Raw genomic sequence first — 53,602 nt, 5'->3', positions numbered from 1 at the left:
ATTATACAGTATTATACACATATACATACAAGTATTATACAATGGCAGAGAGTAACTACACCATTTACACATTATTTCCATTTGAAGCTACGTCCACTATATTTAGGAGGGAAATGTACTTTTTATTCAAGTACATTTATTTTGCAGCTAGTTACATTGCAGATGAGGTTTTAACATAAAAAAATGATATGATTCGCTCATAAAAACAACGAACTGCAAGAGTATAAACTAACCGATAGCAGATAGCTGCATCATGAGTGCTTTTTCTTTTGATCCTTTCAATAAGTGATGCTGCTTTTACTTCTGTACTTTTAATCGGGCAACTTTGTGCACGCGGGACTCTTTCTTGTACTATTACTTATACTTGTGCTCTACCTTTTTGAAATGATGGTATTTGCTACTTTGACCGAGAAAAAGGGGAGGATCTGCGCACTTCTCTGCCGATGTCAAAGGGTTACGGTGCCGGTCAGCGGTGCGCGGTGCAGCCACGGGGCGGCGACACCTCACACTGCGCGCCGCAGAAGTCTCTCGCGTCTATGGACCGCACTCCGGACGCAGAGCATGATGGAGCAAACTAGCGAGCCGCCTCACGACAACGACAGCAGCCCGGCTGGAAATGAACCGCCCGCCTGCGGCCTCCACAGTAAGCGCCTGAAAGAGCTTGAGAATGCAGCCCTGCAGACCACTTTAATATCGCGGATGGAGACGGAATCCGGGGCGGACGCCGGGAACTGGACGGAGCAGGGGTCCGGGGAGGAAGAGCAGTCCGACGGCCTGTCCTTGAACCACCGGTCGGCCCCTCCGCAGCTCGGCACGGGCACCGAGGCGGAGGAGGTGGAGTCGGGGCGAAACGTCGCCAAGGAGCGCGTCGAAGAGGAAAGGACCCTGACGGACCATTTAAACAAACGACTGCTCTCCTCGTTTCTGGAGAAGCTTAACGAAAGGGACCTGGCGCTTCCCGGCGTTCAGCGCCTGGACTGCGCTGTAGCCGACGAGGACTCTAACAGGGCCGCAGACGAGTGGTGAAGCACCGGGCTGAAAAAAGGCAGCGGCAGCGGCAGCAGCAGCAGCAGCAGCAGCAACGCGGAGGTGGTTAAGGGATTCAGGACCAGTCTACACGGAAGCACAGTCCCGCCACATTTAAGACCGACTTGCATTTAGTCCTATCTGTCTATTCTGCGGGATGGAGTGTCTGGAAAAATTATGCTTACTTTTGTATGGTGAGAATGGGTGAAAGATTAAGAAAATACAATAAATGACCATCAAGTGACATGAAGTGCTTGGTACTTACTGGTTACACGTATCTGGCAGCCATAATGGATGCGCGGCAGCCATGTGTGCACATCTGCATTTTGAAGTGACATTCAATCTACATTAGGTGTCACTACACACCAAAAAAAAAAATCATACACCTTTGCCAAGATACACCTAGACTGTCTTCATACAGTCTCATTTCAAGAGCCTTAAAGTGAACTGAACTTTAGTAGCTGAAGATGTTTAACAGTGGCATGAAGGCAGTGTCATACTCAGGTGGAAGTGTTCAGAAGTCTTACCCAAGATGAAGTAAATTTACTTGTGTAGAAAACTCAGTCTCTTCGAGACTATTTTGAAAATGAATGACTAAAACTGCTTGAAGAAAAGTAGAAAATATGCCAATCCTTTCACCATGTTTATCATGCTCTTCAAAAATGGGACCGTCTCTTCTTTATAAGGATAAAGCAAATAAAAATGAAATGTCCTGTTGAAAGAAAAACACCACAACGGTATGCTACTCTGGAATGTTTACATGTCCAAAAGTAAAGTGCAATCATTGCAAAATCCACTTAACTGAAATCAGAAGTTCAACACTTATTTGATAATGTACTGATTAAAAATGTAAGCACGTGAAAAAGGTACGTACTTACATTTAAAATAATATTTGTTACCCATGACCCCATCTTCAGCTAAAATTTCGATTGTTCAAATATGAAAGGTGCCAGATTTTATAAAGGAATAAGGTAAAACAGAAATCTTACAGATCCTCATAAACATTAAAGTTATTTTAATAAAATCCCCCACTGATAACACACCTGAACCAACACTTACCAGGGATCTTGATGAGCTGTATACCTGTGGAGGCATCACAAAAGCCTCCGCAGGCCTTTGAAGAGCCAGAGAGAGACGTTTTTAAATGGCTACCATTCTCTCGGTAGCCACCACTAGTCTGCTTGACACATCCACAGGAAATTATTTTAATCCAGTACATTCCCAATATTAACCACCAATTTCCAGTACACTGGTCATTTTAATCATGAAGGTTGTCACGGTCAAAGTTGTAAAAGAATATATTTTAATTACCATTGTTATAAAGTTGTGTAATAAACATGTACTATAAAACCTACTTAAAATACGGAGAAGGTGTTTCTTTCATATATTGTGCTGAAAACCTCTAATACCCCTGATAGTTATACTGGTGTAGTGTACCTTATTTAAAGCCAGTCTATGTAACTTTTGCTGAACAGAGGCAATAGCTGGGAATTATATGATAATGGTAACATTAAAACATAAGGTAAGAGTAATACCTGTAGAAAAGCGTCATAAAGTCACTTCGCTAAGCAGCAAAACCCCTGAACTTAGCCAAGAGTGTGTTTTTATTTCTCCTATATCCAAATCTTAATTTGTGACGGCAAGACTGTGTTATATCTTATTTTAAAAGTTGCTCAGTCTTGCTTTAATGGCACAAATCCTCCACTGAAACCAGAGTCAACCAGGGTCTTGACAGACAGATATGAACGGTAGCAAACAGGGTCTTTCCTCACGGTTTCTCTCATGTTTCTTCCTTTGCTTCTTCGCGTCCACTCCTGGAGGTAGAGGAGTTTGTTCACATACGGTATGATGCTGCCATTTGTGGTGAACTGGGTTATACAGTAGACATTAATGCCCCTACCTACTGCTTTATTTTTGTGTGACAGGTCTCTACCAGGGGCGAGTCCAGGATTTTTTAAATTACATACATAGACTGGGCACAGGGGGCCCAAGAACCACTCAGGGGGGGGCCCATGGGAAATCAGAACATTGTCAGAAAAAAATACAATAAATACAGCGTTAAAAACTGGCTTGGAAAACATTGGATTAACTGTTTTGCATGGACAGGATAACACGAGTTTGTTATACTAGTAAAAAAAACATCAGATACGCTTTAATTATTCATCTAACTCGTTTTATTGTCAATAGAAACATCGCAGCGTTTGTGTGTTTTATTTTGTTTAATTAACAGGCAGCAATTGGCAGCAGTCTGATCCAATATTTTTTTTACGACCTATTGTGTCTGACACTTCCTTTTCCAGTAAGATACATAATGCGAAGATATGATCAGAGAGTGGAGAACGAGGAAAGGAAGAGTTGGATCGCCATTAACGTACACACACAGACCAGACTCCCTTTACCTCAGGCTGCCTGTCACATATCCATGAACTCCGGCTGAAGCACAGGTGTGCATCGTTACAGATATGGAACATACCAAAATGAATGTCCTGATGAAAGAGCCTTTCAACATTTAAAGGAATTCAAATAACACCTGAGGCGTATTTGATTACAGTCTAAATTTTCCTAAGCCCAATAATAAAAGGTTTCTTTATTCAATCACATTTTAAAGCATACATTTTTAAAATAGCTTTCAAAAGATGCAAAGACAAAACTTTAGGAATTAAATTTTTGAATTGAAAAGAAAAAAAGACTAGTACTATAAATGATAACTGATACTAAAGAGGAAATGTCACTGTCATTAGTGCTATTTGGAATAAAACTTCTTCACTGGTCCAACACCTACAGTTCGTGTGGTGGTTTAATATTCTCATCATCTCTCAGTTCTTCTTTTTCATTCACGTCCTCTTTGTGCAGGTTCCTCAAAGGCACAAGCTGTGGTTTCTCTGTCGCCTTGTCTCCCTGCTAAAAAGACCAAAATTCTGATTTCAAAACGATGGACGAAACTTGAAACCGATGGACACAGAGGTGCTCCGACACGCACATAACGTACAGTGGCACCCAGATGCACCCTCCCTGAACATGCATCTCTTTTTCTGCGTTTTGATTTTGAAATCTGAATCCTCAGCATATTCATTACATTCATACCATGAGTAGGCTGCCAACTGACAAAAATCACACACAAGTGATAATGACAACCGGAACTCTGTTATCTCTCACTGGGCACTATGAGCTGCATTGGTGTAGAAGTTGGTTCATTGAGTTATAATCGAAGATCATAATTTATTTGTTCGTTTCTTTACCCTGTTACTCCTATTAAGGCTCTCGGGCGGCTGCAGCGTATCCCAGCATGCAGTGTGCAGAAGACAGGGAAACATCCTGGACATTGTTCCAGTCTTAGAAAAAAAAAAACAGACTGCCAACACATTCACATTTATAGTGCCATTACAATTCTGTTCCAAAATGACAAATTCACAACTGGAAAAGCTGGCATGAAGGCAAAAAAAAAAAATTGTCTGTTAGTGCTGCATGTCAGAGACAGGTTCTTATTGAATTTTACAAAATGGATATTTAATATTTTGGAGCAAAACCCGTTATTTAGAGTCCTGAGACCACCTGAACTGCATGACTTCAGCGTTTGGAAGAAAGCAAAAGCCCCTGGTAGAAATCAGCATCAAATGGGGAAAACATGCACTCTGCCCCCTGAAATCTGACCCCGGGATCTTGTGTCCATAACGTGACAGTGCAGGGTACCTTCTAGTCCAAGATAATATACGTACATTTAAGAATTCCCTTTTTTATCCTGCTTCCTCCAAAATAGCATAACACAACAAACATAAATTTAAAAACATAAATTTAACTACACAAAAGTCCAAAGCTTTCAATATGCTACTTACTCTGAGCTCTAATGGGACCTCCAGTTGCTTTTTATTCAGGTCCCACCACAATAAACCCTTTTTAATATGATTCCTTTTTGTTGGTCCTGTGTGTAGAGAGAAACAACACAATTTGTTCCTTTTTAATATGAAGGAATGCAATTTCATCATCACTAATGACTCCAAAGTGACAACAGAGTTGAATCACATCTCTCTGGCGTAGTATCAACAGAAATGGAACTACACGGCAGGTGTTTTGGATTGCATTGGGTGTAAGTATATCTCAAAACTGGCAGCTCATGGCTTCAAACAGCAGTTCTGAATAGTATGTAGTTGTGAATCAGCAGTTTTCACTTCAGCCAAACACAACAGTAGCTCATTTCACTCGTTAGTCTTTATCTTCTTACCTGTTGCATAACTCACTATCAGCCCAACTAGTACAACCGAACTAGTCGCCATGGCACCAAAGTAGAGGTAGGACATGGAGTAGAAGTTTTGCAGGCCCCTAGTTTTGGAAAAGGCAGGGGAAAAAAGAAAGAAAAATCATTTCTATAGCTTTAATTTCTTTGGTTTGTCTGACGATCTATTAAGTTGCAACTTTTTCCCTTGTAATGTTCTTTTTAAAGGAATTAAAATTACTTGCAATTATTTTATGGCTAAACTTTGTCAAATGTGTACTGTAAAACTAACAATGTCAGCTGGGCATCAATCAAGTGACCAAACTATTCTACACTATATTATACGAAATAAAACTTAACTAAACTAAAAACAACAAAACCAACCCAAAACTGCGTTGTGAGCAAGTAAACTCATCAACCAGACTAAATGACACATCAATGTTCCACTACACTATACCATGTCATATGGCACCACGCTGACTGGGGAACTGATTTATCTTTTCCCATTTTTATTTTAATTCTTTTAGCACAAACTGTTGTTATCAGAACTGGTCTTCTTCCATAAATACATGCAGTGTACAACAGTCTGAACAACAGGAAGGAGAAAAAAAAGGTCAGTTACGGGTCAGTGCTAGCTGTTGAACTCACTGACCCCTGGTTATTGGGGTGAAGCGGGGTGGAGATGGAGTGCTGGTCCTGGTTAGAGCTGCTGTCCAGGGTGATGTTGCTAGGACGACACTTGCCTGCGTAACTAGGCAAGACACCCATCGTCTCCTCACTGGGTGGGTAAAGAGTCGAGCCGACAGCCAGCCACAGAGAGACGCAGAAGCCCACTAATATTCCCGAGAATGCCCCCTAAAGGACGGATAAAGAAAAAAATGGATAAAGAATAACATATTCTAAGGGCCCTGACAGTCCACCTAAGTCAGCCATCAGTTGAGATGTCGTTGAGGGTCTATGGCCGACCATCAGTTGGTTTTTGTCGGCATTAATTGATGTGTCTAGGCTCCATAAATGGAAAAGTTTCCAAAAGTAAACATGTTCTAATAAAATACACAGGAACTTTTGCTGTTAAATGAGACACCTAACATTTAAAAACAGCAAGTTCTTGTGAAATGTTTGACTTTCTATCAAATCAAAAAACTTTGTGTAGTTAAAAAATGTATGTATTGTCATCTTTGTTACATAAAATCACATAAATCACTACTGATATTGATATTAACTGTAAATACAACAGGGGATATTGTGACTAACATGGAAAGTATGAAACTTTTGTAATACGTAGAACTAATGTTTGGCCTTCTTACACAAGGTCCACATGATTGGAGAAGGACAAAACTTTTACAGAAATCTTCATAATAAAAGTGCAGTCGCCCAGCAATAACACAAAGCAGAGGAATTTAAGTGAATGTGTTTAAATGTATCTAAAGTCTAATACAATCTACAACTAATTTGACCTTTGGTAAAATACGTGTCCCACATTTGCCCTCTGCTCATTAGTGCATTTCTTTCTTTTTTAAAGAGTCCTAGTTTGTTTTTAATATTTCCAACTTTTCTAGGGGCGACAAAATCGATGTTCCTCGCCATTTGCTTTTGTACAAAAGCCACTATATTGTAGCTACATAGCCAGCGGACTTAGCAGAAGGAGGGAGGAGACTTGTTAAGTCTGATTTAAAGCTGAAGATCTGAAAGAAAGATCCTTGACAACACAGTTTCACTTTTTGTATCTCTAAATATCAAACAGTAAATGATAAGGCTAATCCAATTCAGAGTGATAAATCCTGGGGCACTTAAGGAAAGCAGATGTAGATAAAACATGGCTGGAAGGATAATTCGATGCATTTGTTTGGAAGTCGTATTCATGTAAGAGGTTGCATTTCTGGGAAAATGTAGAAATTTGTAGAAATTTATCATGTGTTTGTCTGGAAAACTGAATCACCAGCCACTCACCAGCCTGTTCGTTGCTGGAACAAACATCCCCAAAATGAATACGCCCAGTAAAGGACCGCTGACCACACCCATGACAGTAAATGATGCCTGAGGAGAGAGGACAAAGGAAGCTTCGGAGAAAGCAATCAAACACGCTGCTGAGGTTCAGAGAACGCATAGTAAACCTTTTAGTGCAAGAGGTAAAAAATAATCAGACAAAATAGACAAACGAAAGGAGCGCTTGAGTTTCAAATTGGAATATTCCTCGATCGACAGAACTTTTACAGAGTAACTTTGATTCATGTTATATATATATAAAATATGGTAATATCCAGGTATTATACCTGCAGAACTCCCCAGTCCAGGAGGGAGGAGAGAGCAGCTACGGTGATACAACCAACTCCATACAGGAAAGCTTAGAGAAAGAGGAGAAATGAGTAAACATTGTAGTAATTTAGTAGATATGTGCAAAATACGAGCTTTAGCATTCATCTGGGACCCAAAATATTGGAAGTGATTTTATCTACTATGTGAATTATCAAGTGTGATGAGGTGACGGAAAAAAAGACAGTTGTCTGTCTGTTGTTGATACCAGTGTAAATCAAGTGACAGTTTTCTGCCTTACATCACGATGATTGATTTTAAAACAGAAGGGGTTTCAGGAATACATACTAATTTAAGTGGATATGGTCAGTGCAAATCAACCTACACAGTCCTTTGGAAACAAGAATCAGTTTCTTCTGGGTCATGTGGACCAGATGAGGTCGCAGCAGATCCTCCACTGTTACTGCAGCCATAGCGTTGATACTTGTGGAGGCCGTGCTGTTAAAAAGACATTAGTTTTACCAGTAATCCCACATCAGCACCTTACTGGCCATGTTTATATTCTACTAATTACTTTTCTTTTTTCAATTTATTCTGTGACTATCACAGCCGATAAGGATGGAAAACCGCTCAAATGTGTGGCTTTAAGGTTGGTTACCATATTGAAACTACACAAAGTAATATTTTAAAGGATAAGGCTGGTGATTTTCTATATTTTTCTTACTGACAACAGACTATGAGTAGACCAAAACCAACAATGAACGAATCCTGCCAACAAGCATTGTGTCAACGAGCTCTGTTGTTGTCCAAAAACTATTAACAACACATCATTGATCCACAGTGTAACACTGGGTGACACGTTTTATCATGACAAAGAATATGGACACTGTAGTTTATTTTGAAAGAGTTCGATAGGGAAAAAAAAGGGATACACTCACAGGAGGAAAGGAGTTCCTGAGTTATTTTTCATATGGAAGAAACATGTCACCCAGTATAGCAGTGTTTTGTACAACAGTGGAAATCTGCGGCACAGAAGGATAAGATATATGTGCTTTTTGATACACACACATACTTCTTAGTAGGATACATTCATGTTTCGATATTTATCTTAGTAAATTTACTTAATTGTGATCCTGAACCAAATATAGGGCCAAAGAGACAGCAGCATACATAGCTGTCTGCCACAGTATTTTTGATACTACCAACCCCACGATTTAATGTAATGCCATGGGGAAACCTGTCATAAGATTAGTTAGGTTTAGAGAAACTATGATTCAAATACCTCAGAGTCCCGCTGTATGCACAGGCAAGGAAAAGACCTGGAAAGCCTGGGTGACTTCTGAATATGTCCAACACAAAGTATGGCATATACTTCATTAGACGAGTTAGAGGAGGAAAAGTGAGAAAGTGAATATCAGTGTTAGAAAAATCAATAATTTTCTGTTGCTCTTCATTGAATAATGTCATATTGAGAAAATATGGACAAAAATATTTTTTCTCAACCACAGTCCTTGTCAACAGCCAATAAAAGATAACTTTTTAAACTCCTGTTTACAATCTGTAAAATACACTTCAGCTTTCAGCGTTGTTTGACCTTAATGGCATGAATGCAGCGGTGTGGTAAACAGCTACAGAAGACACCTGAAGTGTTAAGTTGCAAAGTATGTAGGCCAGTCACACATCATAACTTAAAATGATGTATGGACTATTTGGTAAAGACATGCAAACGTTTCCCTTTCAATCTTGACTATAACACTAACAACCCAGCAGCAACAAAATAAATGTCCCATTGAATAAAATCATGGGGGAAATACTAAGTAGACTTCACCCTAATTTATAGACATAGTAAAGTTTAGTAAAAAAAAAAAAAAAAAAAAGTACCTATCTGCAGCACCAATACATAATGTCAGTAATCAAAACAGCTTTCAAACTCAGTATCCACTGAAACCCTACACATTATCATGCACTATTAATAGATCAATATGAATATTTTTGGCTGGACCGCATTACTATTATCTATTATCTATTACTACTATCTATTACATGTTCAAGGGGGGGCGTTTACAGGAAGTGTTGCCAACTTAGCGCCTTTGTTGCTAGATTTACTGACTTTTCAGACCCTTTTAGCGACTTTTCTTCACAAAGCATCTAGCAACAAATCTAGCGACTTTTTGGACAAACCTTAGCTACTTCACAAAGAAAAGAGTTGCCTGTTGCCCCGCTTTCCCTCGTCAGGCACACCTCTCTATGATTCTCCTTCAATTGACTTCACTTGAATCACATGGCAGCTGACACAGATATGACAGAGCTTCTACTTTCTCTCTGCCCGATCATTTTACAGGTAAATATAGCCCAGATCACAGCACAGCCATTGTCTTTTACGTATGTGTATCTTAATTTGTCACACAATGTCACTGTTATTAAATTAGGATTTTGGCAGCCACATACACGGCTTTGACCTAGTGTTTTTTCTGGAGTGTCATGAGTACCAGATCAGTAGCTGATATTCTCCCAGACTTTAGCGGATCACAGTTGATGTAATATGCAAACATCACGATGCCGCATGTTCCGGCACTGCTCACAATGAGGCACAGACCCACTTGGTTCACAAACAGCGCCCTGTAATGAAAAGCAAACATTGTTGAAGTTACCCAAGCTTATTGTTGGCGTTCCACATTTCCACTATTTCCACAGTTACCTGGTGTGGAAAAATACGGTTTCAGATTTGCCTGATGATGGTGCTGTAATCATTAAATCCATAATTTCAAGCAATTTGGTGAAGGACCGATGCATCATTAGATGCTTATTGATGCCTTGGATCTAACTTAAAAGCTTTACAGTCAACATAGAGAGTTGTCAGCATCAACAGGGAGATATTCAGTGTCCATGAAGTCATCAAATTATTCGTTCAAAGTCAAAATGAAGGCGGTGATGACTGAAACCCTTTCAAATATCTACATTTACTCCAACCATCTCCTTCCTCAAATGTCAGCAGTATATAAACATGCATACAAGGGGAATATCATTACTGAAAGTAAGATATGAAATGTCTGATGACTCATTGCAAAAGAAGAATATTTGATAATATAAAAGGTCTATTGAATATAATCCTTGACTGAATTACCTAATACAGATCCAAACTATTACATTTCGCTTAGACTGTGACACTCCTCAAAGCAGACAATTTGCATATCCAGTAAGCGATTAATCTTTAGTCACCTTCAGGAAATATGAAATAATAATATCAACCTAAAACAAACAAAATGCTGATATGTGGATACTTGTGTAACTAATGAAACTCTGGCCATTTAACATTCAACCTTCTATCCAAACACACGTCTCTTATTGTTATAGTAAGGAATATTGGTGTTGTCTAGATGTGGCTAGATTATTGGGTGATCTTTAGTCCATTGACTACCTGTCAGACCAGATGAAGCAACTATAACTACGTTTACACTGCAGCTTCAGGTTTCCTATTATGATTTTTAGTAGCAGTATTATGAAATATGTTTAAATATTTCTGCAACGTCATATTTTTTTTTAGCAGGACAACTGTGCAGTTTAATGTAAGCAAACAACTGGATGATAGTATAAAATCTGCCTTGACTGTTAGTTGGAAAAAGATCACAAAAACTTAAAGGCACACACACCAAAAAAAACAAAACATGTGAGAGAGGCAATGTAATTTGTTATTGTTACAAAATGTAATTTCTGTATGAGTCACAACATAATGGGATTTATACTCCTTCTGAATTGCATGTCAGATGGTCAGATAGTGTCAGAAACCCACACGTTTCCGGGGGGTCTGTGTCCAACCGTTTCTGTAACTCTCTGAAACTGACAATCTGACATTCACACCAATTTCATACTGTGACTGGCCAGTTGTAGTTGAGATATTTCAGTCTGGACCTAAGTGGTGGACTGACCAACAAACCCACACCGCTGGCCCTCATAGGTACGCTGCTATGAGTGGGCAACAAGGGGGGAAATAGGCATGAAGGACTCCATATTCCCTGATCCAGTGGTCTGTTGACATGTCCTTGAGCAAGTCACTGAATATCTATCAGATCCAGCTCTTCTGCTCTTGAGCTGATCTCTGTATCACGGTGGCAAGACAATAGAAAGCACTGACTGGTCAGGAAAATGTGTAGTCACATTAGAGGATTTCTGAGCTTCTTGCAGAAATGGGGATATACCACATAGCCAACCAGAGTATGGAAAAAAAAATAGAGGTGAAACAAGATAACAGAAAATAATCATCACACAGGGATGCAAACTGAAGAGCCTCAAAGTGGTTTCATGCCCTGGACCTCATTCTGGGCCACTATCGACCTAGTGCTGGTCCCGGCAGCACCTTTAGTTCTTTTTTGGCATATAGCCTACTGTACATCATGTTTTTCCATTGTAGTCTGTAGACCCCTTACTTCTCCCACCAACTCCCCTGCACATAAAAGTTACATACAGTAGTTGCTGATTTTAATAGTGTATAGCAGAAATGTCCCTGTTTGTCAAATACAGTGGAAACACAAGGAGTAACCTCATACTAAAACCTAAGGTTCTCAAAACTGCAGATTATAGGAAGACCAAAGTTCTGTGTTACTTAGTTTCTGCAGTGAAAAAGGGCTAGGAGCGCTTCGGTCACTTCACTATTTAAAGAGAAAGCAGTGATAAGCAGTGAGCTGGTAAAGCAGATTGTTTTGGGCTGTGCGTGCTTGATGGACAGGTGCCTCAGCTTGTTATTTCACACCGAGCCTAACAATGTAAGTAGAAAGGTGCCCTCCACTCATCTTCCAGCAACACGCAGCTGAATCAGGTGCCTCTCAAACCAATGACAGCAAACTTAAGATGTCTCTCGTAAAACCTGTAGGTGACTTCACAGGTGCTAGATTGATGTTTTTCTGCAGTCTCTTAACTCAACCTGAAGGCAGTCAACGACCATTTTGGACGTTGCTGTCCTAAGGCTTAGACACCCCGTGCAGTAGATCTTCAAGTGCTAGAACCTGACATAAATGACAAACAGGTCTCCACTCACCACTGGGCCTCTCTCTCTGTTCTGCAGGAGATGTAGCGCTGCACTTGAGCTTGGTTTACACCGTACATGGAGAGCCAAACCAATGCACCCCCGACAGACAGGCTCCAGAAGGTATAGCGCTGCCGCGGGTCAACATCAAATCTGGTGGAAAACATTATTGTACAAATCAGTGACAATCCACTCTCTGCAGCCTCTTTCCAGCAAAACACCAGCAGTTCCAGGACCAGTAGTACTGAAATCAAGTTGCTGATAGTTCATATTTTGCATGTGCCGTTAAATATGGTGATGTTCTTACCATAAATTCTAAAAACTATAAATAGTTAGTAGTTAATATACCTCAAGGTCCACTTAATAGCATTTTCTGGAACGTTTGACCACACCTCACTGATGCAAAGACCATCTTTGAACAGAGGTTATGATATCTCCCCATGCACGACCACCTTTTATCATATGACCAAAGTTCCATACTTATGTCCCGTGAGGACAATTGAACAAACTCTGGCCACCAAGACAGACAGTGAGCTGTGGTTGCAAACTCAAGAAAAAGCTAATAAGTTAACCTTGAGTTAAGACTGTTTTTGTCAAACTTCTATTTCCTTGGTCAAAATCAAACTTTCGTGCTCAACTGAAAGTATACTGTAATTTTGTACGGATAGAAAATCTTGAAACAGTAAGTGAACAATACCAGTAGTAACCAGTAGAATTTTCTTTTTTTTAATTTTTCATAAAATGCCACTATCAGCCTGGGTATTTGAGATTACTGTGAAGGGACTGTTGTCAGGCTGTGATAAGATTATATGGTGTGAACATCTTCTTGTGCTCATACAGTGATGTGTGAGATCCAAATATTTTTGTGTCCAAATCAAAATGTTTTTACTCGTTGAAATTGATGCGCGATCCATTCTTGGCGATCTCCAGCACCGCTGCAGGACCACCAACCAGAACTGTGCCGTGGATGAAGACGGCCACAAAGCCGGACAACATGACAATGATCTGGAACACATCGGTCCAGATCACAGCTTTCATACCACCCTGCGTTAGAAACGGATGATGGAAGAGACAGACAGACATACAGAGAGCGAGAAAGTAAGGCAAACGCAAGACAACAACTGAGACTTTTATAAAAACCAAAATGTGGACATGATGTATTCACCTCATATGCTATTAGACCATATTTAGTGTCTACATAGAAATCTGACCTTGGTGTTAGCGAACATTCACATTTCTCATATTTGGAGCGGCTTATTCAAAAGCTGGAGGCTTTTCTATATCAATTTTGGTGCATTTGACCCGGTGAGACTAATGCCAACTAAAAATACTGTTAGGTTTGTAATATCATAAAGTTGCTGTAATAAAACTAGTCCTTTTGGACTAGTGCCTTTGCCTTGCATCCTTGAGCAGTATGTCAAAGGACTGTGCTGCTCCTGCTGATAATACATGGACACGGGTTTAGGTTTCTGAGAGGATATTTTAAAGTTTTGACTCAGGTTTAATGCTCTTGCTCACCTTGACAACCACATTAACATTGACATTAACATACAATCAGTTGCAAATATCAATCTGCCAGACGTGTTGCACCCTGACAGTACGCAGTTCTAAAGGAACACAGGAGACTTGACAGAAGCTAGTCCTGTCTGTCAATGATGTGCATGATGTTTTGATTGGATGGAAAAATATGTTCTTACCAGTGTGGTATACAGGGTGCAAATGATCCCAGTAGAAAACAAAGACACCCACATACTGAGTCCAGTAGCTGAAAAAAAACATAGGTGTTCTTACAGTGTCTGTTCACTGGAATTATCCGTTTAATTTAACTTCTATAAAGTAAAGAAAATAAACGCTATTTGACAGTATCATTAAATTCAGTTTGCTTTGGTCCTCCCTGCAGCAGTTCTTTAAAAACTGCTATTTAAACCTTATTATCCCATATATTCAGAACTGAAATGAAGACGTAGTGAAGTTAAACTTTGCTTTGGTGTGGTTGTTTGCTAAGCAGCTATTTTGTTATATTAGGTGGAACCATGACGAAAAGTAAACATACTGCTGGCAGTGCTTTATGGTTACTTTAGCAATCAGCCATTTCCAAATCCTGTATCTTCGGTTAATGAAGGTCATTTTCAAATAGGTTGTAGAATTTAATAATCTTTGCTGTTGCATAATGACATGCAATATGGTCAGAGGTTTGATGGCTTTTACGTATGCAGATGCAACTTGTAAAAATGGATGCCCCCTGTGGATGGGGGCACTATCATCCTGTTTCTCCACTAATCTTTCAATTATTTCCTTCAATTTGTCACCGGTCTGTGTGTCGACTGTATGACTGCATGATCCAAATCTTCGTAAAAAAAATGGATTTTCGGTGCGTCGTTTAGTAGATCGGAGGTTGTTGTTGTTTCCTGTAGCGAAGGGGATTTTGAAAACGATAACAGACCAGGAGGGGAGGAGAATACCGTGTGAGACACCCGGCCAATGGCGGACTTATACCCGTTGCCTACATCCGGTGAGTCAGGCTACAGTGCACCGGGAAAAACTGTGTGCTGAGAGCCTTTATTGTGTCACGAATGAATACAGAAGTGAGCTGTAAACTAAAAAAGATGACCGCTGACAATGTCTTCTGACAGAGAGATACTGAGCTCATGATGGACTGCGGTTTTCCCATATTACAAATTCTCATATTCTGCATCCCGTCCAGTACCTGTGTGAATCATTTTCCTGTAAATCCCTTGTGCGTAGGGGAAAAAAACAAAAAAAACAAACAAACCAAAAAAAACTCTACTCTATACCTCTACTGCCCTCAAGGAAATAAAATGAATGTCATTAATGTCATGAGATAGGTGGGCCTTGCCAGTAACAATGACAGTTTGTAGTGTGTCTAGTATGTCGAGTAATACTAGATTTATGAGGCCAATATTGACATTTGAGAGTTTAAAAATACATGTTAAGATACATATTAAGAATTGTGACCAAGATATGTACTAAGCGGTACAGTTTATAGTTGAAAAATAAACTTGTTAATGCTTTCTGGTGGACAAACTATGCAACGGTAACCCAATTTTTAAATTACCTCAGACATATCTTTGGCATTTCTGCCATTTTCTTTTACTTACCAACTTACATATACAGCGAAATGGGTGTGATATTGCTAAAACAAGCATAAGCTAACGTTCTCAACAATCTGTGTTGATTTGGACTTCTCTTAAGTGTTCTTTCTCACTTTTTTGGATCTTTGTTCTGAATCTTTATGAAAAATTGTGAAATAGGGGGTTTTCATATCACTTTCACACTTTCATATCAGTATTTAAATAAAATAAATTCTTCTGTAGCTCAACCTGTTCTCAACAACGGACGGTTTGGTTAATAATTTGTCACCTTTGGCCTAACTTTGATAAGGACAAGAAAAGTTGGACAAAGGATCAGTTACCATAAATACACAAATGACAAAGAGCTTTTTATTCCCCCGTGTCCAGTCTTGGTGTTGGGTGTAAAAATGGAGGAAATCTTTAAGTAACCCGCTGATAAAGTGAATTCATGGAGAAAATCATGTGCCTTTTCTGAGTGATGGATGAAATATCAAAGAATCGTGGTAATTAAAAACAAAATACCAAATGAATGAAAAGATCCCACTAATCCATGCAGACAGTGGGCTATCACTCTCCTACCTTGGTTGAGGATCAAGGCTGGCGCATAGATGACAATCCCTGTGTAAAGCAGCTGAGAAAAAGGGAAACACAAGGATATCAGCAAACACAGTGTCAAATTGCAGGGTTAAAAGGTTCAACTCTGTGGAAATTTTGGAAGTGAGCTTGGCTTGTGCAAATTAAAGAGCTGCCAGCCCCGCAGTCTGAACGTGAGCCATAAAAAATGTTTGCATTAGAAAAGTGTGGCATCCTCTTTAAGAGCACTAAATACAGCTTTGTCTTCAACAAATACTAAATACACAACGATATCTTACCGTTGCCACAAGAAACTGGACACTCCCCAACAGCTGCATCCCTCTGCCAAATCTCATCCTCAGATACTGTGACAGGCAGACCACTGGAGTTACAACACATCAAAGTATCTCTGCACACATCCCTCATCCTTCCTCACCTCTTATATTCATCTCCTTTCATGACCCACAGGTGCATTCCAGCATTTTGTCGGAGAATCCTGGTCCAATTTCTACATTATAATTGGTTAGAAATACTTAGTTTTACTTAAGGTATTTTAATGCTTAATTATTTTGTCTTTAGTTTGTTTAAACCCCCAAATAAAACCCTTCTCTCTCCTTTAATTCTCCTTGTGTGGTCCAAAAATCTACAACCACTACCTTCAAAAAAGTAATTAAATGTTCTTGTTCATCAGATAATTCTACAAATTGAAATCTTTTGATCTTTGCAAACAGGTTACCTGATTAAACAGATATGGTTGTTGCGTGTTACGGACTATGATATAAAAGAGTGCAGTCAAGTCAGGCCTACCCGGCTGGACAATATACATATTAAACGCAACATTTTATGGAAGCCATAGAAGATATGGGTAAAAATTAAACTGATTTAAATGACACAAGGCTGCTCGTGCTGTTCCGTCTGCTGAATGTGTAACCAGGCGATTGTTTGCTGACAAATTATCCGTAAACTGTATAAACTCATGAACCATTAGCCCAGGGTTTTGTCTAAATTAGTTTATTTTGCAGTGTTTCTCCCTCCTAGTGGTTAAAACACTTAATGAAGCTTTGAAATTCAGTTTCCCGTGACCGCAATGATTTAATTAATTACTTCATTAGCGTGATCGTTTTCTTGGACATTAGATTTTAATCATGATCGGTTTGGAGATTAATTCGTGATTTTGACCTTTCAACGCCAAATTTATAGCCATTAATCATAACAACAGTCTAAAATGGCTTCACAGGCGCACATTAGATTTAAAAAGAACGTTATCAATTAGTAAGCTTTAAAAGTTGTATACTAAAGTAATAATCACAAGCTAATAATGTTCTAAACTCAAAACAAAGTGAGAATATTTCCTTAATAGTGGATACATTAAATCATTTCAGTCATTAAACGATGATGAGAATGATTACATCGATATCTTCTCTGGCTTTCTGTAATATTCAGTCACAATTCTCAAGTGCACATTGTTTACATTATGCTCCAGCTGAATTCACGATAATAAACAGCGTAATAACTGGGAACTCATTAAGACCTGATTGGTGCTGGTGATGCCCAGTCGAAAGAAAACTGGCAGGAAGAGGTAAGCTGTCAGCAGGGAGTTGATGCTTTGTCCGAGGCACATGTAGAGGAATTTAAAGCCATAGCGGGAAGCCTCAGCAGGAACACCCAGAACCTGGACTGCTGACATAAAACTGGCACAGAGCGACAGCCCCACAGGCACTGCTGGCATGCTGCGACCGCCGGTGAAGAAGTCATCAGCACTGGCGTTCCTTGGGCTCCTCCGCAGGGCCTGGAAGATTCCTATGGCCATAGAGATCAACAACATGGCAGCAAAGACAGCGTAGTCAGCCAGGACAAAGCCTGATCTCGACGGTTCACTGGCAGACTCTTCTTCCATTATTTTACTTTGATGCCCTCTGCCTTGTAGTATAGGTGAATTCAGATGTTTGGTGGATCTGCCAGAGTGAGTAACAATCAATTAGTGACCATGAGACAGATGGAGACACATGACACGAGCTTATCTAGTCTACAGTAGGTGATACATGTAATATTTTAGACTTACATGGTCCATGGCAATATAAGAGTAACTGCAGGGTTCCTAAATTTCAAATGCAATAATTTACTAGGTAGTTTCAACAACATTTTGTGGTAGTGCGTTCATAAACAAAGGTGGGATATCACTGGATGTGCCAATTTCGGGTGAATTCGCTACTTTTTTTAGTGGAAAAAAATAAGAATAAAAATCCAATTCCTATCAGTTACTTTATGTACTTTCGCCAGAGAAATGGACAAAAAAAAAATTCTTAGATTAGCCTATCAGATTTTGTTCTAGTGTCTGTGAAGAAATGGTATCTTATGAGGTACCTTGTGAAGTTTTCTTGTAAATGAAAAAAATGAATTGTGTATACATTCAGTGTTTCTCACCAGTACTCGTTGTGTGTATCCTAGGGTTCTAATAAAGCTGCTGAATGCACGTCCTTTGTCATAAAACATTAGTATTTTTTAAATTTTTGATAGCGTGTTTTTTACAATGCAAAGGCAGTCTTCTTCACTGCCTTTGCTGTGGCATTACTACATTTCTTTGCCCACCACTGCATACATGGGACAAACAAAACAGACATATAAACACTGTTCCACAGTGCTACTAGCAGTCAAAAACTCCACAGGGTACTTTTAAAAGTGTTTTGGCGAGTTCCCTGTAAACACCGACATACAGTTTCTCACCAAAATGCATTTTGTGTCACACTGAAGTCTCAAAAAAGCGCTGACTGCTTTTCTTTCCTCATAAAACATCCACAAAGCTAATTTTAAAATATCTTAACAGCTGTAAACGATGCTTGTCTTATTCCTCCCTGCCTTTGCTGGCGCAGTGCTAGGTTTGGTGGCACGTTACCATCGACAATTCTCAGATTTTGGGATAGCACAAAACCGTTGGCAGGGATGTGTATCGCATCTCTCCCATTCTCGTGCGCCTGCAAATAAAAGGGGGACCCGCTGATAAAAACATCGCTCACTAGTGCTACTAGGGTCAAAAACTTTGAGGGCCACCTTTAGCTTGACTTCACACAGAAGCTGCGAATGTGAAAGGCTCAAAAATGTCCTGTGTCCTGTATGTGGAAAACTATGGATTTTATTGAAAAAAGGGTTTATCTATTTCACAAACATTGGGGTAATTGTTAAAATTGATCAAAACTGACAAATCCCCCTTTATGACCATATTGCCCGGTCTGTTGCTTCCTGTCATGATGAAAATCTGTGTTTGTTTTTTCTTGGAAACATGACAACATTGGCCCCTTGTTCAAAAAAGTTATGATCACGTTCAGTACCAAAACTTCAAGTGGCCTGACATTCTTATACCACTACAAAAGACTCGAGCAGTCTGGAGTGCACAGAGGGATGCACAAATGCAATCAGTGGTTTCTTTTTTACCACCAGCAAATTTTAGTTATCTTATCCTTGCCATAACATATCACACCACACTCTCCCAATTTGACTTACCAATAACTGCACCAGAGCAGAAAGATGCTCATATTGGTTGTTGACAAACAATTCATATTTAGTTATAAGTACTTGTTCAATGAGATTTTTACACCAATGACAAAAAAAAAACCTATCCTATCTTACATATTTTATTCTGGTTGAAACTTTTCCCCACACTATACTTGTGGATTAGTCGCATTTTATTTATTTGTCCTATTTTGCCTTTGTATTCCCTTGATTTTTTTTAACTTCAAAAAGCACAAAGTGGGATATTGCTCCTAAAAAAATCGATCTCAGTGTAAACAAAGGCTGAATATAAGTATGTAGACTTTCATTTAAGTAAAGTGAGTTTCAGGTGTTACAATATTGTGAAAGATCCATAATATATGAATAAACTATATATATATATATATATATATATATATATATGCAGTGTCTATTTCAGAGTAGGTTAGGATTGGGGTACCTCAACTAAAATATGGTCAGTTACACATCTTTTTTTTTTTTTTTTTACAGGTTTTACAACTGTTGTAAATAAGCAAGACAGCTTGTAAAACAAAATGATGTGGCTTAAAAAGTGCGAACACTCTGAAATTTACCAGCTGCCAACAACAAATCTAAATCTTTTTTTTTTTTTTAAATCAGAAAACTGAAAAAAAAAAATCCAAAAAAAAATCAGAGACTCACCACTGGTACGCCATTCAGTCCAGTTACTTGCCCCTAAGTTGCAGAGGAATGTGCTGACTGCTCTCTTCACTCCTCGGCAGCTGCTTCGCCTCCTCCGCGCACCTTCATCAATGCGTGACGCGTGCGCACTCCACCAGCCCCCACCCCCCCACCACCCCCCGCTCCGCGGCTCAGGTGTGTACGGGGAGCCGGGGGGAGCTGGTCGCGGTGCTTGACCACAAGGAAAAGGCGCAGGAGCGCGAAAGACATAGAGGTGGGGAGATAAAGAAGGATGGAGAGAGCAGGTGGGGAAGACTTGGAAATAAGGGAGTGATTATTTTTCAGTGGTAATGTGTGTAGTAGTAGTCTTTAGTGTACAGGAGACCAACAACTGACGGTTCATTCCACTGCTGATTAATCTGATGCTTAATTTTACGTTTAATAAACAATTGTTCAAAACGCCAGAAAAATATCAAAAAAGCTCCATCACAATTTCCCAGAGCTCAGAATGACAGCTTCACTTAGACGACTCTGTGTCTTCGACCAAATAACCAAAACTCCAAAGATGCCCAAGACATTCACATTTGTCAGGCAGGAGCCAGAGAGATTTAAACGATCTGGCAGTTTATCAAAGTTGTTGCAGGTTAATTTTCCGGCAACTGATCATATAACCAGCTAATCATTTCAGCTCTATAGCCTACATAATATTCAGTACACGATTTGTTACTTTAGAATAGTCAAACTCATGTTAGTCCTTAGCAGTATGTATGTGTAACAACCGATAAAATAATTTGTAAATCAAATCTGTGTCTAAATTTGAAGTGTTTATATATATATACACACACAGTCATGTTCTTTTTTAGAATTACAAAGAGTTTGTTAATCACCTTTGGATGCGAAAAGGTACAAAAACATGGGATTCAGAGCCCCCCAAGGGGTCCAAAAATAAATCTGTGGGGTCGTAAAATGATTACAGACCTAAGAATAAAAAAATATGCAAAAAATGTATGTTTTTTCTGACTTTTCTTTCTTTCTTTCTTTATTTAGGAAATACTGGATTGTTCAACCTCTTCAGGCCCCTCAAAATCATTCCAATCAAACAGCACGGTTTGACTTTCCACAATATGAAAAATGAAGTCCATTTGTCAAAATGTGATTCATTCATGTTAAGACATTTATTAGGAGTTCTGAAATTAAGATCTGTCCTGTCACTCATCAAACGTCTCACACCCACTCCTAAAAATGAAACGTCTGAAACGTCTTTATAAGTCTTTTCCATCAGAGCAAATATCAGAGTCATTATGAACTTACACTCTCGGCAAGCATCGGAAGTTTTCATTCGAGACAGAGAGTGCCATCTTCGTTTTGTGAAACTCAACAAACTGAGAGGCTGATGTACATACAATCCGATGTAGGGGGAACTAAATAAATACTGAATAAATCATATAAATCAAAATCACTGACTCAATCACAATGTACCTCACACCATTCCCTGGTCTGGGCTACACACAAACGGACATCTATTGGACGTCAACAGAGACAGACATGAGCCGCTGGCTCGCCCAAGAAGCCACACCAAAGACTATTTCATGTTTTTCCCCTGGCGCACAGAACCAGGAGCTCCGGACTATGGCGAGAGGCAGAAAGAAGGAGAGTCCTCCCTCCGCTACAGTCCATGACACTGGAAAACAGATTCAAGCACCTGCAGAATGAGCCGAGCCACCGTCAGAGACCCAGGCTCAACAACCATCAACTGTAAGGGCAAAAGACGGATCACCGCTCCTCAGCGAGAGTGCAACGGGGTAACCCAACATTCCTCAGTACAGCAAAACAAGCCTGGCAGATCTCAGGCAAACCAAATTATCGAGCTGAAACTTCACATGGTGGTGATTCTGCTGTAAGAAGCAGTAAGAACTTAAAGGCCTACTACTTTTCTGATGACTCTGTGTCTGACTTAACTGAAAAGATCCTCTTGGCGTGCACGTGGGACTAAAGCATATTTACAAGGAGCAATCTGAGTTTATGGAAAGGGAACTGAACTTCTAGAGAAACTTAAGATGGAAATGGAAATAAAGGAATTTTCTTTGTCCTCTCTCACCTAAGTTTTGTGGAATTAACAAATTTAGTAGGTTGTTAGGTGTGAAAACATGGCTTTCAGCATCCTGTTCTTCCCACAAGATGAACTTCGCTGACAACTGCAACCTGTTTTACAAGTGTAGACAGCTCTTTAACAGATGGACGTCACCTTGGGGATGAAACTGTTCGCCAGTGACCTACAATGGTCACGTCTCCATTCGGCCGCTCAGCCTGATCCTAAAGATGTTTCGGGCAAACAGGTGATCAGAGAAGAATGGCACTTTCCTCCCTCCCTCAGCCTAATTCCTGCCCAGCAACCCTTCATGTCAAAGATTGCAAGTGCAATTATCATTCATCTCCTTAATGTGCCTTTTCAATTTGCAAAAAATAAAACAAGAAATATATATTTTTTTAAAAGATTTTTACACTTGGCTAAGGTGGAAAAGTTGGTGTATCAATGAAAGTAGAATGTTGCAAAGTACAATGGAAACAGAACTATTTAATAAATCATAACATACATGAAGTATGACTGCTGCTCTTTCAATTACATCTTCTTGTTGCGCCCTCTTCGTCTGCAGTGGTTTAATGGCACCTGACTAGAAAATTAGCGCCGCTGACTGTTTATCTTGATGAACCCACTCCTAATATTCGCACAGAGGTGGTGGATGGAAATGCACATTGCTATGCATTCTCTTTGGCCATTTTTCTAGAAATGTGGTTAAAGTTTGTGTCACAAAATCTGGCTTATGATGAGGATGACAAACCCTTGCTCTTTCTGCTACACCCCTTTAGTCAGTTTAACTGATGTGAGCGTGGCTATGTGAGTTTTTAAACAGCTGTGTGTGCATGGGTATTAAACAAATGACCCCCAGGCCTGCCAGCTGTTCCTTGCAAACACATATTTCAACAGACAACCATCTCTGATAACAAGATTCTCTCTTAAAAAATGAGGGAGAAGCTGAAGAAAAAATGAATAGGTTAGCTGGGACGAAGGCAAGCTATGGTTCAAATTGGTCTAATCTTGCTGAACTGCAGATCAATAGCTTGATAGAAAAACATAAATCACAAAACCTATATCTATGCCTCACCCCTTACAATCTTGTAAATCGCATTTCAGAAATAAGGGATTGGATGGCTCAAAAAAGGACGAAACAGTGAGTTTGGTTATTGGAGAACAGACAAAAAAAGGGGAACCTCATCTCTCATCTTAGTGTGCACTCTCTACGCTACACTACCTCTGCAGCTAAAAATCATCTAGGGGTCATCTTTCACAGCAGTTCAAACTTTAAATCAAACTTTCGGAACAACGCTAAAGAAAAACTCATACACGCTTTTGTTTATACCCGTCCCGATTACTGTAAGGCTCCATTCACAGGCCATCCTAAAAACCTGATTGAACATCTACAACTGGTTCAACATACTACAGCCAGGATCCTCAACAAAAATAAACTGAGTGCACATATCACCTGCATACTAAAATCACTCCAGCTGCTGCTTGCCTACTGTATCATGGCATGACAGGTTCGGACAGTGAGACAGAATTATCTTGTCTCCTGATATGTCTCACTTTTTTTCTTTTCAGGTACACTTTCTGTTGTGCAATTACCGATCCTGTTTGAAAAACGCACGCTACAGAATTAGTTCAACATTTTGTGAAATACATTTATTTGCTTCCTGGCAGAGAGTGAGATGAGAAAATAGATACCACTCCCATTTCTGTCCAAGGCTAAAGCCACCAGCCAGTTAGCTTAGCTTACCCAAAGACTGCAAGTAAAGACTGAATCTGCCAAAGACTGACTCTGCCCAAAGGTAACAAATTCTACTGAGCAGTACCTCTAAAGTTTAGTAATTAACACTTTATGTCTTGTGTGTTTAATTCGTATAAGAACCAAAGTGTAAAGAAGACAATTCACCAGTTTATGGGGGGTTGTGTACTCGAGTACTTCTTGGCTAGGATCAGAAACTTCCTTCCTACTGGCAAGGAAATAGTCTGGCACACAACCCCCCATAAAACAGTAAACATCAGGTAGTGCAGTCTCCACCACCCAACATGACATGATACAGCTGGCAGCACAAGCAGTTACACTAAGATACCTGCATCAAATGAAGTAAATCATAAAACTGAAATAAAGTAAAGTTTATAAAACAAGCCTAAAAATTCATATATGTAGAAATAAAGCTTAAACATTGTAGAATATATCTATAAAATGTTTAGTTTGTTGGCTAATTGGATCAAAGAAAGCTGACTGTAGTCCATCCAAAATTTTAAAAGAGGTTTATGCTTGTGAAAGCTTGTAATAGGAGAGATTTACACGATAAAACTGACTTTGTTGATCCAAAGATGATCCAAAGCACTGAATCTTTAGCTGTAAAAGCTCTGTTAACTTTGCTCTTCATTCTGGACCTTGAAACATCCAGAGTACTGATATGGGATCTGTACATAGGCCTGTTACATGAGAGGGAGAGGAGCGACTGGGGGGGGGGGTATAAATTAAATCTTAAAATCAATTCTACATTTTTTAAACAAAAAGTCCAGCACAGAGATTCAGGTCGCAATTCATAAAGAATTGTGACAGAGTGTACGAACATCAACACTCGTTTGATTTTTGAATCCTGAAAAAAAGGCAGCTTCCTCTCAGTCAGTGATATTCCCTCATGACAGAGATAGATTAACAGATTCATTTTCCTGACACAGAAAGATTTTAAAGATGATGGACACTATGAGGATATTCTCAAGCATATAAATGTCGATTATCGTGTTGTAATTGAAGCTGTTTTTCCCCATTATACATTTATAAAGCACTGTGACCCAGTTCATTGATAAAAAAAAAAATACAGAGTCCATGAGCATGAAAACAATAATAACCTTCACTGTCTTAAAGGGGAGTGGAAAATTTAAAAGTGAGTTCCAGTATTAGAGGCTGATAACATAAATAATGTAAAATCAGACTGATTGGACCTTCCAGTCTGGTCGGCTGTGTCATTTGACCTGCGAGTCTAGGTCAAATTTAAAAAAAAAACCCAACAATCCCATTTCCTTGTAGAAATATTGTTGACTGTTGAGCTTCAATTCCTCCTCCTCTCAAGCTGTTAATCACAACAACAAACCACACCAAACAATTGAAGTTATCATCTCCAGGGCCTGCATTCTCTATAAATTATCACAATTTATGGCAAAATATCAAAAATTCCTGAGATACGTCATACGCTCTCTGAAAAGCTGTTGAAATTTAAGTAATGGATGGCCACAAGAGTGACTAAGAAGTCTACCTGGGAACATGTTGGCTCTGTTGACTATCTGACCTGCAGGAGGTGCTAGAGAAAAATGTCCAAGCATTACTATCAACATTCTCAGTCATTTTAGGGTAATCTGCTTGATAGATTTTGACATAATGCACAAGTAGAAATTTTGGCCTTCCAGTGGTTATAGATGAAAGATAAGAGGTTTCCCCAATCATTAGTCATGTTTCTGCCTTCCACTTCAATATCACGTTTCATTATCTTAAACTCTCGACTTTACCCCCAATTTTTGCCAAACTAGCAGCATGGCTCTAGGGATGGTAATGTCAGTCTGTCAGTCGGTTGGTCGATCTGTCAGTCAGCACACCAGGACTGCAAAATGAACAACTCAACAACTATTGGATGGATTGCCACAAAATTTAGCACTGATAGCCACAACCCATGGAGGATGAATCCTAATAGTTTTGTCGATCCTGTGATTTAAATATAGTGCCAACATGAAGTTGATATTTGTAGTTTCGAGTGAAATGTCTCAGCAACCACTGGGTGGATTCGCACGAAATTTGGTATCGATATTCACATCCCCCTCAGGATTCTAATAACTAATCCTAATAATGACTTTATTATTAACCTAATAATAATGAATTGTCAACCCCTTAACTTTTCAACTAGTGCCTCCGTCATCTCAAATTTTTAATTTAGTTTATGACTAAATAACTGCAAAACTGATGACATCCCCATCAGTTCCACATTGTGTTTAGTGCTAATTAGCAAATGCTAACATGCTGACATACTAAATTCAGATGGTGAACATGGCAAACATTATAGCTGCTAAACATCAGCATGTTAGCATTGTCATTGTGAGCCTGTTGGCATGCTGACACTACCATTTAGCTCCAAGCACCACTGTGCCTAAGTCTACATTCAGACCCACTTCAGAACAACTGCAGCCCTCTCATTCATTTGGATGGAGCCACTCTGTTGATGCATTGGGTGTGCCAACACAGAGGGCTCCAGCAAAAAATGCACGCTCACCCATAACAACACACAACACAGCTTTATCTGGCAAAATCGAGTTGGTCAAACGATTACAAGGAAGTATAATTGCACAGAGTTTTAAATCCTGTCTGAGAGTATTACTAACTTTTGTGTAGGATTTTGGTGTCTGAAAAGCCTTTAACCTCATTAACTTGTCACTCGAAACTGGACCTCGTGGATCATATTTCATTGTCTCACCGGGATCTTTAGCAACAGGCCCCCACCAACGCAGCTCCCTGCACTGTTTTAATTCAGGGTTGTTTTTCGATCTGAAGCCCCACTAAGTACAGCCTCACATAGCTGCCTGCATGGCTCTGTAGACTCTTTGTCCGGTTGCAGTAGTTCAGGTTAGAAAATGTGGCAGCTTGAATTCAGTCAGTTACAGAGGATTCCAATGGTGATATATTTTCAGGGTGAAAAAAAGAAAACTTTGTTTTGAAAAGCCCACAGAAGCTTTTTACATCCCTCCTACATCCTAATCATCTTTTCCACTGTCCATCAGTATGCTTCGCTCCTTACAAAAAACATTTTTCAAACACACGATGCTGCTGCCATGTTGTGTTTTCACCATACTCAAAGATTTAAATCTCAGCTGAAAGCTAAGTCGAATGATAACTAAACAGTGGCTCTGTGATTCAAACAGCATACAGATGGACAGTGTGTATGGCTGATACAGGGGAATATGGGTTTGAGAAGTTCATATCGATGTTTTTTGTTGTTTGTAGTTCATCTTAAATTCAAACAGAATTTAAGATGAACTACAACTTTTACCAGCCACCTTTCAACCTTTGGTACTCTCAAGAAAGACTGTGGTTGGTGGGTCACTTTAATATGCTTACTAAAAATATTGTTTAAGATGTACCTTGAAAATAGAAGAACATAGAAGAACAGAAACATGGTAAGAATTGCAATGGTAAGAAATAAATAGTAGGACAGAAACGTGTAAACTGGATCACAACAGAGTATTAGCAATTACAGGAACTCAGAATCCCAAACATTAAAATGTTTGCAGTTTAGACCACGTGGTTCTCTTACAGCTATAACAGGAAACTGATAACAAACAAAAAAAACCTTGCTGCTGAACAAGGAAACCACAGTTGTCAGCTGTCTTTTCCTGTAATGTCAGATGAGTCGATTTCTGCACAAAACCGCATTGGCTTTCACTACAGGACGGCCTTAATTTAATGTGAATTGTAGATGATCACTTTATGGAAAATATCTATGATTTACATTAAATCGAAGTCTTCCTTTATGACCTTGACCAGTGGATGTTGTTTGGGCTGTTCTTAACTCCACCTGCCAACTAATATGTTTTAATACAGCTTATGCCTCTCCTAATTTACTTACTGTTACTGTTGCTCTTACCTCTGCCGTTTACAAAGTGCTGTCCTCCATCTTCCCATGAAGAAGCCAGGGAGGATTGTGTTCTTAATTGACCTGTTATTCTAGATACATGTAAAACAAGACTCAATATCTCCACTGGGATTGTTAAAGTTATGACTGAATGAACAAAATACTGCCAACACTGCTATACCTACGAGTTTTGCTACCTGTGGACAAACTTGTGGGTATAGTTAGAAGAATGGTCATGGGGCCATTAAAATTTAGTGAAATAAAAAAAACTTGCATAATAGGGACATAATACAAACACAAAATGTACCCCGGACAAAATTATTGGCAGCCTTCACTATCATTTGGTTGCAGAACCTCTCCCCAAAGGTTTTCGATGGGATTTAGGTCAGGACTAATTGCTGGCCAGTTTAACAGTAGTCCATCTTTTCCTTTCAACCATTCCTTTGTGCCGCTGGATGTGTGCTTTGGTTGTGCTCCTGCTGAAAGACCCAGGACATTTGCCTCAAACCTAGTTTTGTGACACTGGGTAACACATTTCGCTCTAAAATGCCTTGGTAATCTTCTGATTTCATTGTTCCTTGGAAACATTCAGTGCCTCCAGTATCAGAGGCAGCAAAGCAGCCCCACAGCTTGAAAGAACCTCCACCTTGTTTTACAGTCGGTAGGATCATCTTTTCCATTTTGGCTTCATTTCGTCACCTATAAACAAACTGATGCATTGCATTCCCAAAGAGGTCTACTTTGGTTTGGTCTTTCCATTGAACATTATCCCAGAAAGACTGTGGCTTTTCGTTGAAGGTTTTTGCAAACATTAGTCTTGCCTTTTTAAGCCTTTCTTTCAACAGTTGTCTCCTTCTTGGGCTTCACCCATGAAGCTCTGCTTGGTTTATTGTGCTGCGTATGGTACAGGCCTAAACCACCACTCCAGATTATTCGGGGTCAGCCAGAAGCTCTTTATATGTCTTGTGTGGTGTTTTTTCCACAATCCGCATCAACCTTCGCAGACCTCTCTCACTGAGTTTCTTCTTAGCACCACGTCCCGGAAGCTTCTTAACAGTTTTATGACTGTGAAACTTCTTGATAACATTAAAAACTGTATGTTTTTGGATTATAGCATTTCTGATGCTCTCAGAAAGTTCTCTTGTCTTGACCATTGTGAAAAAGAAATTGGAAACAATCAGCCCCTTTTTATGCAGTAAAACTATCATTCATTGGTTAATTCAGGCCCCATGAAAACTGAAAATCAAGCACAGGTTAGTTATTGTTTTTTTATTTTGTTTGATAAATGAATTCATCAAAAGGTGTACATTTTATGTCTGTGTTTTTTATTTCGCTATATGAAAGCATTTTTTGTTGTTGATGTTGTTCAATAGCTTTGTATATTTTACTAAATATTCTGATCATACAAAATTGGTTAATTTGCATTTAAATCTGAAGATAGTCTAAATTCTTAAAAATCAGGGGGTGCCAATAATCTCAACCAGTACTGTATCTGGCAGTAGAAGTGTTGGAGAGGCACACTCATCCTTAGCTAGTGAGGCAAAACCCATTTTATTCAGAATTTGAGGGAAGTAATGATTAAATCTAGGTGGCAGTTTTTCTCTCTTTTTCTTTGTGCTAACACATTTTTAACATTTGCCATGTCACATTTCCAGATAAATGTTTAATAGGTCCAGTTTTATTTTCTCAACGTTGATGTGTAGCGCTTTGCAATGAAGCCCTTCATTTCATAAAAAGAAGTGAATGATGCGTTAGAACTTGTGTATAGCACAATAAATAAGACAGTGACTCCAAAAAGTGAATTATTTGGTCAAACATTTCAGTCTTTAATGTGTTGTACTTTAACTGTGCTTCAGTTCAGCCTGCGGGACGAAATAAGTTTAACAGAGATGACGAGTTTTTTTTTGTCACATCTGCATGTCTAAAACAGGAAATCCTATTCAACTTCCTGTCAACACACACACACACACACACAAACACACACACACACACAGAGAGAGAGACTGAAACCCAGAAGTTAAAGAAAAGAAGTCTGGTTTAGAGCAGCAAATAATCAAGATGAAGACTTCTGCCAAACAAATGTAAAGGTAACGGCATACATGTGCCCTCAACAACACATAATATTGACGTTTAGTTCTAAAGTCTCTAAGTATAAAGCTGTTAGATATTAAGTGTCAAGAAATGTCAGACTTTCATTTTATATTGAAAAAATTAGGATGTTGGTCTATGTTGAAGCTAATTTTCAACTTCTCTTCACCTGCTACTGGCTCTGACAAGACTGGATGTTTTTTTTAAAACTATGTTCACCAGCTGTTTCATAAAGGGTTACCTGTATATTGTGAAATAAAGTTAGAGTAAACAGATGTTTATTGGTATCAAAGTAAACAAAGCTAAGTATTTGAAAAACAGTTATGGAAACGTGAAACAATATTGTGTATTATTACATAGTATTATGTATTCTACATACTGTGTTCCTGATTTAGCTTAGCTATGGCAGAACACGGTGAGCAGTTCTGTGTGATAGACGGGAATTCCCACAAATCTACATTTGACATTTCAAAACATCATTTAGAGTCATGTTGGGAGTTCTGCTCACATACACGCTTTACTCAACAAGTATACAAAGCTATGTACAACATGACAGCTATATACTGTAAAACATGTACAGTGGGTATGATACAATCCCATAACAGCAACGGTCTGAATCTGTGCTTTGGCCTTGTACGGAAAATGAGAGTCTCTAGGCTTTCGCGTGAAGTCTGGTTGGATATTGTGAGTCTGAATCACTTTCCGTTCTCTAAACAAGTAAAGCTGACATGTCTGTGAGCACGTCATTCAACAAAACCTGCATGAATTTGTATCAGTTCAGCAAACATTTCAATTTCTAAACAATAGTTAAATTAATATCACCCAATGAGAAACCCCCAGCTGAGTTTAACATTGCAGAAGGCTAATGACACCCTAAACATTTACATTTTGAAATAATATCACATTAATATATACATTTGCAGTGGTGGAATGTAATAAAGTACATTTACTTAGGTACTAGTATTGTATTTTTCTTACCCCACTACATTTATTTAACGGCTACAGTTACTACTTTTTAAATTAAGATCTTGTAAGTATAACAAAAGTTAATAAAAAAGATTTCTCTAAAATTGTCTCTTTTTATTATATAAGAAAATGAGACAGAAGAGAACATCTTCACGATTTTTCATTCAGCTTTTCTGTTATATATTTGTTTTTCAAAAATAAATAAAAACAAATTGTTAAAATCTATCTTGCTATTGTTCAGCCAGTATATCAACGCTCTTTAAGAAGCTGCAGGTCATGAAATAAACATCTTCTATGTGTAGAATTCTAAAGTGATTATACCTTATTTCAAAATATGCTGATGACATAAGTTTAATATTCTATAGAAGTTACAGAAGTTCTTACTGAGATTACTTGGGAATATTTTGGAAACATTTTTTTCTATATTGAATTTGAAGCCAAAGGAATGTGTGAAGAAGGAGGAAAACCAGCCACAGAGGTGTGAAATGATAAAGAACTGCAGGCTTCACACCACATGCACATGAGTATTAAAGGTTGTTTTTGATGCTTCAAATGAAAGTGGCAGAAAATGAAAATATGAACCTTTGCTGAGTCTGCAGAGCACTCACTGTTGTTTCATATGCATTTCCCTCTTGTTTTGATTTCAGTTTTATAGCGTGATCACCATTCCTGTGGGTGGAGATGATTTTCCTATTTACATGAACTTTTTAATGTTTCTGTTAATATTAGTTAATATAAAGCAATGGGGTAAGAGTCATTATCTCGAAAAATAGGGGGTTATAACAGTTTTCAAGATTATCCAACAACTTAATTTGCATGTGATACTGCGGAAATTTTGTCATCCTACTCTACGTATTAGAATCCTTTTCCTGTTGTAGTTGTTGACTCTGTTGACTTCATCCTCAGGAGTACCCATGGATATCAGTGAAGAGGAGTCGGCCCCTCTGATGATCAGAGACCGGGGAGGCAGCCAGAGGTCCAGTTCGAGCACTGGTCCCGGTTTACAAGTACACCTCCACTTCATCCCTGGCACAAAGGAGGCAACGGCAATACAGATTTCGTCTGGCCACATCTCTGCTGAAGATGTCTGCATCCAAGCAGGAAAAAAATGTGGTGAGATTACAATGGCAAATCATTACTCTGACGGATGGCTTCTCATGGATAATGCCAAAGTGTGTAAAAATAAACTGTATCATATAATGTATTTTGTACTACACTTCTAAATCTGCCCATTCGTTCTTACAAGTGCATAAAAGACTAACTGCTGGGAAAAGTTTTTGTTTCTTCTCCTTTTATTAGGAGCTAGTTATCCACACAAGGTCAGTAATGCCAGGGTGATTTTTGTGATTTCTTTCTTTAGGAATCTTACCCGTGTACCTAAGTCTTTTTGGGTTGGCATCTTCTGATCTCTCATTTTGGTATCCTCCATCGCACATGTTCAACACAGATGAAAACTTAAAAGTCCACTTTAGAGTCAGGTAGGTGAAAATTCACTGTGGAGTCACACATTCACTCATTAACCTCAGAAAGTAGTATACTGTACATTAATGTCAACATATTTCTTGGAATGGGATGTAACTCTGATTTAGGAGTAGGCTAAACTGAAAATAAGAAAAACATCTGGACAGAGATAAAGAATATTTTCTCCTCAAACAAAAGAGACTGGTTGTCATTCTTGAAAAATGTGTTTAGAAAATGTTGTTTGCGCCAACAGAGCACATGTGAGTCTATAGCTGAGGGCAACTTGCAACAAAAGCAAAGAGGCCATAGATTACTGTAATAACATTTTTTACGTCATCATAAAGAAGGATGGCAAATACAGTAGATGAAGTCAAAGCATTCTTAGAAGTAAAGGTTAGCGCCATGTGATGATGAATAATGCCTTTTGGTATGCAGGTTTTTCTTTGGAAACTGGCTTGGGCAAGGATTAAGAACGTCGTACCGCTACGGTCTGACCAGAGATGGAATCAGTCCAGTGCTTGACTGCAGTGTCATTGACTATCTATTTGCTCAGGTAAAGTTAAAAAAAAAAAAATGTAATTTATTAAATATGAATTTCATTTACTCACTGAGATAGATAATTTTGTGTTTTCTATTTTATTTTAATTGAAGCATGGTATACCTTCGTCATAGAAGAATATAAAGACATGCACGCGCATGAGCGTGTGATGTGCGTGTGATGGGCGTCTGTGACCATTTGTTGTTTAGATTGCAGGACATTCCATATATGATCAAGGAAGTTATTTAATTATTGTGTTTAGGGAGTGGCTTTGTTGCTTTAGAAGTATTTAGACCCGTTGCGTGTCTGATCGTGAACTGAAAAGAGACTGGGGGACACTGACTGCTGCATATTCTGCCCGGGATTTCAACACAGGGACCTTCATCTCCATACTTGTGCTGTAACCATTGTCATGTTCAGGTGTCTTAACTCCAAACCATCATCTAAATCTTGTTGATGCCCAGATGCTTATGGCTCCTAGAAAGAAAAGGTCACCTCCTACAAATGTAGCCCATTTTTTTGGATCAAAAAGCATGGTCTCTGCAGTACGAGAAGGGTTGTGGAAGACTTCAGGGTTCGGGCTATTTATTTCACCAAGGTGTAGCCTACCTTTACACAAGAGAAGCTGTTGAAATGTTTCTTCAAGGAGCAACACAACTCAAATCCATTGTTTTGCTAAAGAGTGGCATCATTTCAGAAATAAGATTTGTAAAGAGCTAATAATTCCAAACGTGTGTACTCAGCCCGACGGGCTGGATCAGATCGTGCAGAAACAGACTTAGAGGTCTACTTTCCTGAATCCTACATATCTTTCAACAGCGTCTGAACAACATTGTTATTCATAACACTCGGAAGGGCACTCCTGATGAAGACAAACTCTACCCCCTCCTGGGTGGATAACTTTGGTGTGGAGATGGTTAAAAGAAATTTGGCATTTCTTTCTCTTGAAAAGAAAGAAAGTCACATTGTTAAATCTCAACTGTTTGGACACTGGGTTATAAGGAGGAAGGAGGATGGAGGATTTAGTAAGTGCCTACAATTGGAGTTATCACTGTAGCATTAAAATGAAACCATCGGAGGTAACAAAAAAAACAATGAACACATTTTTCTGAAAAAACAAAAGACAAAGGATTGATTACTTTTAAACATGAAGTCGGCGATACAGTGAAAATTTCAAAATTGAAAGTTTCTTTAAAAAAAAGATTTTGAGCAAAATTATACCAATGAATATTTTACCATACTGGAATATTTGCCTCGAATACCACCTGTCTACAGGTTCAAACATTACGATGGGGAAGTATTAGTAGGATTTTTTTTAAAAGCCAAAATTATAAATTGTTATTGTGGATAAGCACAAAACTTTTCAAATAGAAAAGATCTTATCCAGAAAGAAAAGGTGTGGGCAAAACATAGTATCAGTCAAATGGGTCGGATGGGCAGATAAACTTAATTCCTGGACTTCGGAAAAACAGATCATTCAATTCAGCTACCATCGGGGTCTTCCAGCGTACCGCATTACTGAGACGTTTTGCCTGACGTGGTCAGGGGATTCTTTGTTACACTGCCAAGCAGTTCTTCAGCAACATTTTACCCTAACGACGTGATAGCAAATTTTAGAACAAAGCTGGCCAAACCCTTACACTTTACACCCTTAAGGAGCTTATGAAGTGGGGCTAATAGAAATTCAGTATCTGAAAACATGGACAAGCGTTTCACCAGAAGATGGAGAATTTGTTGTGCTGGACAAGAAAACAAAAAAGAGGGTACATCTAACAGAAACTTCAGGCTTCTACACAGGCACGCATCAGATCACAACAGAGATAAACAAATGTCTACCTACAGATGGGTCACAACTTTTTATTATATAGGAGTGATCGATGTACAGATAAAGCCATAGTGTTTTTGGGAGGGGTTGCTCTTGTGTCTGGTAGAGGTCCAGATTATTAGTGCCATGATTGTGATGAAAAACAAATATTCAAACACCCATATCCTGCTCCAATTTTGACACATCTGCTGGTGAGACTTTGTGATTTGAATGTAACCCTACTTGGCATGGATTTGCTGTGCCCGTTCTTGAATTTCACTCTCAGACATGTGTGGGTACATATCATGGGACATGCTCGTTTCTTTTGAACAATCTGAATCCAAGAACATTTCCTAATTTGTGCATCGCACCGCCTCCTTTGTTTGAAGCTGGTGTGACAATGAATTCAAGCGCATCGTCTGACGTCATCCTGTCATTGCTTTGAATGACCTGTTTGATTTCATTCATAAATCCTACAGCTGTATAGTTGTTAGATGCATTTAATCCTGCTTACACATGGCTGGACATTGATGGGCCTCTCAGTACAACATGCCATTTGGTGCCACTATGTTTGTTGAAAAATTAACGTCTGTTAATTTATGTTTTAGTGAACTCAGAGCTTTTTTTAAATTGTCCAACCTAAACATAAGTCTACAGGCTGTCTAATTCCAACCCCACTGAATTTTTCTTCTCTCTTTAATGATAAAATTGCGTATTCCTGATCAGCCAACTCGGTACTGTGCTGTTTGTTCTGTCTTTGTGGGAAGGTATTACCATCCATTTGAGGTGTTTCAGGCTGGGGGTCTGGCTCTACAAATTCTGAGGGATGTTTGTATTGTCTTGGTGATGGAGCGTTACCTCCCATTTGAGGTGTTGGGGTATCAGTATCATACTAAATAAATTCTGAGGTATTTCGATTCAGTATACTCTTGCAAAAGATTAAGACTCTGTTCAGTGGTTAATTCTACATCCTCCTCTATTATAATGTCACTTTCATTTTCAACATCACATACGCTTTTCGACTTGGGATGATGTTTCATATTCAGGCCAATTTTCTTCACTGTCTGAATCTGTATCATTAATCATTTGATCTACTTCATCCTCTATATCTGTCATGCTCTCCGGGAATAATGTGAATTCATAATCATTTTCACTGCCGTTTTCATTGTTGCTGATTACAATACAGCATCCTTTGCAATATTTTGATTTGCTTAGGCATTAAAAAGCCGTGATTGAAAATAATTGATATCAGACAAATTAATTGTTTGGCATAGCTTCAGACCCTACACACCCCTTATTCATTTAACTTATTTAATATTATTATTTTGGATTATTTCCCTCAGTATCCGTACCTCCCTTCGAAGAGGTACAACTTCTTTTTAAATGTTAAGGGTTTTTCTTACTGCTTTTAAGTCAATATTGGCTAATCTCTTAACATAGTTTACTACCAAAGCCCTTGTTATTCTACACGTTTGCAGCTGTGCCTTACTTGGTCTCAAGAGGCCATGTTCATTTTGTACCGGGAACACAGAATTAGTTAACTGGATACTTGATACTTTTCATAATTTTTATTTCAGAAAGTCTTCATTGCTTCACTGAAATGTTATCACACGTTTTAAAACTTCACAAGGTACAGTTTTTGGGAATGTAACACCTCTACCATTTGTTTTAGCCCTTGAAATGCTTCCAACCCCTCCCCAAGACCAGTTGCTGAAATAAGGGAGTCAAAACATTTTTTTTTCCTTCACTACTGTCAGGAAAAAAATAATTATCTTAGGATAATACAGGTTGAGAAATGTTTTAACCAGCCTGCCATTCTGGGTTATTACATACAAATGGTGTCTGATACAAAAGGACAAAGCGGTCTTATCCTAAATGAGAATAAAGCTAAAGTTAGTCCTGTTTCCACAGGGATTTGACGTGTTTCACACTGGTAATTATTTTATTCTGTAAATGTTCTCATTATTTTGTGTTTTGTGTTTATACCAACTTTTCAAATTAACGCAGTGAGGATGCATTATATTATTGTAAAAATGTAAGGCTGAATATTGAGAAATTGTTGCCCGGCTTACCACCAGAAACAATTGCATATATTGTCCATAGATTAAACACTATGTGACTGACTGATTTCTTTTGGCTTCCAGTTGCGAAGTGACTTTATTGCTAGCGAGGCAGGAGTTTCCCCACCTTTGAGCACTCAAGAGGAATGCCTCGGCCTTGCAGTACTGGACTTGTGGAGGATGGCTAATGAGCGCCATCAGACTGTTAGAGAGCTCTGCAAGACTGTCAGGTATCTATATTTGCATAACATTTCATTTTTGGCTGTCATTTGAGTCAGTAAAGTTGTTTCACTTGATTATGAGATTTTATATTAATTATAGAAGATATAGATATTTCAGCAGTTTTTAAATGGGTAGTTCTTGTAGTTTGCTGTCATTACACCAAATCATATACTCTACCTCTTCAGCTACAAATCGTGCCTACCTGAGTCACATCGCCAAGACATCCAGAAACGAAACCGTCTGGATCGTTATCGAATCAGAAACACCCTCAAGCGTTTCTTAAAGAAGCTTGCAAGCTGCTCTGTGGATGAATGCAGCTTGAAACTCAAATACCTGATTGAACTGGCTGGCATCGTGCCTTATCTTGGAAGCGAAACCTTCAAAGTGGATCCTTCTAGCTCCCCTTCAGCTTTCAGTCTCATGCGAGTGACTGGGGAAACTGGAATTGAAACTGGTGGAAGCTGTCATCCTGATAGTTCCCTGGTAAGGACAAGATCAAGTTAAGTTTGAGTAGTAGATAGATTTTCTTTCCTTCCTTCCATCAAATGACCTGTTTTCAAGCTTCAACAAGAGATTGCCTGGCCTGGTCATGTTTCATTCTGAACTTCTTTTATACTACAGTATATGTCGTCTTATGACTTGTGTTGTTTTCCCCTGTTTTTATTGTGCTTTTCAACTGCATTCCACTATTCTGTTTTTTTGTGATAACTTCACTTGACTTTACGTGTCCATATGTAAAGTATAACCCAAAATGCTCCCATTGGTCATATTCGCCACCCTGAGTTACGAGATTTTATTAAATAAAAAACAAAAGTCTTCTTCTTTTTTAGGAGTGGCAGACCTTCTGTGATTTCCAAGAAATCATTGACATCAGTATAAAGAGGGTGTGTCATGAGCAGGTTCTCCAAGAAAGCAGGATGGTGACAATAACCCGCAAGGATGATGTATGCTTGGTAAAGGACATATTTTACATTCAACACCTCCCCAGTCGTTATTGTCTGTTAATTGACAATGTTATTTATTTTGTTTCTGATTTTACTTTTTTGATTTGATGCAATACATGCATGCCTGTATTTTTCCTGATTTGCAAAACAGGAAGCCAAGTTCAAGGGTCTAAAAGAAGCACTTTCATTTGTGTCACTTGTCGATGGCTACTTCAGACTGACCACAGACTCTAGCAACTACTTCTGCCAAGACATTGCTCCCCCAAGTATACTGGAGGGTATAAAAAACCATTGTCACGGCCCAATCACGTAAGTCATTTTGATAAATAATCCAAAGCAAACTTTTACATGTACCTATTTGTAGATATTCATTTTATATCTTGTTTAATCAGATCTGAGTTTGCAGTCCACAAACTGAAAAAATCGGGATTTAAAGGCGGCACATTCCTTGTCCGGCAGAGTCCGCAGAACTATGACAGCTTCTTCCTCACTGTGTGTGTTCAGGTAAAGGTTACACTTGAAGTAACATAATAGACACACACACACACACACACACACATATATATATATATATATATATATATATATTTTTTTTTTTTTTTTTTTTTTTTTTTTTTCCTTTGGACCTGTTGACAAAAAGAGATATTCCTGATGCCATTTCCGGCACAGATTCCAGCTCAGCAGATTAAGTCTTTGGCCCTTTAAAAAGTATTTTAAAGGGCCAAAGTGTAATCTAGATTTACAAGCCTCTGACTGTAAGTTTATCTCTATGCAGATGAGGCGGTTGTTTTTGATTATTGTTTCCAAATTGAGATAAATGGAAACACCTTTGTACAACAAACGTGGAAGGGCCGGAGCTTAAAAAAAAACAGTCACCTTGTGAGAGAAGCATCCGCACACTTATATCTTCGCAAAAGTCACTCCTATGTCACTCTATGTCACAGTATTGTTAAATTGTTATTGCATGCAACATTTATATTTCTGCAGACCCCACTTGGACTTGATTATAAAGACTGCCTCATTATAAAGAATGAGCACTACAGTCTTCCTGGTGTCCAGAAAACATTTTCCAGCTTGACAGAGCTCACCAGCTATTACCAGCACACAAAGCTGCTGCTGGCTGAAGTACCTGTCAAGTTGACCCGCTGCTGTCCGCCCCGACCCAAAGGTTTGATTCTGACAGATCGACAGATCTTTAAGTACACTGACATGCACACTAGAATCAAAGATGTTTGTGAATATACTTTTACATTTTTGTGCAGGTAGACATCATGTCCTAGTTATAGCCACCTGTTGTATCCATGTTTTGAGAAACCCAAATATATACTAGCTGTGTTATTTTGATAGAAACCAACATACTGTTGCAACTGGGTTAGAAGCCCCTTATCCAGGTTTCTATGCATCTTCATTTTACTCAAGTCATGTAGTAATTAGTTATACAAACAAACAAACTAGCAAAAAGATGATAAACAAATTATAAAGTCTATATGTTTAAGAAAAATTATTATTCTGAATAGCATTTAAGACTTGGAAAGAAGAGTCATAACCAGGATACGTGTAAATTAGCTCCCTGTCACTCACAAATAATAATGATAAATACCGCGGGACCTCAGTTTCTTGCCTGGACTGAGATACAGTATGTGCCTTCATATTTTCAACCCTGTAGATTGTATTACAGTGAACTTGTTGTTTTGCTGTTCCCACAGAGCTCACAAATCTCATCATCATACGCAGCAGCGAAGCTGTGGAAACTCAAGGGTCCCCAGCACTTGAAAGGAACAAATTCAGTCATATCCAGTTCCACATGATCAGATATGAAGACCTGAAATGGGTGAGTGTGCAGCCATGACTCCAACGGAACTTACTATTACAGCTACTATTACGACTCCTATTGCTACTAATACTGTCAAATGCTGCTACTACTGCCACTACTACGACGCTGTAGTCAAACTAAAATTGTGGTTTCTGCATGTCTGTTTTTCCTCTAAGGGGGAAAGCCTGGGACAGGGATCCTTCACACGAATTTTTGTAGGCTACAAAACAGACGTTCATGACGGGGAGAAACACGTGACAGAAGTCCTACTGAAAGAGCTTGACGCTGCTCACAAGAATTGCTGGGAGGTTTGTTTCTTTAGATTAGTCTTCGAATAGTTTTGTTGATTATTCGTAGATTTAACTCATCACACATGTTGTTTTATTGTCCTTTCTTTCTCTCAGTCATTCTTTGAAGCTGCCAGCTTGATGAGTCAGATTTCCCACAAACATCTCCTCCTTGTTTACGGTATTAGTGTTCACGGAGTAAAAAGTAAGTTGAAACCAAACTGTAGGCGGTTCTTGTCTCTGAATATCACTTATTTGCTGATTGTTTACTTATAAGCTTGATGAGGCTAATGTGCTGTATGTGGTAAGTTGTGTCAATGTGCTGTGAATAGTATGTGCTGTGCTGTGTAAATGTAAATGTTTAGATTAATATAAGCAGCGCTTTTTTTTTTTTTTTAGGAACTCAGAGATAAAAATCAGATTGTATTACAAATCTTTTAAGTGCTCTGTTCCTACAAATTCTGTTAATTTAAAAGAAAACTGATTGAATTAATGAATTGATATATTCATTCATTCTCTTCATATTGAACTAAACAACAATGTTACCATGAAATCCTCATGTGACCCCGGCTCAGCCCCTTTCATGTGGGAGAGCACTTCTGACTCCGTGTTTGGCTTGAAGTACAGCTGTTGAAACAAACCTCGCTGTGCCTTACAGACATCATGGTGCAGGAGTTTGTCAAGTACGGCGCCCTCGACCTTTACTTGAAGAGAAGGAAATCTTTGTCAGTGAGCTGGAAACTCGATGTAGCCAAACAGCTCGCGTCTGCCCTCAACTTTCTGGTAAAACACACTTTCTGATGCAGTGTCTGTGAAATTCCAATTATTATTTATGTTTGAAAAAACATCACTACTGCCAGAGTAAAAGTGAAAGTGGATGCTGAATTGTAGAAATCTTTTACGGTAAATTAAAAAAGAAACAAATATTGCTGTCCTGGTTGACATTTAGCGTTCTCGGTTTGGGTGCGACACATCATAATGAGTCAACATTAACATGTAAGGGTCTTGCAGGAAGAGAAAAACATCGTTCATGGAAATATCTGTGCCAAAAATCTACTGCTGGCCAGAGAAGGTGAACCATCAAAGGGCAGCTCCCCTTTCATCAAGCTGAGCGACCCGGGCATCAGTGTGGCCATGCTAGGCAAGGATGGTACGCAAAGACGGTTTTTCTAATATCCCTGTAACCATGTCTGAGAACATCATAGGGGTCCATTTAATTCCATCCAATGGACTCAAATAAAACTGAATAGACTGACAAAGAAAATGTGTTTTCAAACTGATGTTATCATGACACATTTAAACACTTATAAACACAAAAAAATGCCACAATGAAATGAATTCTGTATGGCGCACAATATTTACTGTATTGGTTATCCATATATAATATTTATTTATGATGAGACATTACTACATAAATAAGAATGAATAAGTTTTTCCTTGTCATATTTATACTGTGCTAGTCATTGGTTTGGCATTAATGCACTGATGTGGATTTCTGTGCGGGTTCATTCAGTTATTCTGGACAGAATCCCCTGGGTGGCCCCTGAGGTGCTGGAGGTCCCAGACAACCTGACCCTGGAGTGTGATAAGTGGAGCTTTGGTGCCACTATATGGGAGATCTTCAACAATGGGAACACTCCACTGCAAGGCTTGGACCTGAAAGGGGTACTCCCACTTCTCTCCTGATAAGTCAAACAAACTGTACACTGAACGCTGATCTGGCAGGGTGGCATGTTTGCTTAGGTACTGCGCATTCAACAACATGCTTGGGGACTACTATAGTTCAGAAAAAATTAAATCTGAATTATTGAGTTATTCATACGAAATCAAACGTGAAAAATGACATCGGATGCATTCACAAGCTTATCTTAATTGCAAACATCCAGGTTGCTGTCTAGGCTTTCAGGCAACCAGGTCTTTTTCAGAGTTTGACAAGAATTCTAACTACCAAATTATAGGACTTCACCCAGAGGGACTGACAAAAACTTGTAAAATCAATGTCCAAATCCAATTGCAATAAAAATAAAAATATATAAATGGCATAAGGCAAAGCAAAAATATCGGGTGCCTATCTGTCATAAATCCAAGAGGTCATTCCAGGACATCTCTCAGATTAAACTCATTATGATCACCAGGTTGGAAAGAGTCCAGTGTTGAAAACCTGTGCAGTTACAAGAATAAATCAACTGTGGAGTAATCCACAAATGATGCATCTCATAACTACGAGATGACAAGGTGTGTCCCATTTCTAAAGCTCTGAGAAACTATACCTTGTTTTGCTCTAATTTGGAAATTGATTATAAAGACTGCCTCATTATTAAGAATGAGCACTACAGTCTTCCTGGTGTCCGGAGAACATTTTCCAGCTTGACAGAGCTCACCAGCTATTACCAGCACACAAAGCTGCTGCTGGCTGTAGTACCTGTCAAGTTGACCCGCTGCGGTCGGGGTGGACGGTTGGCCTGCTGCGGGGCGGACAGTGTGTCAGTGTCCCGTAATATATCGTGTGCTCAGCAGTTGTTCATGGAGCGTTTAGGCAGTTATCGTTAACTTGTTATTTTGGGAAATATAACGTGACGTACCGGGTGTCATCTTCTGGTGCGTGCGTGTCATGAACCAGAGCAACGAAAAAACACTGCAGGTTGCAAATAATGAAAACCAGGCATTTGTTCCTGTTAGCATCCTGGATACGTTGTGACTGACAGGGTGTTAGAGATAAAAGAAAGTTCCAATATATGGATATACTGTATTTTGTACTAACTTGGTAAATTGCTTTATAGTTGTCCATTATTTCTTTGCTAAACATCACAGCTGACATTGTAAACCCCAAGTGAAACTTGCCTGAGTTTACCAGTGGTAACTACACTTTGAAATCTATTTGAAGGGAACCTCCTGATGATAAATTTGGAAATATTCCACCTTATGAGCAGATGAGGGGTTTCTGAATTCACCATTAGCAGGTTCAGCCTGGCCTACTGGTCTTCCAAACCACCCTGCTTCATGTGTTCATCGGTAGATGCAGCTTTTCCCCCATTCTTTAACCGGGTAAAAGTCCAAATGAGAATCTCTTTTTCAAGAGCGATCTGATTGTCAAACAATGAATACAATACAAACAGCATAAACAAGCTAAGACAAGTGTTACACAATATAAAAAACTACAAATAATATCCACTTAAGATGCATTAACAGGTATGAGTTTCCAGAACTATTTAAAATACAGTAGTTGACCAGGACCACTATTGTCCAGATACTTTTAGACTGACATAAATTCACCAAAAGTAAGCAGACATCCTTCTGTACATTGTGCCAGGAGGAAGACGCAGCGTAGCTGAAAGCTTCTTTGCCCAACTCTGTCCTAACTGTAGAACATCTGAAATGAAGCACAGTGGAAATGATTCATTTTACATCATGTTTCAACACCAAAATTAACGGACTAAGCCCAGTTGTATTACACTTCACTAGACGGGACATTTTTCAGGTTTGGCAATGACAAAAAGATCTCACAGAAAAACAAATGATTCCTGTGAACTTCAGAAGGGCAGGAAAAGTGGAAGGCACATGAACGACAAAATACATAAATGGCAGTGAATCAAATAAACTAGTTGGAATAAGGCTCTATTTCAGTCGGTAATGTGTGTCACTGATGTGTTTTCTGTAGAAATTGCAGTTTTATGAGGAGTTCCAGCAGCTGCCTCCCTCCCAGTGGATGGAGCTAGCTGATCTCATCAGTCAGTGTATGCACTACCAGGCAGCCTTCAGACCTTCTTGTCGCTGTATTATCCGTCAACTCAACAGTCTGATCACTTCAGGTAATGATATATGTTAATACCCACCTAAAATGACGAGTTCAAGTTCCCTTCATTTTGGTTCAGTTGAGTGAGAAATGTGACCCAAGGCCACAGTTGGGACCTTGTTTGATTTGCCGATTTTTCCTAATCAGTTTTGTTCCTTTTCTGTGAATGTAAACCAACAGAATGAAAATTAAAATTAGTATTGAAAATAGGCAGACATGATTGTCAAAAATTTGGGGTTCTATAAATACAAGCAATTGTCGGTTATGACCTCTACATGAAACAGGAAAACATCAGTTAACAGTGTGAAATATTGGAACATTTATTAAAATGTCAGGAATATAATCTACAATATATAAAATATGGCAACAAAGTGCTCCTTGTCACAGCTGCAGAATATGGCATGTCAATTTATAATGTGCAAACATGTGCTGACAGTTGAAATTGATTAACAGACTGGTTTGTTTTAAAATCTAAAATCCATTATTTGCACAACTTAAATATGAATGTAAGTGATTTTTTTTCTTTTTAAATGGACATTGTTTTCGAATCCAGATACTCCATTACAAATGCAAACCACCGGTCCTTACTGGCAAGTTTTTTTCGTTTCATGGCAGACTATGTAATACTCCATTCCACTGAGCCCGTCACACAGAGCCCTGTGTGGAGATCCCTCAACCCTCAGCAAAACCAGACATTGTTTGAGGAGAGACACCTACGCTACATCTCCCCCCTGGGAAAAGTAAGTTTGAGGCACCAGAACAACCAGAGAACCATAATGGTCATTGCCTTGTCCTGTATGCCCATGACGTATAGACAATTAACATTACACTGTTTATTTTCTATTTATAAAATGCCAAAATGTAGCAATGACCATTCAGACCAGACCAGATAAAATGGATACTGTGACAATATAGCACATTAACTAAAGGCTTCTATCTGTGCTTCCTATAACATGAAAAAAAAAAAAGGAATCTTGCACCACAAATCTTTTACCTTCTAAATGGCTCATTGAACCTTTTTATCTCCTGTGCGTCCTGCTGTGGCACATGCATGGTAAGAAGGTAAGGTTCATTTTTAATGTTTGGCTGTGACTGACAAGCGAGTGACTCCAAACTTTTCCAGGGAAACTTTGGCAGTGTTGAACTTTGCCGTTACGACCCGCTGGGTGATAACACGGGCGAGCTGGTCGCTGTGAAGAGGCTGCAGCCCAACAAGCAGTCAACCAAGGAGGACTTCCAGAAGGAGGTCAACACCCTCGGCGTCTTGCACTGCGACTACATCGTCAAATACAGAGGAGTCTGCTACAGCATGGGTAACAAAAAGACGCGCCGTAAACACAGGCCATGGAGCACCAGTATAATCAACTTCAGTAAAGTAACTAAATGGTCAGGCTGCTTAGATTTCAGTCTCAATTTTCAATTTCAATATTGTTTAATATGCGTGTGACTCGTTTTATACATAAGTAAACCCATTAGCCGTAACTGTCCCTCTTACAGTTTTGTTAACTGGTTGGGTGTTTAATTAGCAATGCTTTTAGCCATTCGCCCCCCGGTGCTGAGAATATGCACACTGAAAAATCTCATAATACCATTTAAATCAATCTACTCATCTTTTATGATTAACTCACTGTAATTAATTAGATACGTCTGTCAGTCTCGGGTCAGGTCAAGTTAAAATCTGGAGGTATTATATTCAGAAGCATTTCAGAACTTGCGTTTCAGCGTTGTAACTTAGAAGATGAGATGGCTGAATGTTGTCCAACATGTCCAACTCATCTTTCACTTAACTCGAGTTTTTCAGAGTCGTTTTTAGCCTATTAGCATACTACTTAGCCTTCATTGAAAAGTATGTAGGTTACAAGTCACCAGAAGGCCTTCTTGTTTTTGTGTAGTTTGAAAAACATGGTGGAGGCTTGTGATAACTTTATGTACATGTGTCTCAAAGGAGTCACACGGTTTCTCTCACTTATGACAGCCTGTGAAAGCTGTAGTGTTTATGTGATGGATTTATGTGAAACTGCTTTTTATAATCAAGCGTAGGAACTCTTCAAATAACTATTGTTGGGTGGTGTTACTATCTTCAGTTAAGGTGTATCAGCTAGACTTACATTTTTTTCTTTCTCTGCTGAACGATTTTAATGTTTATTGTCTGCCTGTTCACAGGTCGCCTCAGTATGAGCTTGGTGATGGAGTACCTGCCCTACGGCAGCCTTATTGGCTACTTGGAGAATAACCGACATAATGTCAGCACCAGGCGGATGCTGCTCTTTGCTTCTCAGATCTGTAAGGTAAGAGTCAGAGACACAGTATGAGCATAATTCCTGCAAATGGCTGTCATTACAAAAGTTTAAAATAAGCTAGGCTTGAGTGGACTGTAATTTAATTATTGTTTGATAAAAATCTCAGACTTTTAAACTGGACATCAACTTCTAGTACTGTGACTTATAGTCTGTTCCTGGACATGTATAGACCTATTGGGTGTAATTTGGATGTCTTTCTTAATCATCACAAAAAAACGCTACTTTGAATTCACACTTCTCCCTCAAAACAAAATGCTACAGGAATCCTCCGGATAAACGTAAAGGTCATTTCTTCCAGGAAATAATTGACAGAATTTCTGTCAGCAATGTAACCCTACAGGATTGATAATGGTTTATTTGGGAGAAATCTAGCAGGAATTCTGCAGGAACTGAAAATTGCTTTGGGAATCACTGTCTCACACCACTCTTTGTAAGAAATTCAAAGGTCAAAGCAACAGTGCTGAAAGAATGCATGCCACAAATACTGTGTTTTATTGTTGGACAATGAACAGCCAAGGCAGCTCTGTGCAGGATGAGCCTATATCTTATCTTGTGGTTCCATAAATCCACCTTTTCACTGATTGGACAGGAAAAAACAAAGGGACAGGGAAAAAAAAGAGAGTTATTTCATTTTCTTATTTTCTACTGTATTTAATTTTCCGAGGGGATGGAGTACCTGCAGACCCTGCGTTATGTGCACCGAGACCTCGCAGCCAGAAATATCCTTGTGGCCAGTGAGTCGCTGGTGAAAATCGCTGATTTTGGGCTGACCAAGATTATTCCTTTTGACAAGGAGTACTACCGGGTCACCCAGCCTGGCGAGAGCCCCATCTTCTGGTAGATTTTCTAATGTTTGAAATCTCTAATATTCTGTAAACCACAGTGTTAAAGCAGGGATCTGTAGCTTTCCGCACTTTTTTGATGCCTGATACAATATATCCACAGCAGTAATGGCATTTTTCAGACAGTGCAAAACTTAGCAAGCTGATTCTCCCTGTTTCCAGTCTTTTTGCTATGCTAAGATAATTGGCTGTTGGCTGTAGTCTTTTATTTAACAGTGAGACATGAGAGAGTATCAATATAGAGTAAGAAAATACATTTAAAAAAAATACCATGTTGCATGTTTTTAAACAAATGTTTTTGGATCATTCTCCTAAAAGCCAGCCTACTGTGGGAAATGGTAACGTACACTAAGCTGATATTTTTCACTTCTGTACAAAATAAATTAAAAGACTGAAGTAGGCCTGCTTTTTCTCACAGCCCATGCAGTAAAGATTACCCTGTAGTTTGGCTCTCATAAGTAGCCGTCCTTTAAAAGAAGATTATTTGACATGAAGTTGCTGGAGGTCTAATGGCCATACACTGCTCATCTAATGCAGGTACGCCCCAGAGTCCATCACTGAGTCCATATTCTCCCACAAATCAGATGTCTGGAGTTTTGGAGTTGTTCTTCATGAGCTCTTCTCCTACTGCAACATGAACTGCAACCCAAAAAGAGTAAGAGGACTATATATACATATATATACATATATAAACATATACATATATATACATATATATATATATATATATATATATATATATATATATATATATATATATATATTTCCCCTGTGTATTATAGTATTTTTCCCTTTTAAATATTCATGTCACTGTTTTAGCTGTGCATGCAGGAGATTGGACACAACGTGCAGGGTCCATCCATTTCAATGCATCTGGCAAATATTCTGAAGAATAACTGGAGGTTGCCAGCTCCTCCACTCTGCCCACCCCAGGTACGTTCACTCTATATGGTTCCTTAGATGAAATACAGTAGGCTTTTTGGAGGATTCATTGTCGCGGCTGATGGTAGGAGCACAGGCAGGGAGGACCCAAGCACCGACACACAGGCAGGCTGGTGCAGTGAAGTCACTTTCAATAGAACAAATGATGATGAACCGGGCTTACAGACAGTCAGGCGGGTAACAGACACCAATTAGCAGGCAAGGTAACAAGAATAAGCAGCAACAGCAAAAAGGGAGCCACACAGAGACTTGGGAAACAATCTGGCAACTAACTAGGGAAACAAGGCTGGTATGAATACAGGGGAGCAAGTGAGGGAAATGAGTCAGGTGTGTAGGTAGGCAGGGAAGGTCCGGTGGTTGAGAATGGTAAAACAGGTGAGCAGGTGGATCCGGGAACAGGAAGAAAGTCCGACGACATATGGTGGGCAGAGAACAGAGGCAGAATGGCCAACATCAACAGGGCTCAGACAGGAATCATGACACTCATCTTGTTTATAATTAAATTAAAGGCCCGCAACCCTTCATCTGATGGCTATGGTTGTCATACCATACCACCCAAATGTCAACAGCTATACGATCTTTCACATTTTACATTTTTCCCATTGTAACACCAGGTGTACAGTTTGATGAAGCAGTGCTGGGTGTACAACTTCGACGAGCGGCCGTGTTTCTCCAGCCTGGGAAACCAAATTGAAACTATCATGCAGGATGACAGAGAGAACCCTAAAGGCTGACGAGGAACCTTGTTGCCGCTCACAGTTGAACTCAGTATGAAATGACACAGTGTCATTCACTGTCCACATGGAAAGTTTACACAGTTAACAAAGGTGCAGTTATAGATGCAGTTGACATGCAGTCATATAAGTGTTCACATATAAACTTGTTATCAACAAATAATAGAACATTTACCAAAAGCAGGTGGAAAATAAAAGTGACCCTGATGAAACTCCAGTTCTATACATGCGTAGATTATTGAAGGGCGTTACACACTCTCCCTCTGGACAAACACATCAGCCAAGGACAAGTTATTAATCGTCTAAGAACATATTGTGGTACATTTCATCATATTTTCCTATGTCAAATAAATACAAATCTTCACACACAATACGTGGACAAGCTGAACACTGCTTTAATGCTCAGTTCTCGCATTTCTACATGTGGTGCAAGACAAAAGTTGTTTGGGAATAACATTTCAACAATATTTAACAATATATAGCTATAGCTTAACTTAACAATATTTAACTAGAACTCTCTCTCATGCCAGGATTATGACTTAATAAAATACTTGTTAATTCAGGAAATGCAAAGTACAATGCAAAGGGCACCGTGAAACATTTGTATAATAGAAAACTTTTATGACTTTATATATGGCTGTGTCTAAAGGGTTCAACGAATTAAAGAAACTGAAGAAAGGTTTTAAGCTTTGTGTTGGAAATGTATAAACAAAAAATAGATTTTGCATCTAATATTTTACTTTTATTTTCTCTTTTATAGTGTGGTAGTGCTGTGTTGCAGGGAAAAATGTGTTGTGTTTTGTATTCATTCATATTTGCATCCTTTGCCATGTTTGAAATAAAACAATGTTGTTGCAGTAGCTTTTCTAAATATTTACTGACATATCTGAACTCAGTTCTCTGAAATCCCTGAAGCACTGAAGGGTCTAAAATACATGGCTTAAAAAAATGAATGAATAAATAATTTGCATTCATACAAAATGTATCTACAAGGGTTTTATCAAAAAAATTGTGAAACAGTTCTTAAATCAAAGGCAGCTAGACTATAATTTCAGATAAAAATGTCAGTAGTGCACAAGTCCACATAAAATCTAAATGAACCATGCATGGATGGACACATTCAGGTGACTTGCCGTCAGTCCACCACTTTGATCTGCGGTTTCTATCTGAATCACTGGGTGGTTTTCCAAGACTTTTGGACCGGGATATCTAAGTTAACCATTAATAAGAAAAGAAAAAAAACTTCTTTGAACTAATTAATTACTGCAATAATCCGTGATGATGCAACACTGAAAACTTGACAATTAACAGTATCACTTTGTATAAGTTTTAGAAATGAGAACGCAACATTAGTCTAATATCTTATTGTTTGCGTTGTTGTAATACAACAAACAGTGAATTCAAATATATCTAACTTTTTATATTGCCGATAGCATTAAGCTATGTCATATTGTGTGTAGTAAAAAATATCCAAGCATTGACTTTGAGCAATCATATTTTTGTAAGACAAACAATAACTCATCATGATAAGTCAAGGAAACTTTCAATTACTTTCTCACTACTAGTGTCTATAAAGACCACATTTCAGATCAGGATCATGTATTTTATAACACATAAAATACATCTCGGTTGGAAGGAATCTGTGCACCGATAAAAGCTCTTTATAATAACAAGGGTCGTATAGATCTGGTTTCCTTGAGGGGATGTGCAGTCCAATGGTCCTGAAGCCCATATGGGAAAGAAGACTTAGTCCTGCTTTAGTCAGGCACATCCCCATGCAAACATCATCTATGGGATGATGTTTGCGCAGCACGTCTCGGCGTTCGTAGTTCACAGGGGAGCTTTTAATGACTGGTAGAAGGAAGACTTCTGCTGACTTATCCGCTCCTCAGGAAGGTCCAATAACATGGGGAAATGGCAATAGTCTTGATAATAGAGGAAGGTTTGGATGTGCGGGGGAATCATATTGAAGCCTGGTATGTCGGCAGCAGACGTATTTTGTTGACATTTTAGCCAAGAATAAGCATAGGAGTTATTTATGGCAGTTGGCTTCTTCTGTCTCACTTCCGCTCTCACCTTCATTTTTTAAAGGGTTGTTTGCATGGTGAATATGAAATTCTTTCCAGAAACAGAAAACCAATAAACCAAGAGCTCCAACTATCAAGACAACGGTTGCCCTGTTTGTTTTCATTCTTCACACTCTGCGAAACAAGACACCGTTTTTACATTAACAGATTTGACAGCAGAAAAGCAATTATGATAAAAAGAATACATTTAAACACAAGGGTAATTACTTTTATGTACATCATATGGTTATATATAACACTTAAAACTAGGGTAAACAAAATTCTGGGCAATTACTGAAACACAGCTAAATACTTAATTGCTGAATAGCTAACAGATACCTCCTTAATAAATCAAAGACGATAGTAGCTATTGATAACCTTCCCTAGGACAGATGATTCCTTCTTTAAATACCCATGAATCTATAGACTGGACACTTTTGAATAGCGTTTAATAACTCACTACAAATCAGGTGATAAATTGTGAATAATTATAACTAATCATAATTTCTTTAGTTTGTATGTATTGATTCTAATATAACAAGAAAACGGAAGGCGAAAACACTCTATTGTTCAGTTGTAACAAAGAGAACAGATAAAATTCTTTGTTTGAATACAAACTTCATTTGTTTTCCAAAACTTTATTGATGCTAAATTCTAAAACTGTTAAACAACAAAACTACAAAACTCTGAAACTGGCACAAATCTGACCTAGTGGCAGAGATTTACTGCTTCAAAGGTTTTTAAAAGCCACCACCTTATACGTATTACATTAACATTTCTCAGGAGCATCAAGGTGATTTTGTGGGTACTTTGGAGAGGTGAAAATTGTAGTATTATAAAAGTATTATATAAATATTTTTTTCTTTGCATTTAAAAATGTAAAGCTGTACAGACCTTAAATGTGGTCGGATCTGATGTAATCTGAAGGATCCGCTGGTGCTTTTCATCAAAAACTATTTCTCAGGTCATGTGGAGCTCGCTGGTTGGTGAAGATTAGAAAATAAAAGGCAGGTTGAATATATGCCTGCTGCTTATTGTAAAACGGTGATGGCTGTATAAAGGTTACTTCTCTACTGCCTCGTCCATAAGTTTATCAGTAACTACGCTGCAAGCAGTGGAGCAACCTACAATCTCCTGGATGATGCCTGCAGTGTTTTCTGTGTGTTACTATAGTTGGTAGAAATACAGTGTATTCTGATGGCTTGCGGTGAACTTTATGTTTTTTAATCTGGGGTTATGTAAAGCTCGGTCCACTGATAATGTAAAGTGTATCTTATTATTCTCAAATTTTCAAACAACAAAATAGTCCCGTAATCATTTGTTTTACCAAAACTCAATGTGGAAATATAATATTTAATATTTCTCACCACTTCAATAGACAGATGAGTGCAGAGCAAATTAAACAATGTAAATTCAGAGTGAAACAGGGTTCTGCTAACAAGAGTCCACACTCCTTTTTTTTTTTCCATTATCAGTTTGTCCAACAACTATCTGCACAAATCCTTATCTAAAACTAATGCAGTCTAATACAACTGTCCTGCAAAAAAATCCTCCCTTCATGAAGTTTAAGGTGTTGAGTTTTTTTGTTGAAACTGTTGTAGAGAGGTGTCCATTCAACTGTATGATCATTTTGGGAGCTGCAGTTTTTGGTGCTGTTGAATTGTATTTCATCGTAACAGAGATATGTTTCTGTTATTTAGCCTACCCCCTTACTGATGTCAAATGCGGGGAATATAATAATACCAGCGCCTGTTAGTATAATGTTCAACAGTTAATGAAATAGCATTGGACAGAGCCAGGCTAGGTGCAACATTAAAGTGTGGATTTAGGAAGATATTACAGTATATGTGGAGCTCTCAAATGCACACTACAGACCCTTCTGCATGGCATTGGCTTTCCAAACAAGCCAGCCCGACACACTGAAAGATGACAGTCGTTGGTTGAAAAACCTCATTTTGTTTTGCTATGTGTTTCTTCTATTTAATTCCTTTTAAATTTTAAATATAATGTCAAATGTCAAAAAATCTTGCAGCCCTTTTGACTTGGGATCTGTTTCAAGCCCTGCTGATGAGTTAAAAGTGTAATTGAATACATAAGAAATGAAATAAATAGAACTAATACGGCAATTCAAATAATTGAACCTAACGGCAATAGATTATGAAAAACATTTGTTTCTTTTCAAGATCTGATCGGTAATAAAACAAATGAAACATTTTTTAAATCCTCAACTTCCTTCCTCATCTCTTTTGACTTGGTCCAGGCTGTTTAATGATTTACCTAGTTCACATTTTTCCCGTACAACAGCTTGATTGTGCAAACAGCATCATTTACCTGTGTCTCTATATCAGAGGGTGTTGTTAGAAACAGGTGGGGTCTCTCTGGGGCAGGCGTGTTTGACTGCTTTAGCCATCTGCGCAGGCTTTACTCTGTAAGACCTCAAGTTCCAGTGGGTGAGGCCTCATTTAACCTCAGATACTGCGAGTCAGGGATGTGTTCTTATGTTGGTTAACGCAAAGAAAACTGCTGTTTGGTTATCTTTTCAATTTTAACTGGAGACTATGCCGACTTGATTTCACTGATTAGTTCTTTTTCTCTAATCGAAAATGTGTGACGTCAAAAACTAGCAAGACTAAGTAACATAACTAACACTTTACTTTGACCCCCCTTCATGATGTAAACATTTAATAAAGCATTTCTAACAAACTATAATGCAGT

The 53,602-nt window shown here is 38.7% G+C and overlaps 2 protein-coding genes across 5 annotated transcripts; one reads left to right on the top strand and one right to left on the bottom strand.

Annotated features, from left to right (window-relative positions):
- Positions 1-3,237: 3,237 nt before the first annotated feature.
- Positions 3,238-18,071, bottom strand: slc5a5 (solute carrier family 5 member 5). 3 transcript variants are annotated; one of them, XM_040128940.1, is made up of 16 exons: positions 17,706-18,071; positions 16,474-16,539; positions 16,181-16,232; positions 14,207-14,274; positions 13,399-13,553; positions 12,522-12,662; positions 9,979-10,108; positions 8,772-8,860; positions 7,875-7,987; positions 7,510-7,580; positions 7,187-7,273; positions 5,889-6,091; positions 5,246-5,343; positions 4,860-4,945; positions 4,266-4,358; positions 3,238-3,924 (listed from the first exon to the last, which is right to left on the bottom strand). In XM_040128940.1, exons 1-16 carry the CDS (start codon positions 18,069-18,071, stop codon positions 3,805-3,807), a joined length of 1,938 nt encoding a protein of 645 aa, XP_039984874.1. In that variant the 3' UTR covers positions 3,238-3,804. The 3 variants fall into 3 exon arrangements, with proteins under 3 accessions (XP_039984874.1, XP_039984875.1, XP_039984877.1); XM_040128941.1 differs by lacking the exon at positions 17,706-18,071 and having other exon boundaries at positions 3,238-3,927; positions 16,474-16,530; XM_040128943.1 differs by lacking the exons at positions 4,266-4,358; positions 17,706-18,071 and having other exon boundaries at positions 3,238-3,927; positions 16,474-16,530.
- Positions 18,072-30,006: 11,935 nt separating this feature from the next.
- jak3 (Janus kinase 3 (a protein tyrosine kinase, leukocyte)) lies at positions 30,007-49,858 on the top strand. 2 transcript variants are annotated; one of them, XM_040128376.1, is made up of 24 exons: positions 30,007-30,108; positions 31,988-32,194; positions 32,442-32,559; positions 32,978-33,095; positions 37,029-37,174; positions 37,352-37,649; positions 37,997-38,119; positions 38,262-38,419; positions 38,503-38,614; positions 39,098-39,278; positions 39,817-39,941; positions 40,100-40,231; positions 40,328-40,415; positions 40,869-40,993; positions 41,222-41,360; positions 41,724-41,875; positions 43,869-44,019; positions 44,619-44,743; positions 45,127-45,316; positions 46,167-46,291; positions 46,968-47,140; positions 47,683-47,800; positions 47,965-48,078; positions 48,702-49,858. In XM_040128376.1, the coding sequence occupies exons 2-24, from the start codon at positions 31,996-31,998 to the stop codon at positions 48,819-48,821; spliced, it is 3,330 nt and encodes a 1,109-aa protein (XP_039984310.1). In that variant the 5' UTR covers positions 30,007-30,108; positions 31,988-31,995; the 3' UTR covers positions 48,822-49,858. The 2 variants fall into 2 exon arrangements, with proteins under 2 accessions (XP_039984310.1, XP_039984309.1); XM_040128375.1 differs by having other exon boundaries at positions 30,011-30,114.
- Positions 49,859-53,602: the final 3,744 nt, after the last annotated feature.

The sequence above is a fragment of the Xiphias gladius genome, chromosome 6, assembly GCF_016859285.1.
Source record: "Xiphias gladius isolate SHS-SW01 ecotype Sanya breed wild chromosome 6, ASM1685928v1, whole genome shotgun sequence".
Classification (NCBI taxonomy): Eukaryota; Metazoa; Chordata; class Actinopteri; order Istiophoriformes; family Xiphiidae; genus Xiphias; species Xiphias gladius.
The sequence above is the reverse complement of the archived record's forward strand: the minus strand, read 5'-3'. Positions and strand labels throughout refer to the sequence as shown.

Excerpts from the sequence above, each read along its gene's own strand:
- jak3 (XM_040128376.1), top strand. The coding sequence starts at position 31,996 with ATGGATATCAGTGAAGAGGAGTCGGCCCCTCTGATGATCAGAGACCGG. Across the intron at positions 32,195-32,441 it reads CCAAGCAGGAAAAAAATGTG|GAATCTTACCCGTGTACCTA; the intron begins GTGAGATTACAA and ends TTCTTTCTTTAG. Across the intron at positions 32,560-32,977 it reads AAAGTCCACTTTAGAGTCAG|GTTTTTCTTTGGAAACTGGC; the intron begins GTAGGTGAAAAT and ends TTTGGTATGCAG.
- slc5a5 (XM_040128940.1), bottom strand. The coding sequence starts at position 18,071 with ATGGAAGAAGAGTCTGCCAGTGAACCGTCGAGATCAGGCTTTGTCCTG. Across the intron at positions 16,233-16,473 it reads TCCAGTTTCTTGTGGCAACG|CTGCTTTACACAGGGATTGT; the intron begins GTAAGATATCGT and ends CCTTTTTCTCAG. Across the intron at positions 7,988-8,771 it reads GCATACAGCGGGACTCTGAG|CACGGCCTCCACAAGTATCA; the intron begins GTATTTGAATCA and ends TCTTTTTAACAG.